The sequence below is a fragment of the Biomphalaria glabrata genome, chromosome 5 (assembly GCF_947242115.1).
Source record: "Biomphalaria glabrata chromosome 5, xgBioGlab47.1, whole genome shotgun sequence".
Lineage (NCBI taxonomy): Eukaryota > Metazoa > Mollusca > Gastropoda > Planorbidae > Biomphalaria > Biomphalaria glabrata.
Window position 1 is genome coordinate 52841276 of NC_074715.1, and position 72089 is coordinate 52913364.

Below are 72089 nucleotides of genomic sequence, written 5' to 3' on the forward strand. Positions count from 1 at the left end.
GTATGATGGCACCAGTAAGCTTAATCGAGGTCGTCGGTTGTTAGGCGCTTTGGGTTTTATCTCCTAGGAGTTCGAAGCCCACTGGCTACAAAATCTGGGTCTGACTGCAGGATACGCAGATGACTTAAAATTTTGCCTAGTCCCGGCAGATGGTTTCTATACAACTCCTGTATGATGGCACCAGTAAGCTTAGTCGAGGTCGTCGGTTGTTAGGCGCTTCTGAGCTGTGTCTTGTGCATAGAAGTCTTAACTAAGTTCACATACACAAAACTACATGTCAGTCTTTCTACAGGCACAACCACACTCGCGCCATTCTTGTGACATACACAATCAGTCGATCACACATCAAGATGGCTGCCTGGTCGTGCGGTTTGCGCGCTGGACTGTCGCTCAGATTTATCGATGTTCCCGGGTTTAAACCCTGCCCGATCCCATCCCCCGTCGTCCTGCGGGAGGTTTGGACTAGGAAGTAATTATCTTCAACTCTGAAGGAACATCCGAAACATGTAAAACATTTTCAAACATTTTATTCTTAAGGCTCGATCACAAACAACCACACATCAACCTAAAATCTTGCACTTAAATCCTACCCCACACACACATTCTTCTTACACCATCACAACCACAGAGACACACAACCACAAATCATTCTACCACAGACACAATCACACACACATTATACAGAAGATAATTTGAGCAGTATACATTAACATAATGTTATTAATATCTACATTTTATTTCGAAGCTCTGACTTGCGACCTTTGGATGGCATTCAAATTTCTGCAAGAAACTATTTCACATTAAAGATATTAAGCGGTTATCTTAAAATAGTTTCAGAGTTGGTCCATGGTTTCCAGACGACTGCCTTGGAACGCTCTAGGACTTTGAAAGAATCAAGAATCAGAGCGAGAAGAACTGTATAGAAAATATCTTGAACTGGATTTCGGTTGCAGACTGTCCAACAACAGTGGCATCAAGATGGATAGATTTGTAAGAGAGTGTATATAGGAGGAAGAGAGAAGAAATGGGAGGGAGATGAGGAGAGAGGGAGATAGAGAAAGAGAGAGAGAGAGAGGGAGAGAGAGAGAGGGGGAGAGGGAGGGAGACAGAGAGAGTGAGAGAGAGAGGGAGAGAGATAGAGAGGGAGAGATAGAGGGAGAGAGAGGGAGAGAGAGAGAGGGAGAGAGTATGAGGGAGAAAGAATGAGGGAGAGAGGGGGGGAGAGAGGGAGGGAGGGAGTGAGAGAGGGAGAGAGAGAGAATAAAACCATAAAGCCCTAATACAAAAACCAAGAACTTTAAAATAAAAAAAGGTTATATAACGGAAAAAAACTATACATTTACAGCCATATATATCAATACAGAAAAATTTACTACCCTTTTTGAATATGTGATATGATTAATTAATGGTAAATAGCCATTCAAAAAATATATTATTGTTACTAATTTCCGGGGCGCTGCACAGCAGGCGACCTGATTATACTGGACTCTTTTTTCTAATTTTTTTTCTGTTAATATTTCATGTAATTTGTTACTACTCAATGTTTCAATGGATGTGCACTGTGTCTTTTGGATTCTAATGTTGGTATGGATTTTAATTTGTGTGGAAACGTGTATTTCAGTGGAGTTTTGTGGTAAGACGCTTGACAGTATGGACAACACACCCGCCATCTTGGAACCTAATAACGAGCCTAAGCCCAAGGCTTTTACCGAACAAATCCCTAGCACAAAACGTAAGAAGAGAGGACGTAGAGGAGGAATACGAGTTAAGTGTAGAAGAAGAGGACAAAGAGGCTTCCTACCACCCATCGTAACAGGCAATGTTAGGTCTTTACAAAATAAGATGGAAGAATTAACAGGTTGCTGTGAACATTTGTATCAATTTAGAGAGTGTTCCTTAATGTGTTTCACTGAAACCTGGCTCAATGATACGATACCCGACTCCTCTGTTGATCTCGATAAATTTTACGTTTATAGAGCAGACAGAACAATTAATAGTGGAAAGTCAAAAGGAGGAGGACTCGCAATCTATATAAACAAGGAATACTGCAACGCCAATAATGTGAACATCAGGAATAAAATTTGTGACCCTAACATTGAACTTATGTGTGTCACACTTAGGCCCTACTACTTGCCTAGAGAATTCACCCAGGTGTGTGTTGTTGTTGTGTACATACCACCGACGGCTGACACAGCGACTGCGTCGGAAATAATTTTTGATGTGTTACACAATGTACAATCAAAACACCCGGACTCTGTTTGTATCGTAACTGGAGATTTCAACAACCTAAATATTGACAACACACTGTCAAACTATTGCCAGTATGTCTCCCTCCCCACAAGGCAGGGCAGAACGCTCGACAAATGCTACGTAAACATTAAGCAGGCTTACAAATGTAAAAGTTTGTTCCCACTTGGAGAATCTGACCATGTATTACTCCATCTTATACCAAATTACAAACCTACTCTTAAAACTACAAAGAGAGTTATAAAAACGGTCAAGATGTGGTCTGAAGAGGCTGTAGAAAAACTACGAGGATGCGTTGAGAAAACTAACTGGGAAATCTTTATTGAGAACTGTCCAGACATAAACGAACTAACAGAAACTGTTACCTCATATCTATCATTCTGCAAGGAGTTAACAATTCCAACAAAAACAATACAAGTCTATGGAAACAATAAGCCCTGGATGACCAAAAAAATCAAACACCTTATTACTGAAAAGAAAACAAAGTATAAGGCTAGCAACGAAGAGTTTATAAATGCTAAAAATAAACTGAGAAAAGCAATAATTGAAGGGAAAAAAACATACAAAGAAAAAATTGAGAATTTCTTTGCAAAGAACAACTCAAAACAATGCTGGGAGGGATTAAAGAAAATAACAGGCTGCGCCTCAAAACGAAAACAAATTTTAGTGGCTGATGATGAGAAATTCGCCAACGAACTAAATTATTTCTATTCTCGTTTTGACAAAGAAGATTTTTGTTGAACTACACAAAGAACTTTTCAACACTCTGTCCAAAGGAAAACAAGAGCCCTACGTCAATTTTGTAACGGAGGATGAAGTGACATTGTTATTTAAGAGAGTAGACGTAACAAAAGCTTGTGGACCGGACAAAATTAGTGGCAAGCTGATCAAGCTATGTGCGGAGCAAATTTCTTCTATCTTCTGTCATATCTTTAACCAGTCATTGCAAACGTGCGTAATTCCAAACATCTGGAAAACTTCAGAAATCATACCAGTGCCTAAGAAACCAAAAATAGATTGCTTAAATGATTTCCGCCCAGTAGCACTAACACCTATTGTTATGAAATGTTTTGAAAAATATATTCTTAAACAACTTGTAGCAAAAGTCAATAACAGCCTAGACCCTCACCAATTTGCATACAAAGCAGCTAGAGGAACTGAGGATGCCATTCTATTGCTTTTGGACCAGCTTTATAAGCATCTCGATATACCCAAAACATATGCACGAGTCCTCTTCGTAGATTTCTCCTCGGCTTTCAATACCATACAGCCACATCTAATGATAAACAAACTGAGTAACTTAAATGTAAGCCCTTACTTGCAAGCATGGGTTCTAAACTTTTTAACCCAACGGCCCCAGTATGTTAAAGTCAACAACACCAAATCGTCAACTCGAGTACTATGTACGGGTGCTCCACAAGGTTGTGTACTTTCTCCGGTGCTATACACTCTTTACACTAATGACATAAGAAGCATCTATGACTCAGTTAAACTCATTAAACTTGCTGATGATACTGCCATAGTCGGTCTTATTTCAGGAGACGAAACTCAGTATCGAAGCTCGATAGAAGAGTTTACAAACTAGTGCACCGACAACTTTCTAGAACTGAATGTCACAAAAACTAAAAAACTTATAATAGATTTTAGAAAGAAAAAACAAACTATACGTGAACTGCAAATAAACACTACATCTATAGAACAAGTAAAGGCATATAAATATCTAGGCATTATCATCAACAACAAGCTTTCATGGGAAGACCACCTTGGAACTCTGACAAAGAAAACAGCCCAGCGACTCTTTTTTCTATACAAACTCAACAGTTTTAAATTAAACAAGAAGATCCTTGAGACATTTTACGGCGCGACAGTACAAAATCTGCTAACATACGGAATAAGTTGTTGGCAAGGCAACGCCTCATCTAAACTGTTGCAACGTCTAGAAAACATCATTAAAAAAGCATCAAAAATTACACTCACAACATTACCACATTTAAAGGAACTTTTTGAACAAACGTGCCTAAGAAAAATCGAAAAAATCTTGGAAGACAACGGCCACCCGCTCCATCAGAACTACGCCAGGTCGTCGCGAAGTGGGCGACTGCTGTCAATCAAAACAAGAACGGAGCGGTACAAAAACTCGTTCGTACCTCACTCGGTCAGACTCTATCACCGCCACTCATTGATCAGGGAACATGAAATGCACCAAGATACCTGTGTGTAGTCGCTGAATGAACTCTTTATGTTGTCTGTTGTATTTATGTGTATTTTTCTGTTGTGTTGTCTTTATATGAGAAACGAGTCCTTGTAATCACAACAAATTTCCGTAAGGATCAATAAAGCAGTCTTAGTCTTAGTCTTAGTCTCTTAGTCTTAGTCTTAATTTGTGCTGAACACTACCATTACTTGTATGGTTGCCTGGTCGTGCGGTTTGCGCGCTGGACTGTCGTTCGGGCTTATCAAATCACAATAAATTTCCGTAAGGATCCATAAAGCAGTCTTAGTCTTATTCTTAGTCAATGCTCCCGGGCTCAAACCCTGCCCGCTTCCGTCATCCTGCTTTAAGTTTGAACTAGTAAGTAAATTATGTTCAGCTCTAAGTGACATCCAAGATTAGGTACAACATTTTTACAAACAATCTCATGCGGTAGATCCGTTGATCATTTACACCTCACCCACTTAGAGATGCCCGCCCCCCATTACCTCAGTTATTTCCCTTGACCTTCCTTGATTTATTTGTAGACACCGCATTTAGCGAAGAGGTTTCTCAAATTTCGAGGACCTTGGGACGAACTAGCCCTGGAAAACGTACCCGGTTCTATACATTTATCGCGTTCCAGACTTTTTTCCTCCTCTATGGACCACACATTTCTGCACTTCTATCAAGTTATGACCTTGGGATTTATAGGTCAGGCGTAACCGGGTTGTACAAGGTCACTAGCAGTGACAATGACAAAACGTGCCTGAGAATATGAAAATTAAAAAAAAAAATTTGAATTTCTCTAAATAAAATGTTTCCATGAGTGACAGAAGACGCAAGCAAAAAGCAAATAATTTCTTTATTTGTAATTAAAATTTAGTTTTGGAACAAAGCTTATATCAACTCAACTTGATCCGAGAATCGGCGTGGGAGAAATAAGGTCTATAATTATCTAAGGGGACAAAACCCCACATTTCTAGCCATTTAACTTAATACTGAAGGATTAATTTCCCTTGTTGGCATGAAAAAAAAATTACCAGTGTTTAATTAAATGATTTGTTAATTTTTTAAAACTGACTTATGTCTTGTCTACGGAAATGAATAATATTGTAAACTTTTAGCTTGATACGATAATGTGTGAGAAATAACGTGTACATTCTTTTTACCAGACAGACAGACAGACCGACAGAGTGAGTTGATATAAGATTTGTAAAAAGTTGACACCAGCATTTCTACACTGCAGTTTGGAAAAAAATTGGGCAATGCATGAGAGAATATTTTGTCTGCCCCTAAATGGAAGCACATACATATAGGCTAGTGCAGGATCATCTTCATAAACTGAGTTTAAAAAAAAATGTGCCACCCTATTCTAAAAATAAATTAGCACTTCTCCCCGGGGGTAGCGTCTCCGTGCAGACCAAATTACATGCGACCGACATATCAACAGCATTGACCTAGATCTTTGAAGTCACTGTGCGTGTTGTATTTATGTCTTACTGGTTTCTGGGGTGCTGTGTGTGTATATAAACACTGGTTTTCGTCATCACATCTCAACACTTGTGCCGTTTTGTCTACAAAAGTGCTGGATTTACTGTCAATGTGGCAAGAGCTTGGCTGAAGTCAATCAACATTTTCTGTAGTTCATTTCGAAACTTTTATTTATTTTTAATGTTTATGAAAGTACACGTTTTAATCTTATATTGAATTTCGGAATGAATCGTTAACTATTTTAGAATAAAACTTCTAAGTATAAAAAAAAAGGACATACGTGTTTATTTTGTACTTAAATTATTGACAAAGTTAGGGATGTAGAGGATTAGTGGTAAAACGCTTGACTTCCAAACCGAAAAGTCTTGGGTTCAAAATTCGGTGAAGACTGGTATCTTGATTTTCTGGATTTTTAGGACGCCTGGGTCCAACCTAGACCATTCATTATAGAAGGATTCAACACTGACTTGCAACATCACAGTCTATCTGTCCTGACCTGTGACGTGGAGACGAGATATTAGTCTAAACTTCCCACAGAGTGTGACGTTGCAGGTTAGTGTTTAGGCCTTCTGTAACGATGGTCTCGGCCTAACCAACTTTTATGGCCAGCTGACATTGGTAGGGAAAGTGCTGGCCGCAATACGCTCTCGTTAATCGTCTGCCATGGAAACAGATGATATTTACTTCATCTGCCCTATAGATCTTAACAGTGGCGGACTGGGTGTTATAATCGGACCGGGCGTTTCTATACAATCTGGCCCATAAATTGTTTATCATATCATGAACATCCTATTCTAGATCTACCTGTCCTCAAAATCGTTCTGTTAAGTTTGAAAATTTATCGATAACTGAACGCATGCATACAATGAACTCTGTATCTTTTTAAGAAATATAGTAGACCTTATGTTGCTTTTCAAGCGCTAAAAGTGTGTGCCCTAAAAGGATGAAGTCACTAGTAGCAGTGTCTACGGATGTAGACTACTACATTATTTCGGAAAATGTGTAAGCTTAAATTAGCATTACACTGTAGAGACTGTTAAAGACTTTTTTAACACGACGCTCAGAGGGCCCCGTTTACAAGAGAATATTTTAAAACCTTTAACAATTTAATAAGTTATATAGTGGCATTCATGAGGCCGTTAAGGTGGTCCTACCGGCCCATTTGGGTACAGACCCAACGAATGCCCATATAGCCAGTCCGCCCTTGGATCTTAAGGAATGAAAGGGGTAATTACTTTGCTTTAACAGAATTAGTCATAAAACGGGATAATAATGAAGTCTTTAGATATATAATTGTGTATTTATGCTTTTTACTTCTCATAAAATTGTCTTAATATTTAAACATAAAAGTAATGAACTGTAATTTTAACTGTAATTCATCTTTTAATTTTACTTCGATAGCAGTGATGCAGAATTACAACTTTATTTTAAAAAACTGTTTAAATCTTCAACATCTGAACAGAAATATATATTTACTGTAAGAATAGAGCAACCTTAACAATTAAAAATGTGGTTTAGATGTCTGTAAATGTTCTAAGAAGACTTTCAACATTGAAGTGCTCTGAGTTCTACCATTGAAAATGTCCGAAGGGCTACCTAGCGGCTACCGAGAGCCGGTTTACAAGGGAGACTACAGCTTCAACACCGGCAAGCTGCACCAGTTCACATGGGTGGACTACTTGATCTTCGCTGCCGTGCTGGCCATCTCGTCCGGGATTGGCGTCTTTCACGCCATCAAAGACCGCAAGAAAAATCTGGACAACTATCTCATGGCTGGTAGAAAGATGAACCCGATTCCCGTGGGTCTTTCCCTCCTGGCAAGCTTCATGTCTGCTGTTACCTTACTGGGCAACCCCGCGGAGGTGTATCTGTATTCTATAATGTACTTCTGGATCGCCTTGGGCTATTTCTTGTGCATTGCTGGAGCGTCGCACATTTATCTGCCAATGTTCTATCAACTTCAAGTCACCAGTGCATATGAGGTAACTTTTAGTTTACACTGAAAATCACTAGTGGGAACATGGCTAATTATATTCTAAATCTATCTATCTATCTATCTATCTATCTATCTATCTATCTATCTATCTATCTATCTATCTATCTATCTATCTATCTATCTATCTATCTGTCTATCTGTCTATCTATCTATCTATCTATCTATCTATCTATCTATCTATCTATCTATCTATCTATATATATATATATATATATATATATATATATATATATATCGATCTGTCTATTATCTATCTATCTATCTATCTATCTATCTATCTATCTATCTATCTATCTATCTATCTATCTATCTATCTATCTATCATCTATCTATCTATCTATCTATCTATCTATCTATCTATCTCTATCTATCTATCTATCTATCGATCTGTCTATCTATCTATCTATCTATCTATCTACCTATCTATCTATCTATCTATCTATATCTATCTATCTATCTATCTATCTATCTATCTATCTATCTATCTATCTTTCTTTCTTTGTTAGACACTGTGAGTTTATATAATATATTACATGTCTTATCTTGTCTGGTGTTGTTCAAAGATCTTCTTATGTTATATACTCATTAATTGACTCATAAAATACAGATCTGACTAGAGTACTAACCTTGAAAAAATCACTTTACTTAAAAAAAACTCCAGAAAAAAAAAGTAAACCATCATTAATTCATAAAGTATAAAACCATAATTTACAAGTATAGAAACACAACCTAAGGACATACTTGTAAATGCACATAGACTGAGACACTATTCTTACCTGCTACTTTTATTTGTAACCTCTGTCATTAAGTAATGATAATTGTAACCTCCTGCAGGAAGCCGGGGGTTGGCAGCGGGCAGGGTATAAACCATGGACAATGGAGAAGTCCAAACGACAGTCCAGCGCGCTTATAGCACGACCAGGCAGCTATTTTCATCATTTAAAATGGGCTCAAGACTCGTATCGATCCGTAGCCATCCCGCCGTCTTGTGGAAAACTTGGCATAGGATGGAATAATCATCAGTTCGTAAGAACAGCAAAAACATGTAGAACACACAAATGTGCAGTTTTCGTAAATTTCCAATTTTCCACCTAACCAGTGTTTGCCTTTCTAACCTGTGCTTACACAAGCAAAATATAAAAATATTGTGAGTACATTACTAATTGTTTAAAATTTCAACTTGATCCGAGAATGGGTGTAGGAGAAATAATTGCAATTATCTTTGGGCATAGAATTAACATATTTAGCTATATCTTTAAATACTGAAGGATGAATTTCTTTGTTGGTATCAAACAAAAACAAAAAAAAATTTCCAGTTATTAATTGACTAATCGAAAAAAAAAAATCTATTTTAATGATACATGTTTTGTTAAGTACAGTAAGAAATTGTGCGAAATTTCAAATTAAACAAGAACGGGTGTGTGTGAAATAACGTAGCCAACTTTGGACCAGACAGACAGTGAGTGAGTTGATTATAGGCTTTGGAAAAAAAACCATACAACGCGTTCTCAGTCTTATTGTTTTTAACACTTTTTGCCCGGGCATGCTACCCTGCCTCATAATGGCGCCCGGGTGGAAACGATCGTAGGAGGAATCGATTGGGCTAAAGGGTAGCAAAACAAGACTCCCGTGGGGGTGCCTAAGAAGGTGCGAGAGCATCCTCATTGCCCTGTGCGGAGTTGTAAAAAAGCTCCCACAGCCTTGTCACAATCCAGGCGCCGTTGCTCAAGGGGCCGTTACATAAATGGCGTGTCCTGCACGGTTAGCTTGGTATAGAAAAGGAAAATGGCAGGGGTCCCTGTGCACGCGGTCTCTAGCCGCGAGTCTGACACCTCGACAGACACTGTACACTGTTCTCATTCAGGCCGGTGAGAGGGAGCTCTTGTTCACTTTTGCTGGCCTGGAGTTCCAAGAACCGAAGGCTCAACTCTACCTGACAGTTTCAAGAAGAAACACTTTTTGAATTAACATATTTTTTCAAATTTTATTTTTGACAGTACCTAGAGAGACGTTTCTCACGTGGGGTACGCACTGCTGCTTCTTTAGTCTTTGTGCTACAGTCTGTAAGTATGTTGGTCTGTCTAGGTATGATAATGTGTAGGAGTAAATCCGAACGAAATCTTAAAGAAAAAAAAATTTACACACTAATTTCTGATATTTATAAGTTGTCGATTATCCACAATAATATGCATATTTATGTCAATGTAATAAAGTTATTATAAGTTTACTAAAATTAATGTATAGTTCTCTGACGCTGATTACACTATGAGCATTCCATATGGTAATCAACTTATACGAATTAAATGTTACATAAAGCTTTCATACTAAATTAAAACAAGCACAAAACAAGGAATAGACGAAGTACACATTTTTACAATATTTTTAAATAATCTAAGATTTATTTCCCCTTTCTATATAATACAAAATTAATTAATTAAAACTAATAAATAAATTAATGGATTAATTTTTTTGATTGTATTATGTTTTGTTAGGGGCAATGAATAATTGTGCAAAGTTTCAACTTGATCTGAGAATGGGAAGTGGCAGAAATGACTTGTACAAAATTTGTACTAGACAGACAGACAGACGGAGTGATTTGAAATAAGCTTAGTAAAAAGTAACGGATAGGTTTCTTAATAAAAGTCATTTTCTGAGTGTTCAAATTCTATCTTCTAGATTCTCTACATGGCTATAGTCCTGTACGCACCAAGCTTGGCTTTGAATGCAGGTAGAGCCCTTTTACTTAAAATCACTTGAATATTGCGGGGTCGGATTAACACGTCTTACAAGGCGTTGAGCCATCTAGGAAGACGCACAACCCAGAGAGATTGCCGCACCATGCGTCTGATACTCTAATATTCAAGCATATCGTATTTCTATAGTACATGTAGGAGGCGCTGTGGCTGAGCGGTAAGGCGCTTGGCTTCCAGACCGAAAGTACCGGGTTCGAATCCTGCGAATTTTAATTTCGGGATTTTTGGACGCCTCTGAGTCCACCCAACTCTAATGGGTACCTGACATTAGTTTGGGAAAGTAAAGGCAGTTTGTCGTAGTGCTGGACACATGACACGATTGTAAATCTTACTTTATCTGTCTTATAGACCACAAGGTCCAACGCACATTGTCCCCTTTATATTTACGCTAGTAAATCTGATTATCTACTTATTTTCATGTTTAAAAAAGGTATTTAAAGAATGCATAAAAAGGATATCGTGCTCTATTGTAATAAATACAACAACAAACATATCTAGAGTTTTTATTTCAATTATAATAGGAGACGTGGTGGCAGAAGGGTAAAACGCTTTACTTCCGAACTGAGCATGAGCATCCTGAGCTCGAATCCTTGGATTTTTAAATTAACGTGAAATTGGGATTTCACATTAAAGGGTAAAAGCGGATGGTTGTTGTATTCGCCACATGACTTCCTTGTTAATTATGAATGACTACGATTGTAGCCTAAACCAGCATGGTCTGAAAGGGGAAATACAATATTTAATCGGAGTAATTAAGCTGAACATGTTTCTGTTTAATTTAATTTTACATTATTTGGAGACGATGCTTGATCCTGAATTGGGAAACAAAATGTAAAATAATTTAATTATTGTTCTTTCTTTCTAGTGACAGGATTTACTCTCTGGGGCTCCGTTGTGGCCATTGGTTGTATAGCGACTCTCTATACCGCATTTGTAAGTTGTTTTTTTTTTTTATCGTTTATAATGTCAAAATTAAGGGGTTTAGATCAGGATTTCTCATCCTTTGGGGGTCGAATGACAATTTGCGAGGGGTCGCCTATGACCAACGGAAAATTTATTTTTTTTTGCGGGGGGGGGGGGGGGGAGGGGAGGGATTTGCTATTTTTCATCGGATGTTTCTTTTATATATTTTTTTTGTGTGTTTCTAACGTGTTGTGACAAGCATATGTGTACTACAGTCGATATACATTTATATTTTAAAACCATAGGATTAAAAAAAATGATTCAGATTACATTAGTATTAAACAAATTACCTTTGAAACGATCGTCAAGTATCAATAAAATAAAATGTGGGAATAACAAAGATAGATCTAAGAACATGAACATATAGCCAGGGGATACGAATGACACTTTAAGTGAATGTACCATTATTGAACGTAGAAGTGATTTTAATTGGTAGTTACTTCTTTATATATATATATATATAATCTTTATTCGAAACTATTTGTTGCGGACCACATCTTCGTTGTAGCAGAATACTTTTTCAACAACTGAAATTACTGTCCAACAAATGCGTTTGCAACGAAATTGCGGGAAGGAAACATTTCTAAGGGAGATGATCTAATCACTTCGTTAAGAGAATTGAACACTAGCTAAATCACATTTACCTTAGCCAATGAACGAAACACATTTTATGGTTGGGGGTCGCCGCCTAGTGGGAAATTGAATTAGGGGGTCGCTGAGCTAAAAAGGTTGAGAACCGCTGGTTTAGATAATATCTCACAGTATAATTTCAGTAGGCCTTAGCCTTTGCTTGAAAATTAGGATTTCACATTAATTGCAGCCAAGTATCTAGGTCTAAAGGAGTTATTAAACAATTTGTTATTTCCTTGTAAGGGAAACTTTTGAGTTCATTTTCAATCACATCCCTCCTTTAAATTCCAGCCACAATAAGCTATAGTTGTCTTACATTCTAAAACAGTGGTTCGCAAATTGTGGTCCACGGACCTCCAGGGATTCGTGAGACGACCGATTGGGTTCCCTAAAAATATTAAAATTGTATACAATTAAAATAATTTTTCTGATAAAAGCCAGTTTAATTGATCAGATAATTTTAATAATAATGAAATCGCCCCCTCACTGCTGTACATGTCTATTGCGTACTATTCTTTGACGACCTAATTTATATGCTAAGCATTTATGTAGCTTTTTCACTTATGGGTCCGTGGTCTGTTTTGACAATGTAAAGCAGCCCCCTAGTCAAAAATGTTTTAGAACCTCTGTTCTAAACCGTTGTTTACCTTTCGAGAGTAAGCTTTTCTAAAGCGACGCAACTCCAGTAAAAAATTCCGAAACTGGAAACATATAAAGCCAGAGTTGTTTGCTCTTGTTTTTTGATAGACTATGTTCTTTGATACACTACTGTATACCATGTGATTTTTTTACCACATTGTTTCAATTAGCAACTATCTGCGAACTCGCTTCTTGTTTTAGCTTTAGGGCAGATACAGTGGCATAGCAATGGTGGGGGATGGGGGAGAATTTGAAAATCACCGAGGGGCCTCTATATGAGTGTTTGATTTTTTTTTCACATGAAATATTAATACTAAGCTATTATCTCATGTCATGATGTCCAATGTCAAAATGCATGGGCCCCTAAAGACGTCAGGCCATCCGGCCCCCAATGATGGCAAATTCTTAGCTACCCCACTGGGTAGATAATATTAGTTCCGTAAAATACTGCTCACTTTTGTTCAAATTTGAAATTTAAGACATTCTCGATTATTCAATAAACTTTTACTGTTCCTCTGGTGGTTGTGTGGTAAGGTTCTTTCATTCCGAATCCTGGTGACTGAACATTTTTATTTCGAGATCTTTAAGAAGCCTCTGAGTCCACCCAGCTCTAATGGATGCCTGACTTTACTTATGGAAAGGTAAGGGCGGGTTAATCATTGTGCTGGCCACATGACAAGCTCGTTAACCGTGGGCAGCAGACGCATTTTCTGCCCTATAGATCACAAGGTCTGAAAGGGGGAACTTTACTTTTACTGCTCTGTCCTCAGGGAGGAATGAAGGCAGTGCTCTTCGCTGACAGTTTCCAAGTCCTGATGATGATGACCGCTCTGCTGGCAGTGTTGATTAAAGGAGGAATGGTTGTCGGTGGGCTGGGACCTGCCTGGGAGTCACTGAAGCGAACCAACAGATATATCTGGGACGAGTATGTACATTTGTTTCTCTATATGGTTGTGCTATTTAACAGACGCATGATGTCACTTTTTAAGTCCGCCATCTTCATCCTCAATCATTACAAGATTTTAACTTATGTGGGGGGTGTTTCAGAGGCGTCTCTACTAATGCTGTAACCTATATTCTGTACTATACAATGGAACTACAATGTAATTAGAGACAATCTGCACCCATTAAACCACTGTTACATAAGATCTGAAAGAAGTGGTCATCTTCTTTTCATTAGGACTAAAACAGAAAGATTTAAAAACTCCTTTATCCCACTGTTGGTCAGAGTGTTACAAGATCATCTTTCTTCATCGAGAAGTACATAGAAGTCAAATTCATAAAGCGCTGGTTGTGAATGTGTATAAGTGTGAGTAAATGTTCGAATGTTTTCATCCATATTGTTTTTGTAAAGTGGTTACGCTGAGGTTGTCAATTGTAGTCAAACTGAATTTCCATTTGATTGGATCAATAAAATTATTTTATCTTATTTGTATTATATAGTACCCCGTTTGTATTTTTTAGCAAAAAGAACTTTAATATATAAATTTCAGTAACTTGTTTAGGCGTTTAGTTATTGTCTATTATTTTTATAATATTCTGATTCTGTGAAATGTTTCTTTGTATATTTGATGACATCCCCTTTGCGGATGCCACTTGAAAAGATCCTCTCCTTTTTTTTACTCCACGTGACGCCACTGCAGTGCTATATAGATATTTGCTCGTATATTTGGTTCAGATTGATACGCTTAAATATCCTTGCTATTATCAATGCACTAAATCTTATGTTGATTTGCTACACAGCACCACAGTTGATCCGTCTGACAGACACACCGTATGGTCACTTTCTATCGGTGGATACTTCACTTGGGTGGCGATATTCGGCGTGAATCAGACACAAGTGCAGAGAGCGGTGACCACTCCTTCACTGACCAAAGCTAAAATGTAAGTTTTATCTTATAGGTTTGAAAAACTATTTCTCTACATGTTTCGTGCTTAAAAAAAAAATTCTGTAGTAAAGTAAAGTTTTACTTTTATACCTTGCAACCTATCTGGCATACGATGATTCTATGACCAAATGTTAACGACCAGGGTATCATGTGACCAGTTATAGTTATGTTTTAGTTTCATTTTCACTCGCTACCCAAACGGCAACTTAATCAAGACACTCATTATTGAGCAAATACATTTATTAATAAACTGCCTTATTGATATCACATCTACATTTCCCACTATTCAATCAAATATGAACATCAGACGCTCTAATAAGCCATACTATCAACTACTCTAATTAGTCCAGCCAGCCAGTCTGTCACCCCTAAGCGTCACTAATGTCAGGCAGTATACACACTTCTTTATTCTGTCATAAATACTCTTACAAATACCTCGGAGCTATTGTCTCAGATGAGGGAAGGGAACCTGGACTACTTGCCCGAATTGCAGTCCACAGCAGCCCCTTCAAAACTTAAAATAATATGGAAAGATAAATACATGGCCTTCGGCACCAAAATCAGACTGATGTCCTCCCTGGTCATGGCCACATTTTTAAATGCTTGTGAGTCTTGGACGTTGAATGCAGAGCTTGAGAAGAGGATCCTTGCGATGGAATTGAGATGTTAAAGAAGGCTCCTAGGCATCACGTTCAAAGACCGCATAACAAACCAAGAGATTAGAGACAGGGTTACCTGCTAACTATCGTAATAAAACGTCAGCTTGAAATCTATGGACATATTACAAGGTCTTCGGGGCTCACAAAAAACCTTCCTTCAGGGAACAGTACCAGGAAAAAGAAGAAGAGGCAGACAGAGAAAGCGATGGGAAGACTATGTTTGTAAAATGTTTTACATTTTTCGGATGTTTGTAAAATGTTTTACATTTTTCGGATGTTCCTTCAGAGTTGAAGATAATTACTTCCTAGTCCAAACCTCCCGCAGGACGACGGGGGATGGGAGCGGGCAGGGTTTGAACCCGGGACCATCGATAAATCATAGCTAATCTTCTCTGTATTCACAGTCAAGCGCGCAAACCGCACGACCAGGCAGCCATCCTATGTAAAAGAATGGACGGTCCTGCCATTGAAAGAGGTTCCAACTAGGTCGAAAGACAGAGACGAATGGAGAACAACGGTCGCCTAATCTTGCATAGTGCCCCAACGGTCCAACAGACTAAGGGATAGGTAAAGGTAAAAGGTAAATACATTCACAGAAATTTAAAAAAAAATGTTTCCAAACCTTTTCCAGCGCCATGTGGATGAACTTCCCCGGGAAATGTTTCATCCTGTTTCTCTGCTGTTTCATTGGCATCTACATGTCGGCATTCTATGAGAATTGTGACCCCATCAAAGCCAAGTTTATCAGTGATTCGAATCAGGTAAAACAAAATAGCAACCATGAAATACCATGACATTACTCTTGGACTGTTACCTAAAAACTACTAAAACAACTAAAATACCTTACTAGATAGAAACTGTGGATTTAAAATTTCAAAGCGACTTTCATCAATCAATATAATTATTCTTTTTTTTTCATTTTTTAAATGTATATCCATGTCTAGACATTTCTATAAATGTTCCCTGTTCTGCCATTAGAGATAATTGTCATTATTGGGTTATTAACTCTTTCTCTCCTAGCAGATGATACCAACGTTGATTACACCAGAATGTGGTAAATAATTACGGAGAGAAAGAGTTAAGAAAGCCAAAGGCTTAGCAGAATTTAATTCACAGATTACCATGTATGACTAGATAAACACATGCAACGAGTAGAACGTAACTCTCTTATCTTTTCAAGGAACGTCTGTAACTTATAAGATAAGACGAGAAACAAATGAAATAAATAATAAAATGTCGAAAGAATCTATCTATATATATATAATTCTCTTCGTCGCCTAACCATGCGGGTCACCACGCACGCACGCCGACTCTCTAACCCCCTCGATTAAAATGTCATGGAAAGATAGCTCTTTTATTTCTGCAAGTCGGACTAGAGTTACCCCACGTAACTTTCGCTGCGACAGAAAGTGAGGCTCAGAAAAAAAAAAGAAAAAGGGGGGGGGGGAGAACAATTAATCTTCTCTGTATTCACCCGTCACTAAATAGTGGCGAATGCTGCTCCGCGGGTCGACAAGTGAAAGTAAATTTTAACTCTTTTCAAAACTACAGTCAATACGTCGTCCTATCTTTCGACTCCGACTAGAAATCAGCTGTCGTCTGCCGTTCCCTTAGTTTGATAAACTCGTCTGCATCTATGCAAAGGTTACATTAGAATTCATCAGTCAATAGAAACATGCACACACACAGACACACACTCCGTAACAGTATTGTAATTCGCTTTAGCTAATTCCCAGAAAAAAAAATGTGATAAGCTAACAGTTACCCATTATAGTAAAAATAGTTCCCCTTTCAGACCTTGTGGTCTATAGGGCAAATGATGTAAAAGTCATCTGATTCTGTGGCCTACTATATTTATTGTAATAAACAACTGAATTTTGAAAATTAATGAACGCTCAGGTTGTCGTTGTTTAACAATCAAATATCGTAGTTAGTTCTAAACTTATATGTATTACAGCGCAACAAAGAAATGAAGACAAAAAATGGATTTTTAAAGTGGAGGGTGACACCCTGAGCTGACCGCACCGGGTGACACCGACCCTAGTGACGTCAATGGTGGCCGGCACAACGACCAACCGCCTTTACTTTTCCCCAACTGATGTCAGGTACCCATTACAGCTGGGTGGACACAGAGGCGCCCGAAGATCCCGAAATTAAAAATCTTAGTCTTCTCCAGGATTCGAACCCCGGTTCGGAAGTGAAGCGCTTTACCGCTCAGCCACCGCGCCTTGTAGTTACAAATAATACAATAATAGCGTGGTTACGTGTAGATTCATAAACATTAAAACTAAAATGAAAGATAACTGTAGACTGACTCCTACACTAGGAACTACGATTGGAGTCTAAATGTACGTCGCTTCGTTTGGAGTCTAAATATACGTCGCTCTGTGTTGTGTATTTATGTTTCTTGTTGTGTGTTGTGAACTGATCTGTTCTTGTGTGTCAAAAAGTCTTGGTGTCCAGGTCAGCTTGTGTTGTGTATTTATGTTTCTTGTTGTGCGTTGTGAACTGATCTGTTCTTGTGTGTCAAAAAGTCTTGGTGTCCAGGTCAGCTTGTGTTGTGTATTTATGTTTCTTGTTGTGCGTTGTGAACTGATCTGTTCTTGTGTGTCAAAAAGTCTTGGTGTCCAGGTCAGCTTGTGTGTGTGTGTGTGTGTACTGTGTTATCGTAAACTGTTTTGTTATTCTTCTACAATAAAGCCTAGGATCAAGTCAAGTCTTCTTGTAGTGTTTCATTAGGTTACTACACTCAGTTTGGAGTCTAAGTGTACGTCGCTAACTGGAAATGATACCCTGACGTTAATCTTTCTTTTCAGGTGCTACCAATGTTTGTGATGGATGTATTGAGCGACCAACAAGGTCTTCCTGGTCTGTTTATTGCTGGACTTTTCAGTGGAGCGCTAAGGTAGATACCAATGGACCTCATTCGCCAATCCTAAACAAACAACATTTAGTCACGTGATCTTATTGATAAAACAACGAAAAAATCTGTCACGTGACAACCATCATGAATTAAACATGAGATCGTAAATTATATAGAAGAGATAGAGCACCACGTGGCTAAATGTTTTTTGTTTACGATTGGTGAATGAGGTCCATTGACATTACTTTATAACTAAATGTACCTCATGCTCTAGTACAAGCAATTCTATTCACGTCAGAAGAAACAATAACAACAGACTCTAAAATTTAGGATCCCATTAAGGCTTACAGATAAAAACAAATACAGAGGAATGGGTTAACTCTTTCTCTCCTAACTGACGATGCCAGCGTTGATTCCACCAGAATGTGGTAAATAATTACGGAGAGAAAGAGTTAAGAAGGGGATCGCGGAAGGGGTCAGCTTGAGGTTTGGGAAAAGGGGATCCAGAACATGTTTAAATACAAACAAACGAGATGTGTTTATTTGTTTGTTTGTACAATGTTTGACATGTTTCGGAAGTTCCTTCAGAGTTGAAGATAGTTTACTTCCTAGTCTAAACCTCCCGCAGGACGAAGGGGGATGGGAGCGTGCAGGATTTCAACCCACGAACATGGCTAAATCCGAACGACAGTCCAGCGCGCAAACCACATGACCAATCAGATGTGAAAAAATAAGCAAGCGTAACTGGGTTCGCGTAGTCATGTAAAACCCTGCACTCATCCTCATTCTTCGGAATCAAAGACACTGCCATTAGTGAAATTGATGGCACCTTTTGTTGAAGATAGTTGGTCTCCAATTCTAAAGAAAGCTACTTTTAAGCAATTCAGACCCAGCAGTTGTTTATTCTTATCTATCTGTTAGATCTTACTGCCCTAGCGTGAATATTTATGTTTTTTAAATGTTTATATCTATTTATATTTTGTGGGTCGGGGATAAAAAAGTCAACATTTTGTTTGGTTTTGGAAACGAAAGGGGGAATAACTAGAATGTTTTCCTCGCTCACCCTTACTCTCCACATGACTATCCAAGATATCCCTAAATCTGGGTTAAAATACCCATAACATGCTTTTATTTCTCTGTCCGGAAGTACGTTGTCGTCTGGCCTGAATTCACTGTCAGCAGCCGTGTATAAAGATGTCATAAGTCTTTACTGGAAAAATAAGATCAGTGACAGAAGTGCTAGAATTCTTTCAATAGTCATAGGTATGTACTGTTTAGTATGTACTGTTTAGTGTGTGCTGTTTATTATGTATTGTATCAAGTTTCGATGGTTATTTAAAACTTAAAGATACACTTAAGGGCCTTTTTTTCCCAGAAGAACGTAGCATCAATAGATCCAATGGGTTTTAAAACGAACATCTCAGAGTTCAAACCCGGTATCATGAGGCCACCAACTGACAGTCCAGAGCGAAATACTTATTTGAGACAAGTGCGGTGATTTCCGCTGAAAGCTTTTTCCGAATAGCCAAATTAAATTTTAAGATTATTATATTTTGAAAATTATAACGATTTTTACTGTGTCCAATTAAGTTCTTATTTCCCGCAAAGATATAGAGAAACTCTCGAATTTCTATGAAAATCATTTGAGCCTTTCTCGAAGTTATTGTCCATAAGAGACTGTCAGCTAATAAGAGGAATTGTTAAAAAAAAATTCCTTTGAAAATCATTTGAGCCTTTCTCGAAGTTATTGTCCATAAGAGACTGTCAGCTAATAAGAGGAATTGTTAAAAAAAAACACTTTTCTATGAAAATCATTTGAGCCGTTCTCGAAGTTATTGTCCATAAGAGACTGTCAGCTAATAAGAGGAATTGTTAAAAAAAATATTTCTCTTTAACTGTTACATTTATACCATGTACAGCTAACTAAATAACTGTGTAAACAACAAAGTTCTAATCCTGTCCACAGTTATTATATTCGGCGCCATCTTGCTTGGACTCGCCTATGTAGCGTCCCTCCTTGGCAACGTACTTCAAGTAAGTCATGTTTCAGGTCACGTGCTTGGTTACTCCATCTTTGAGGAATAATAACAATAAGCAAATCGCAATATTGTTTTTTTCCTTTAATGCAGCGGTTCTCAGCCTTTTAAGCTCGGCGACCCCTTTTTATAATATCCCACTCTGCCGCGACCCCCCCCCCCCCATACACACGCATACAGCAATATAAGAATAGACAATAACAATCCTTATTTTTGATGGTCTTGGGCGACCCCTGGCAAATCGTCAATCGACCCCCAAGGGGGTCGAGACCCACAGGTTGAGAACCCCTGCTTTAATGTATCGCCATCCAGTCTGTTCCAGAAAATTATCTTTTAAAAAAGCGTCCTTACTAATATTACTCACTAAAGAAGAATTCCAGTTTACTATTTGATTATGTAGGGCGCATATTCTATAATAACTAAATAGACAATTAATTTAATTTAGAATAGTCTCTTTTTTGGTTTTCATAAAAAACTTAGGTAGTAAGGATTGATATTGCCAAACTCCATTGCAGAAGCCTGTAAAGCTCGGTTGCTGAGTGGTAAAAGGCCTGGATTTCGAACCTAAAGTCGCGGGCTCGAATCCTGGGGAAGAATGGGACTTTTAATTTTGGGCCCCTCTGAGTCCACACATTAGCTGGGGAAAGTAAAGGTCGTTGTGCTGGCCACATGACACCCTCGTTAACCATGAAGCAGATGAAATTGCATCATATGTAGTATAGAAAGCAAGGTCTGAAAGTAATACTACTATAATTAATAAATATAGACCTTTTACCTTTACCTTTACCTATCACTTAGTCTGTTGGACCGTTGGGGCACCAATCAGGATTTGTCGACCGTCTTTCTCCATTCCTGCCTGTCTTGTGTCTTGTTTTAAACCTCTATCAATGGTAGGCTCGTCCATTCTTTTATGTTGTCCTCCCATCGCTTTCTCTGTCTGCCTCTTCTTCTTTTTCCTGGTACTGTTCCCTGAAGGAAGGTCTTTGCAAGCCCCGTGGATCTTGTTATATGGTCATATATTTTAAGCTTGCGTTCCTTTACAATAGTTAGCAGGTCATCATGGGGTAGGATCGCTGCAGTAACCCTGATCTCTAATCTCTTGGTTTGTGATGCGGTCTTTGAATGTGATGCCTAGGATCCTTTTGTAGCATCGTTGAGATGCTACAAATATAGACATAAGAATTCAAAAAAAGGGGGGGGGGTGGGATCTACTCAGCAAGACTATGAAAGATGGCTAAAGGGGTGGTAATAAACTGACCCGTGACCCGACAAAAAAATGACCGAAAAAAAAAAGCGTCGACAAGGTTATAGGTATTTAGGTCAAATAACGAAGCCACTTTGCAAAGCGTGATACTAATTTACGCCTGTTTTCTATTTTATCCTGGAGGTGCCAGTCAATGACACTTAGCTCAAGTTTCTGATTATAAAATAGCGGTTTTCTTCTAATGTAAAAATCATGAAATAAAGAGCAGTCATTAACTTTGTAAGCCCAGATGTCGAAGGGAGATGATTTAAAGAAAATGACATTAAAATGAATAAGATGTATCTATTTAAATTGTGTTTGAAATTCTATAGCAATCGTTTCTACACTACAGGCTGCGTTGTCACTGTTTGGTATTATTGGCGGACCTCTGCTTGGTGTCTTTACTCTTGGGATGTTCTTTCCTTGGGCTAATTATATTGTAAGTTGATAATCATTTAAGAAACCAACAAGCAAATGTTTGTCTATTTTAATTAGCAATTTATTATTAACATATTATTCATCATATGATGTCATATTTTACATATATATATATATATAATAAGGCTTGTCTTCGAGTCTAAAGATTAATGAGGAATGAAGTATTTCCTGTAGATACGCAGCCCAAGCTGTGACCTACATATTTTCCCACATTACACAAGCATAACCATTGGTTGATTAAGAATTTCTTTTTGCCGTCTGCGGATTTTTTTTTTTTCTCAAATGTGTATCCCGCGACCTTTGTGAGTGACCTCCAGCTGTCTCGTTCTGAGGCCGCATGTAACCAGGTGCATTCTTCTATGTCAGTTAAGGCTAAAAGAGATAGAGAGAAAGATTTTTTGAGACCTTTGCATGAATCTGAAAATGTAGAGTAAATACAAATTCTTTTTTTTTGTACAGGGTGCCTTTTGTGGGCTTTTCGGCAGCCTAATTTTCTTGTTTTGGATCGGTGTGGGCGCCGCGGTGTATACGCCACCGAATTTGAAGGCGTTCCACTACATCCACAATTGTAACCTGTCAGTTCTGTCCAACGGCACCATCGCCTCCATGTTCTCTAATGTGACCAAGGTATACGACACAGGGTAAGCGTCTCATTGTGTTGTAGCTACAATCATCTAGTCATTCTAATTTTACAGTACACATAAGCAGCCATAAATGTCCTATATATGTATAATATATACTAGATATATATTAGGTCTGCTGATATTTCTTTATCTCCCTTATTTGGATCTTAAGGATAATCCCAAAAAGCTCTTAAGAAACACAAAAATGCTTCACTTCTTAAATATTTCAAATATGTTGATTAAAAAGACATACACTTTTGTGACAAAAAAAAAGTAGAAAAGTATCCATTTCAGACCTTAAGCAAACGGTTAATAATAAGGGTGCATTGTGGCCACACAACGACCAACTTTCTTTACTTTTCCCCAATTAGAGTTGGATGGACTCAGGGGCGCTCTAAAAATGCCTAAATTAAAAATCCCAGTCTTCACTGAGATTCGAACCCAGGGTCCCTCAGTTCGAAAGCCAAGTACCTTGCAACTCGGCCACCACCACCCTCCCCAATGAACATCAAATAATTCATTTTTTTTTAAATCTCTATTGCAGTGCTCCAGCCTACGACTTGTATAGGTTGTCTTATATCTACTACAGTATGACTGCAGTACTGTCCACAGTTGTCATTGGCCTAGTGGTCAGTTTCATAACAGGTAAGAACTTGTTAAGAACGCTGGTAAAGCATTTCATTGCTTAAACATTTTTCATAACGAATGGCTTTACCAATTATGCCCCCAAAATAAACTATTAAATTCTTAATAGGCTTCACTTTATAAAGAATATATTTCGATGATGAATAGTAAAGGTTATATGTATGTTTTGTAAGGTTGTCTGTTTATTTATACGGTGTGCGCTCTGGACTGTCGTTCGGATTTGTCGACTGTCTCGGGTTCATACCCCACCCCCTCCCCAGTCGTCGTGCGGGAGGTTTGGATTTAATTAGTAAATTATCTTCATCTCTGAAGGAACATCCGAAACATGTGAAACATTTTGCGAACAAGGTTATCTACAGTCTATAACAGTGATGCCCAACCTAATTCAACCTGCGGGCCATCTTTATTTCCGACACTCATGTCGTGGGCCACATGACCGAAAAGACCAGACCTATAAGAAACTCTTGGATGTAAGACTTACATTAATTAATGAACTATTTGAAGTATATTTTTCTACTTCAATGTGAGCAACAATGTAGCTAGTGAAGAGAAGGCCCTAACGTATGTCAAGATACATTTTTCAATTTTTTAATATTTTTTTTAATGGGCGATTATCTACATAATGTGCCGACATTTCGGCGGGCCGGAAGTAACCACGATCCGGCCCGCGGGCCGTATTTTGAGCATCACTGGTCTATAAGGTTGACTATATGTATATAAGGTTCTCTGTAATATTATGTCAATAAGGTTGACTATATTTATAAAAGATTTTCAGTAATACTGCATATCATTAAGGTTGACTTTATGTATATAATGTTGTCTGTAATGCTGTATGTCTATGAGGTTGTCTATATGTCTATGAGGTTGTCTATGTGTCTATGATCTTGTCTTTTGTGTCTATAGTTTGAATTTTCTTTGGATGGTCGCCTTGTTGTGCAGTTTGCATCCCATACTGTCTTCTCAATAGTCCCGGGTTCGAATCATGCCGCCATGCAGCATGTTTAGTGTTTAATCTAGCACGTAATGTGTATATGTGTGGCCAAGCGGATTGTCTTAAGGTTTGATAGAATGGGGAGGGGGGGTCACAACCTTGCTTTTCTGAACAGAATATTCTCATTTACAGTTGTTTTCGAAGTTCTCGGGCCGCGGTGGCTGAGCGGTTAGGCGCTTGGCTTCCAAACCGGGGGTCCCGGGTTTGAATCCTGGTGAATACATGGATATTCAATTTCAAGATCTTTAGGCGCCTCTGAGCCCACCCAGCTCTAATGGGTTCCTGACATTAGTTGGGTAAAAGTCAAGGCGTTTGGTCGTTGTGCTGGACACATGACACCCTCGCTAACCGTAGGCCACAGAAACTGATGACCTTTACATCATCTGCCCGTTAGACCAAAAGGTCTCAAAGGGGAATTTTTTTTTTTTTTTTTTATAGAAGTCCTAGATTTCTAAAATACCAACAAACCTCAAGCACTACAGAATATAGCTAATTAATAAAACAAATCACAAATGTTCATGCTATTGGTACTATGTCGATAACTATACAGGATTACCTTTAAAAGACCTTACAGTAGTTACCATTCATTTACAAATGTCCAGCTCCCTAAGGATATATTTACCTTGTACACAGGCTTTACCAAACCCAAAGATGTCAATCCGAGATTGATTTGCCCTTTCTTCGATATCATCTTCCCTTTCTGCTTCTTGCCTGAATGCATTCGCAAGCCTCTGCGCTTCGGTATTGTGCATACAGGGGTGAGTACATTGTTTCATTGAATAAGAGAACCATTTAGACAAGCAACAACACGATGCTAAATAAGTGACTTGTTTAGACTATCCACAGACATTCACGGTAGACGAATAACTAGATTAAATTAGCTACAGACCTTCGTGCTATGTAAGAACTGAATTAAGATTTGCTACATTTATTCACATTACACTAGATACTCGGTCGTCATTTTACCAATTATCTTGACGTTGCATAATAAACATAGCCAAAGCCAAAAGCAGAGAAGACCGGGAAGAGCTGGGACACCATCAAAAAGCTAGCAAGAGACCGTGGAGAGTTGCGTGTTTTTGTCGAAGTCCTATGTTACATGAGGAACTCTAAGGAGTGATGATGATGATGATGATGAAAGGCTTTAGACATATTAAAGCAAAATATAAAAAGCTTATCTAAGGGGAAGAACTCCGCATTTAACACAATATCTATATTTTTAATGCAGACGTTATTTCCCTGATTCGATATCATGCAAAGTAAATAATCACCAATAATTAATTGACTAATTGGTCAATTTTTGTGATTCATTCATGTTTTGGTAGGTACAATAAATAATTGTTTATGGTTTCAACTTAATCTGAGAAGGGGCGAGGAGGAAATAACGTCTGCAATTATCTAAGGCAGGGGCTCTCAACCTGTGGGTCGCCACCCCCTTCGGGGTCGATTGACGATTTGCCAAAGACCATTGAAAAGATAGATTGTTATTGTCTATTCTTCTATTGCTGTGTGTGTGTGCGGAGGGGGGGGGAGGTCGCGGCTAAGTGGGGGATTGTAAAAAGGGGTCGCCGAGCATAAAAGGTTGAGAACCGCTGATCTAAGGGGACAAAACCCTAAATATTTATTATTTAGCGATATTCCCTTGTTGGTATCAAACGAATTAATTAAATAACAGTAATTAATTGACTAATTGTTAATTTATTTTCAATGATTTATGTGATTTTCTACGCCGTACACCTTTTACCAGACAGACAGACAGACAGATTGAGTTTATATAAGGCTTGAAAAAAACAAAACAAATAAAATGTGTATTTCTCTACTTTTTCCAAAGGTGTATGGCGAGCCAGAGAAAGTGGAAGATGACAAAGTCAAACACGAGCATGTTGAGAGTTACCTAAACCTGGCCCTAGAGGTCGACGAGAAACAGGAGAAACTCGACCTGACCAAAATAGGCACGGACTTGATTTCTGCGGACAAATTTCACACCAAACTTTGAAACTCAGCTCAGTAGAAGGGGAAACAACCTACTGTTATTTATTATCAAATCATTCGAGTTATGTTCCTTTTTATTTGACCTGGTTTCGATTAACATATGTGTTGATTTATTTTGTTTTGTTTCTTTAATTTACTCTCACATGTTATAGTCGACATGTACAATGATACTGGACAGTGACGTAGCGAGGAATTTGCCATTATTTGGGCGCCCGGTGGGCTTGACCTCTTTAGGGGGCCCCTGCATTTTGACATTCGACATCATGACATGAAATAATGGCGTAATATATAATGTAAACAAAAAAAATTCGAGCACTCATTTGGGGGATCAAGCAAGTGGTGGCCCGGGGGGGGGCTTTCAAATTCTCCCCCCATCTTCCTACCATAGCTACGCCATTGATACTGGACAATAGTATCAGAGTGTATCCATTGCCTTCCGAAACAAAAAAGGAGCCATGTATATATGTATATTAGGGGTGCACCGGATGGTCGTGCGGTTCAAACCTTGCCCGCTCCCATCCCTGTTGTCCTGCGGGAGGTTTGGACTAGGAAGTAAACTATCTTCAACTCTGAAGGAACATGTAAAACAAACAAACAAATAAACACTAGTTTAATAACTTTTTTTTTTTTTTTTAGATATAACGGAGTTGCATCCCTTATATTGTTGTTATCCCAGGGATTGTCTACTGAACGTTGTGTAGTGTTAATGTTTTGAAAGCCTGAATGGCAATACAAGTGTCACGAGTGTTGAGAGTTAACTGGGTTCTATCTGGGTTTTATCTGGGTTTGTGAGAGAAGACTTGACTGGCACTATCTTGTGTATGTGTCTTTGTAAAATATAACTATTCTTAATTTGGATCAATACAGTTTTTGGGTTCAGCACTTTTCTTAGGTTCAATATTAATGTATTGTTTTAGCTTAGCGTAACGATACAATCTAACTAACATTCTATCTTCAACAAAGGGAAAATAATTTGCAAATTGATTAATTATTCACATAGAAACGCATTTTTTTTTCTCATACTTCAAAACAATGAATATAAAACAACAACTCAGTTCTTTCAATTGCTCTCCTGACACAAAGAAGAAAATGCAGAAAGCTGCCCTGTCAGATAGCCCTGAATCAGATGCACGAATTGTGGCAAAGTCTGCAGCTCTATAATTTTCTTGATCATCCACACCAGATTCTCCCTCGCCTCAAGAAACCAAAACCAGTGACTCATCCGAGCGCATCCATTGCCTTCCGAGATAAATAAAAGTCAAGTTAATTTTGTTTTGAGCTGATTCATAGACAGATGGATGGCTGCCTGGTCGTGCGGTTTGCGCGCTGGACTGTCGTTCGGATTTATAGACGGTCGAGGGTTCAAACCCTGCCCGCTCCCATCCCCCGTCGTCCTGCGGGAGGTTTGGACTAGGAAGTAAACTATCTTCAACTCTGAAGGAACATCCGAAACATGTCAAACATTTTACAAACAAACATTTTACAAACAAACATTTTACAAACAAACATTTTACAAACAAACATTTTACAAACAAACATTTTACAAACAAACATTTTACAAACAAACATTTTACAAACAAACATTTTACAAACAAACATTTTACAAACAAACATTTCACAAACAAACATTTCACAAACAAACATTTTACAAACAAACATTTTACAAACAAACATTTTACAAACAAACATTTTACAAACAAACATTTTACAAACAAACATTTTACAAACAAACATTTTACAAACAAACATTTTACAAACAAACATTTTACAAACAAACATTTTACAAACAGATCACAATGTTAACAACGGGAACATTACTTTTACATCTGTCTACAAAAAGTAAGTTGAACTTGCTGCCTTAGAGTCACCAAACGGCAAATCTCCTCAACATTTTTAAAAATAAAAGAAATGTAACTAAATATCACGTTGTTTGCAGTTATATGACGTGTCGTTTCATTGGATGAAACTTTTGATAACTCCGCCCACTAAGAAGAGTTCAGAATTTATGCAGCAGACGTCGCTTGCTGGTTTATCAAATACATATTTCAGACTTCTACCCTGAGGCCAAAAATTGGTTTGGTTTCAAGGAATTAAGCTTGAAATATTTAATATCACAGTGCCCTGGCCTTTGTATTATGTCTGACTAATAATTGGCCTCGGACGCTGACTGCAGAGCTAGAGAGGAGGATCCTAGCAATGGAATTGAGATGCTACAGAAGGATGCTAGGTAACACATTGAAAGACCGCATCACAAACACGAATAGATTAGAGACAAGGTTACAAGAACGATTGGACCCCACGATGACCTGCTAATAATTGTAAAGAAAAATAAAATTAAAACTCTATGGCCATACTACAAGGTCTTCGGGGCTTGCAGAGACCTTCCTTCAGGGAACAGTACCAGGGAAAAGTAGACGAAGACAGAGAAAGCGCTGGGAAGACAGCATTAAACGATGGACGGGCCTGCCATTGACAGAGGTTCTATCCAAGGCAAAAGACTGAGAGGAATGGAGAAAGACGGTTGACAAATCTTGTGTGGTGCCCTAACGGTCCAACAGACTTTGAGATAGTTGAAGGGCCTTCTACAGGTGGGGGCTTCGCAAAGGACGTAAACATTTTTTAGAGAAGAAATAGCGAAACTGATTCTCAATGTTATTGTTATTTGTAACAACTTGCGTAATTTTAGTTTTTCTGTGCTTTTTTAAATTTTGCTCTCTCATTTGGGGCCATCGAATTCTTTTCACCTAAGGCCTCCAATTATCTAGGGCCGGCACTGCCACTGTCAACAAAAAAAAAAAAAAAACTAAAACTTAAAGTTTTGTTATCAAAGGTGGGCTTATATCCTAGGCGAAAGGTTTCCATTTCAGACCTTACGATCTATAGGGCAGGTGATGTTAATGTTATCTGATTCTTTGGCCTACGGCTAACGAGCAGGGTGTCACGTTGAAAGCACGAAGACCAACCGCCTATATTTTCCCCCAACTTAAATCAGGTACCCATTGGTGTTCTGTAGACTCAGGGGCGCCCTGAAATTCCCGAAATTCAAAATACCACTCTTCACAGAGATTCGAACCCAGGACCCCAGTATTGGACGCCGAGCGCTTAACCACTCCTCCACCACACCCGCAAGGGAAAAGTGGTTAGAGGAAAATCGTTTAGCTTCCAAACTAAAAAATTCACGAATTAAAAACTTTCTTGAAATTTTTGTTTTTATATGCAAAACTACTAAACTGAAAAAAAAAAGAAGAAAAGTTAGACAAGTTGCATAGACTTACCGTCTAATCATTGTATGACATACACATATTTAAAACAATTATTATTAACATTTAAAACCCCAGGCTATGATTCCTACTATGATACTAGTTTTGATAAAACTCATATCGAATGACAACGATGTCGACATCAATTAAACAATTAAATAAGCGTGACAAAACAATCACCCTCGGGCTAATCTATTGTTTGAAGACGTGATAATTGAGCAGTAAAGCGCTTGGCTTCTAAACCGTGTGTCCCAGGTTCGAATCGCGGTTGGTCGTTGTGCTGACCACATGCGACCCTCGTTAACCGCAGGCCACAGAAACAGATGACCTTTACATCACATGTCTAAAAGTTTTTTAAAAAATCTATTGTTTTAGAAAAAAAAATATGTTCGTATTAAAAAAATTTTTTTTTTTTTAGTTTTACAGTAGAAAGAAACAAACAAACAAAAAAAAACAAAAAAAAAAAACAGAAGCCTTTATATCGGTTTAAAGTATAGAATAAAAATTAAAATATCTCTTTCTTAAAAAAAAGATATGCCCAAAGGCTTTGATTCTATTGTTACAAGCTTTAACTAAATATTTGTGAGTGCATCAAACGTTGACCCCAACTAAACAATTAACATACATTGTGTCAACCAAATCGCTTCAGGGCCTATTCACTGTTTAAGACAGCGGTTCTCAACCTTTTATGCTCGGCGACCCCTTTTTACAATCCCCCACTTAGCCACGACCCCCACCCTCCCCCGCACACACAAAGCAATTGAAGAATAGACTATAATAATCCATTTCTTCAATGGTCTTTGGCGACCCTGGCAAATTGTCAATCGACCCCCAAGGGGGTCGCGACCAACAGGTTGAGAACCCCTGGTTTTAAGAGAACATACAATGTTATCATAATATATGGCGGATCTTTTAAGCTTTTAATTTATGCTTTGTGCGCTATGGTCCAATCACTTTTGTGGTCTAAAGGGTAGAGGGGGTACCCATAGAGTTTTAGGCGCTAAAAAAACAACAACTCTGTTTGAATCGGGACTCAAACTTAAGCCCACTTGTAAGCAGGCCTAGCCGTAACTTATACTTATATCAGCTCTCAGTGTTTGCTGAAGACTAGTCAGTGATAGGGCCAATGGTGATTACATTTGGTCTGTGTTTCTTCAATGTTGTGTAGCGCTACTTTCTTTGCTTATAAAATGTCTGACATGTTTCGGATTGTCCTTCAGAGTTGAAAGACAGTTTACCTCCTAGTCAAAACTTCCCGCAGGACGACGGGGTATGGGAGCGGGCTGGGTTTGAACCCTGGTCGAACGATAAATCTGAACGACATTCTAGCGCGCAAACCGCACGACCAGGCAGCCATCCATGAGGGGGGGGGGGGAGAGGGGGTATCAGTAAAAACAAATCTGCCCGAGTCGCGCGTCAAACCTCTAGCCCCTTCATAGGTAGCCAAGCCAAGACATGTTCAAGCGTACTTAGCCTCTCGACCACGCTTGCCACTAATGTAAGAAACGAAAGTCAAGAGGCTTTCATCGGGTTAAAAACAAAGGTCACGAGGCTTTTATCAGGTACAAACAAAGGTCACGAGGCTTTTATCGGGTACAATCAAAGGTCATGAGGCTTTCATCGGATACTAACAAAGGTCACAAGGCTTTCATCTGGTGCAGTCAATATTTACGAGGCTTTCATCGGGTACACACAAAGGTCACGAGGCTTTCATCGGGTACACACAAAGGTCACGAGGCTTTCATCGGGTAAACACAAAGGTCACGAGGCTTTCATCGGGTACACACAAAGGTCACGAGGCTTTCATCGGGTACACACAAAGGTCACGAGGCTTTCATCGGGTACACACAAAGGTCAAGAGGCTTTCATCGGATACAAAATAAAGGTCACGAGGCATCCATCGGGTACAAGCAAAGGTCACGAGGCTTTCATCGGGTACAAACAAAGGTCAACAGGCTTTCATCGGGTACAAACAAAGGTCACGAGGCTTTCATCGGGTACAAACAAAGGTCACGATGTTTTTATCAGTTAGAAACAAACAAAACAAAACTGGGCAGTAACATATAAAAAAGTAATGTAACAAAAATGTTAATAATTAAATGAAATGGCATCAATTTATTTGAATCAATAATGCCATTAATATTTAATAGATCTAGACTAAAGTTATACATTTTTTGCACTTAATTATCTTTGGTTGGTACAACCTCAATGTCAGTAAAATGCTTAGAGTGATATAGTCCATTCCTATAAAAAAAAGCTAACCGGGCAGCTTTTTCCACAAGAAACAGACACAAGACTATCAAGCAAAATGGAGACAGATGTCAATACAACTTACACAACTATAGTCTCTAACATCTTTGAGGCAGCGAAAAAACACATAAATCGAGGTCAAGTTAGGAAAAAAAAACAACCTTTTTGAACACCTGAATTACATAAATTAGTAAAAGATAAAAACATGGCCAGGAAGACTATGGAAAAACAAAACTCAACCAATGGGCAACAGGAAACACAGAAGGCAGAGCCACGTAAAAATGTTTGTTTTACATGTTTCGGATGTTCCTTCAGAGTTGAAGATAATTACTTCCTAGTCCAAACCTCCCGCAGGACGACGGGGGATGGGAGCGGGCAGGGTTTGAACCCGGGACCATCGATAAATCTGAACGACAGTCCAGCGTGCAAACCGCACGACCAGGCAGCCATCCACGTACAAAGAAATGACCATGCCAAACAAACTGGACAGTATTAACTCCCCCTCAAAGAGCAATCTACAATCTTCCAACTAAGGACAGGACACAGGCCTCTGTTAAATTATCATCTCAATAAAATAAATCCCACACAACTCCCCCTTTGTAGACAATGCGTCCACCCTTATGAAATCGTAAACCATATCCTTCTTGAATGCCCTTTTCTATTCCACCTTAGGCAGACCCTACTTCCACTACAGCCCAACATAACCAACACTCTGTACGGCAGTGCTGAACAGCTGAAGAAAACTGCACACTTTTTTTCCTTGGCACAGTCTGCAAAAGAGAAGACAGCTCAGCAGCAATAAAGCTGGCTTGAAGAAGCAGAAGAAGCTATAGTCCATTTACATTTCTGAACCACTTTGAGGGGTTGGCATAGGGGAGGGGTAAGCTTCAAGAAAGTTTCTTCATGCTTTTTTGAAAAAAAAAATGTTTTCCTTTCAGACCATGCTTTCTATAGTGCAGATGATGTAAAGGCCATCTGTTTTTGTGGCCCACAGTTATCGAAGGTGTCATGAATGAAGCCAGCACAGCGACCAGCCGCCTTTTATTTCCCCCACTAATGTCTGGTAACCATTAGAGCTGGGCGGAGCTAGCCGTCATAAACATCTTAAAGTTAAAAATCACAGTCTTCACCAGGATTCGAACCCAGGACCCTCCGGTTGAAACGCCAAGCGCTTTCCTACTCAGCCACCTCGTTTTCTTATATATTGTTGACGTATTTATGAAATTGTTTAAAAATAATTTCGTTTTTATAAACAAAAAATAGAAAATCTTTACAAATATTTTATGTGTTTTTTTCTCTTTAAATGAAAAAATTAAAGGAGAATTTATGACAACTATAATAAGTGGGATTTTTTTTTTTATTTCATGTCATTAATTTTTTAAAGATAGTATAAAAATGGAAGAACAGAGAATATATATTTCATTCTTAATTCTGTTCTGTCATTGTACATTTTGCAGAAGTTGGAAATGTATATGTTTGCTTTTTACTCATATTTTCAGTGTCGACGTATAAAATAGATACAAAAAAAACAACATAAACATGCTTGTGGGTAAAATGAAAACAATGGATGTCGCTTTCTTAGTTGTGCATTTCCTGTATTTTGGAGTCGATCGACAGTGCGTTTTGGGCTTATCTGTTGGAAACTTCAGTAAAATTTATAATGTATGGAACATGAAGTTGCAAAGGGGCAGACTTAACGATTTCTCATGTCACTTAAAGTGCGAGCTATGGATAACTGCCCCCTGTTCTTGTGACGTCAGGTGCCTCGTGCTAGGAAATTGTTGCGAAGATTTTTTCTCTATGTGTTCAAACTTGATTGTGGAAAGTCGGACCAGGTTTGGTAGATTTACCAACTCTAAAAAAGTCTGCCAATATAGCACTTTTATGATCGCTAGTTGTCCTGTAGATGAACGTTATTCGAACGAACCCAGTTCAACAATTCAACATGGAAGTCTGGAGAAAGAAATGCCTTTTAGAAATCTAAACATTAATATTGAAGTTAATAATACATTCTTAGATCAAGCCGTTAAACTTTTACCTGTAACTGACCTAATTACAGGTTTTACATATGTTAACACAGACGTTTTTTATCAATGCAACACTGAGAGTAGATCAGAACTATACTTTTGGGACATAGTGCTCCAGTCTGACAATTTTTTTACTCTAGAAGACGAACATTTAAATACTAGCAATTTCCATTTAATGAACATGGTATTCCAACCTCCAACGTTTATAAAAGACATACATATCTTACCAGTATGTTTTACAAACAGCGTATCTACATGTCCAGAAAATGTTCCCAAAGATTCACGGCTTCAGAAAAAATGTGAGTTGTTTACATCATTTGTTGTAGCCAATGATGTGATCTTTAACAACAAGTACTGTGCTTTATGCCATGGTCTTAAAACCAGTTTTGTGAAAAAAACAGAAGCCCAACATATTTTTTATAATGATTTCACATTTTCAATCATTATAAATCTGCAAAAAACAAAACTTCTAGTCACCCAGTTCAGTCCTGAATTGAACAAATATCCAACCGTCTGGCAGAAAATTGAATGCAACTTAAACGAAAGTTCAAACTTTCAAGAGTCTTTCCGGTGCCAAATTATAGAGTGCTCAAACTATTCCCGTTTGATTGATGGCAAATGTAAAGAACCCACAACATTACAACTAGCATTCCCAGCTGCCTATGTCGCTGGTTTTAATAACTTAGCACTATGGAATTACGTAGAGTGTTATTTTTTTCATCACCTTAATCTTCGTCTATACCAGAGTAAGAATTCTCCTGCTCTCAAAGACACGGTATGGCAAGAGCAGAAATTTATTCTTTTTACTTTTCAACTGTTTGTAGTACATACGGTAGACTTTGTTTCCTATGACCTTTTTCCTTTGCATCAGAGAATTTATCACAATATAATGAACATGACATGTTCAATGTTTTCGAGAATGAACTATATCAAGCCAGAAAGACGTAACAAAATTAGGAATTTGGAATCAACAAGAATTTTATTTATCATATTTCCAGACCATGTACTTCAAGAAGAAACATTTCAGCATTTAAATGCAGTCTTCTCATTGCCATTAGTCTGCTCTGATGGACTGGCTAATGAGGGAAATATTTCAGAGAAGAAAAGGTTGGACTTCAAATGTTGGCAACAATTATCTTCGTCGAACATTGTAAATGTGAATTCTGATATTTTGTTGACAAAATTTGTTATTGTCTTGTCGTTACTGTTATTTTCTTAAACTTCATTAGCGAAAGAATTTCTTTTGTTAAGTAGTGTGTCCCATAGGATTAGCTCATGACACAACCGTTATGACATGCAAGATGTTCATGTCCATGCTTTTTGATGATGTAAACATTTATGCTATTTGCACCACCATTTTGCATTTTTTATGTTTTCTTTTGAAGAGTTTTTATAAGTTTAAAAAAAGGTGACTTAGCATTTGTTTATTCCGTCAGATTAATTTTTTTTTTTGTAAAGGAACATAGTTAGCCAAGTATTAAAACTGTTTAAAAGTTCATTTTAAGGGAATAAAGTAAAAGCTTATCTGGCACATTATCTGATCTCTGGACATATGGATGTGCCGAGACATTATCTGATCTCTGGATGTGCCGAGACATTATCTGATCTCTGGATGTGCCGAGACATTATCTATCTTTATAGAGATGCTGATACTGTGACACATCATCTAATTTAAAGATATATGGACGCGCCAACAGTCTTCTGACATACGGACATGGGGATATGCTAAAACATTATTTGATCTTTAGACATGTGAATACTCTTACAACTCATCTGACCTATAGTCCTGTGGCTAACATGATAACTCATCTGCTTTTTTGTACTGTAGCTAACATGATAACTAAGCTGATCTATCGACCTGTGGCTAACATGATAACTCATCTGATCTGTTGTCCTACGGATAACCTGATAGCTCATCTGATTTATTGTACTGTGGCTAACTTGATACATGATAACTCATCTGTTCTATTGTACTGTGGCTAACTTGATACACGATAACTCATCTGTTCTATTGTACTGTGGCTAACTTGATACATGATAACTCATCTGTTCTATTGTACTGTGGCTAACTTGATACATGATAACTCATCTGTTCTATTGTACTGTGGCTAACTTGATACATGATAACTCATCTGTTCTATTGTACTGTGGCTAACTTGATACATGATAACTCATCTGTTCTATTGTACTGTGGCTAACTTGATACATGATAACTCATCTGTTCTATTGTACTGTGGCTAACTTGATACATGATAACTCATCTGTTCTATTGTACTGTGGCTAACTTGATACATGATAACTCATCTGTTCTATTGTACTGTGGCTAACTTGATACATGATAACTCATCTGTTCTATTGTACTGTGGCTAACTTGATACATGATAACTCATCTGTTCTATTGTACTGTGGCTAACTTGATACATGATAACTCATCTGTTCTATTGTACTGTGGCTAACTTGATACATGATAACTCATCTGTTCTATTGTACTGTGGCTAACTTGATACATGATAACTCATCTGTTCTATTGTACTGTGGCTAACTTGATACATGATAACTCATCTGTTCTATTGTACTGTGGCTAACTTGATACATGATAACTCATCTGTTCTATTGTACTGTATATAACATGCTACATGATAACTCATCTGACCAATTATATTGTATCTATTATGATAATTCATCTGATTTAGCTACTATGGCTGACATTGTGAATTAACTGATCGATTGTACTGTATCTAACATGATATTATTAATTCAATTAATAAACAGCAGTCTCAGTTACCTAGCTTCTGATCAATCGATCATATTTAAGCTTAAACAAAAAAAAATGAGAAGACGATAACGCATGGCACGTAACAATCTAGCCATGCATGTTAATAGATGACTTAAACTCTGCTAAGTCGTTATTTTTCCTGGCTGAATCAGGCAACCCATTCCATTCTCTAATGGCACTAGAGAAGATGGAGCACTTGTACGAATGTGTTAGCGTACGGGAAAAGGAATAGGGTTCTATCTGTGTATCTTTCTCAGTATTTTATTAATTAGGTTTTTTTTTTTTATATTTGAAGATTATGGTTCAATTAAAGACGTAATCATCTTGTTTGAAATAACCTCTGTGTTTTCTAAGATAAGATTTCGATGGTAAATATATCAGTATCCTTTCATAGAATGGGCCAGATTTTTCTAGAAGACCAGACGAAACGTGTGAAATTAACTTCTACTTGGCAACAACAAGCCAGTATGACCTTGGCCTTTTCTCACCTATTACGTAATATTTCCTACTTAAAAAAAAATATTTTTTTGAGAGATAACTAGCATCATGGGCGCCCGCAGGATTTTTGCATGGGGGTTGCAAGTTGCCGCCTACGGCTCAAAGTTCTACCTTAACTTTATTATTACAGAGAATATTACCCCCGCCTTTTCCTATACAATATTAAGTTCTCTAAAATACTTGTTTCATGAAATAAAAAAAAAATATGTGAACAAACTATTTACTGTACTGTACACATATTGTCCGAGTGTCATTCAAACAAAAAAAAATGCAAACGCAGCAGAAACTGTCATTATTTTTTACTATACTACTAAATCGCTTCTCGTTGCGTTGGACAAGCCAGCGACGAACGCTTATCTTGCATGCTGCGCACGCTACAGCTTCTGGGAGCCACAGGTGAGAGTTGGGTACCGAGTGGGGACCAAGAGTGAGCCAAGCTACCCTCAAAAAAGAGGGTACGACTGCCTGTCCACTACAGGTGCTACCCCTCCTAGATACCCCATACACCCCATATATAAAATTGCTTCTCGTTGCGTTGGACAAGCCAGCGACGAACGCTTCTCTTGCATGCTTATATCTAACAGACTATACACCACTTCAAATGTTTCCTCAGGTTAGACGCACTCACTGAAGAGTAAGAGTTTAAAACCTGTTCTTTTGTTTTTGCAGCAGTACTCGCACTGTTTGTAGTGTGTTTTTTTTTTTTTTTTTTTTTATTTGTATATGTTTTTTTTTATTTTTTTTGTCTACTTTTTTTTTTTTTTTTTTTTTTTTTTTTTTTTTTTTTTTTTTTTAGGAAACCTCAGTATTTGTGCTTTTCATTAAACGTTTTCATCATGGTTTAGATAATTTGCATGAATTTTGTGCATTGGTAGAATTTTGTAATGCATCATATTCGTAATTAATGCTTACATTATGTGTATTTCTGACAATCGTATAAGGAAACAGAGAAACGACATCTCCTTTATACTTCTGTAATAATAAATGGCTCTAGATCAACACCAATAACAGTAAACTCAGGTGTACCTCAAGAAACAGTCTTAGGTCCACTACTATTTTTAATTTACATAAGTAATTTACCAAATCGCATTAGTTAAGAAACAAAAGTCAAATTATTCGCAGATGATTGCATAATATATAGAACAATAAAAACAACAGATACAGAAATTTTACAAAGAGAATTAGATGAATTACAGAAAAGGGAATCAAATTGGAGCATGTCTTTCCACCCAGAAAAATGTCAGTTGTTAAGAGTAACAAAAAAACTATAACAAATTAATTCCACTTATCTTATTCATGGTAAACCAGTAACACACACTAAAAACGCAAAATACCTAGGTGTTATAATAAATGAAAAACTATCATGGAATCCCCATATTGATGACACTATCAAAAAATCAAACAAAGCATTAGGGTTTATTAAAAGAAATTTCTATATATCAAATAAGAATATAAAACTAAAATGTTATTTAACCTTGGTTAGGCCAATAATAGAATATGCATCCTCTGTTTGCGACCCCCCAACTCAAGAAAACATTAAGAAACTGGAACAGACACAAAATAGATCAGTGAGATCAGATCAGAAACAAACGAATATTCACATTTGACTAGAGTAACACCTTTAGTAAAATCACTAAATTTAGAAAGCCTTCAGGACACAAGACGCAAAAGTAAAGTAGCAATTATACATAAAACACTGAACCATAATCTTCAAATACAAAATTTAATAAAATACTCTGAAAGACACAAAGATAAAGGCACATACCTCGTTCCATATTCTAGGACAAATTTGTACAAATACTCCTTCTTCCCTAGTGCTATTAGAGCATGGAATGGGTTGCCTGAGCTAGCCAGGAAAACTAGTGACTTGGCAGAATTTAAGTCATTGGTTAATATGCATGACTGAATGCATGACGCGTAGGACGTAATCATCTTATTTTTTTGAAGTAACGTCTGTATTTTATAAGATAAGATAACACATCTAAAAGAGCGATTAAAGAAAAGAAACATTTTTACACCGCCTAATACCCCCCCTCCCGAATCTATAAATCTACTTTAAAATATTCCAATTATCAGCCTTTCGATATATACTTAGAAGACGGTGCGCTAACTGTTCCTGGATATTAATTTATTAAACTCTTTATTACTTTTTAATGAATATGGCCTACATGCGAGATTAACAGAAGTGGTGAATAGTCTGGTAAATATTAGTATGTTCTAGTCAACGCGTCAAAACCATGAGGTTCCAGGTTCTGCCCACTCTGAAAATGTGACTTGTTCTTTATAAACGAAAGCTCTGTGCATAAAAAAAACAACAAAAAAAAACATGGGAGGCTACTTTTTTTTCTTCTTCATTTTGAAACCTTTAAAAATACTGCCTCCAGGAAGACTAAAATGAGCTGTATATCAATAGCTTAGATTGACATTAGAACCTGGGGTCTTGGTTTCAAATCTCGATGAAGAAAAGGATTTTGGATTTCGGGAATTTTAAGGTGCCAAGTATTAGATGGAGAAAGTAAAGGCGGTTGGTCATTGTGTTGGCCAAATGACATCCTGCTTGTCAACCGTTGGCCAAAGAGACATATGACCTTATTATCATCTGCCCTGTTGAACGCAAGCTATGAAAGGTCGTATTCTGACTGCTTTTTCAATAACTTAGAAACCTAGTTTGAATGTCTGCATCTTAGAGCTGACCACACGCAGAACAGAATAGTAGGTCCACTTGTTTGAGGAAGTTTTGTTATTAAAGTTGGGCTTATATCTTAGGCGAAAGGTTTCCATTTCAGACCTTACGATCTATAGGATAGGTGATGTTAATGTTATCTGATTCTTTGGCCTACGGCTACGAGCAGGGTGTCACGTGGAAAGGACGACGACCAACCACCTTTATTTTCTCCCCAACTTAAATCAGGTACCCATTGGTGTTCTGTAGACTCAGGGGCGCCCTGAAATTCCCGAAATTCAAAATACCAGTCTTCACCGAGATTCGAACCCAGGACCCCCAGTATTGGACGCCGAGCGCTTAACCACTCCTCCACCACACCCGCTGGGGAAAAGTGGTTAGAGGAAAGTCGTTTTGCTTCCAAACTAAAGGATCACGAATGCAAAAAAACTTCCTTGAAATTTTGTTTTTATATGCAGAGCTATTAAAACTAAAAAAAAAACAAAAAAAGTTGGACATGTTGCATAGGATTACCGTCATATGAATTTACGGCATAAGAACATATTGAAAACAATGCTTATCAAAATGTAAAACCCCCAAAGGCTATGATTCTACTGTGATACTAGTTTTAATAAAACCCATATCGAGTAACAGAAAAGTCGACAACATCAATTCAACAATTAAAAATACAACAAATCTGTCCAACTAAATTACCCCTAGGCTAATCTATTGTTCGTACTCGTGGTAAATGAGTTGGTCCCAAGTTCGAATTACGGTTGGTCGTTGTGCTGATCATATGAGACTCTCGTTAACAGTAGGCCACAGAAATAGATGACCTTAACATCACAAGGTCTCAATATTTTTTTGTTTTTTTTTTTAAATCTATAGTTTGAGAAAAACAAATATGGTCGTATTCAAAATGTATTAGTCTCTGTCTTTGTTTTACAATAGAAAGAGACTTCAAAGAAAAACAAACAATTAAACAGATGAGGTCGTTTTGAAGAATAAAAAAAAAATCCAATTATCTTTCTAAAAAATTTAGGCCCAAGGCTTTGATTTTATTCTTACAAGTTTTAACTCATATTTTGTGAGCGCAACAGAAGTTGACACCAATTAAGCATTAAACAAAAGCGGTGTTAACTACGTCGCTTCAGGACCAAAGCATTGTTTTAAGGCAGGGGTTCTCAACCTGTGGGTCGTGACCCCCTTGGGGGTCGATTGACGATTTGACAGGGGTCGCCAGAGACAATCGAAAAAATGAATAGTTTTGTCTATTCTTCTATTGCTGTGTGTCTGAGAAAGAATGGTGGTGGGGTGGGGGGGGGGGGGTCGCGTCAGAGTGTGGGATTGTAAAGAGGGATCGCCGAGCTTAAAAGGTTGAGAACCGCTGGTTTAAGGGAAGATAAAACATTATCATAATATATGGCGCATCTTTCAAGCTTTTATTATACTCAGTGCGCTATAGTCCTATCACTGTTGTGGTCTAATCACTTTTGTGGTCCAATCACTTTTGTGGTCCAATCACTTTTGTGGTCCAATCACTTTTGTGGTCCAATCACTTTTGTAGTCCAACCACTTTTGTGGTCCAACCACTTTTGTGGTCCAATCACTTTTGTGGTCCAATCACTTTTGTGGTCCAACCACTTTTGTGGTCCAACCACTTTTGTGGTCCAATCACTTTTGTGGTCCAACTACTTTTGTGATCCAATCACTTTTGTGGTCCAACCACATTTTGTGGTGCAACCACTTTTGTGGTCCAACCACTTTTGTGGTCCAACCACTATTGTGGTCCAATCACTTTTGTGGTCCAACCACTTTTGTGGTCCAAAGGGGGAGGGCGTACCCAGAGAGTTTTAGGCGCTCAAAAAAAAAAAAAAAAAAAGCAACCCTACTCTGTTCGAGTCGGGACTCAAACTTAAGCCCACGTGTTTGGCGGCCTAGCCGTTACCATACAGTTTTGGTGTCTCTGCCACTTATCCCAACTCTCAGTGTTAGCTGAAGACTACAAAGTGATAAGATCAATGGTGGTCAGTGTTTCCCCAAATTTATATAGCGCTACTTTCATGCTTATAAAATGTGAACCAGTGGGTGGGGCCCAAGTGGATGTCAAACCTCGAGCCCCTCCATAGGTAGTTCAAGCGTACTAAGCTTCTCGACCACGCTTCCCACTAATGAAAGAAATAAAGGTCACGAGGATTTCATCTTGTAGAAAAGTCACGAGGCTTTAATCAGTTACAAACAAATGTCACGAGGCTTTAATTGGTTACAAACAAAATGTCACGAGGCTTTCATCGGGTACAAACAAAGGTCTAGACGCTTTTATCGGGTACAAACAAAGGTCACAAGGCTTTCCTCTGGTACAAAGGTCACGAGGCTTTCATCGGGTACAAACAAAATGTCACGAGGCTTTCATCTGGTACAAACAAAAAACACTAGGCTTTCATCAGGTGCAAACAAAGGTCACTAGGCTTTCATCAGGTACAAACAAAGGTCACGAGGCTTTCATCAGTTAAAAACAAAGGTCACGAGGCTTTAATCGGGTACAAGCAAAGGTCCCGAGGCTTTCATCGGGTACAAACAATGTTTACGAGGCTTTCATCGGGTACATACAAAGGTCAAGAGGCTTTCATCGGGTACAAACAAAGGTCACGAGGCTTTCATCGAGTACAAACAAAGGTCACGAGGCTTTCATCGGGTACAAACAAAGTTCACAAGGCTTTCATCTAATACAAAGTTCACGAGGCTTTCATCGAGTACAAACAAAGGTCACGAGGCTTTCATCGAGTACAAACAAAGGTCACGAGGCTTTAATCGGGTACAAGCAAAGGTCCCGAGGCTTTCATCGGGTACAAACAATGTTTACGAGGCTTTCATCGGGTACATACAAAGGTCAAGAGGCTTTCATCGGGTACAAACAAAGGTCACGAGGCTTTCATCGGGTACAAACAAAGTTCACGAGGCTTTCATCTAATACAAAGGTCACGAGGCTTTCATCGGGTACAAACAAAGTTCACGAGGCTTTCATCGGGTACAAACAAAGGTCACAAGGCTTTCATCTAATACAAAGGTCACGAGGCTTTCATCGAGTACAAACAAAGGTCACGAGGCTTTCATCTAATACAAAGGTCACGAGACTTTCATCGAGTACAAACAAAGGTCACAAGGCTTTCATCGAGTACAAACAAAGGTCACGAGGTTTTCATTGAGTACAAACAAAGGTCCCGAGGCTTTCATCGAGTACAAACAAAGGTCAAATGCTTTCATCTATTACAAAGGTCACGAAGCTTTCATCGAGTACAAACAAAGGTCACGAGGCTTTCATAGAGTACAAACAAAGGTCACGAGGCTTTCATCTAATACAAAGGTCACGAGGCTTTCATCGAGTTCAAACAAAGGTCACAAGGCTTTCATCGAGTACAAACAAAGGTCACGAGGCTTTCATCGGGTACAAACAAAGGTCACGAGGCTTTCATCGGGTACAAAAAAAAAATAAAGGTCAGTAGTCTGTGATCAGTAAGAAACAAACTAAAAAACAACAACAACTGTGAGCATAGAAAAAAAATAACTTAATATGTAAAAGAAATGGCATCAATTAATTTGAATCAATCATGACATTAACTCTTTCTCTCCGTAATTATTTACCACAATCTGGTGGCATAGTCCATTCACATTTCTAAACAAGTTTGAGGGGTGGGGTTGGGGAGGGGTAATCTTCAAGAAATTTTCTTCATGCTTTATTGAAAAAAAAAATGTTTTTCCTTTCAGACCATGCGTTCTATAGTGCAGATGATGTAAAGGCCATCAGTTTTTGTGGCCCACGGTTATTAATGGTGTCAAGGAGCTAGCACAGCGACCAGCAGCCTTTCATTTCCAGCACTAGTGTCAGGGACCCATTAAAAATAGTCGTCCTAAACATCCCGAAATTAAAAATCACAGTCTTCACCAGGATTCGAACCCAGGGCCCTCCGGTTCAAAAGCCAAACGTTTTACTACTCAGCAACCCCGTTTTCCTATTATAGTGTTGACGTATTTATGAATTAGTTGAAATGAATTTTGTTTTTAATGAAAATAGCAATTATTTCATGATTTTTTTTTCTCATTTGATTTAAAGAAAAAAAAACGTAGAATTAATGACGACTTTATTTAGTGAGAAAAAAAATGTAATTCGTGTTATTAACATTTTAAGAAACTATAAAAATGGAAGAACAGAGAATATATATTTCATTCTTAATTCTGTCATTGTACATTTTATAGAAGTTTGCAATGTATATGTTTGCTGTTTACTCAAATTTGCAGTGTCAACATATAGAATAGATACAATTAAACAAAATCTTAATTGTGGGTAAAATGAAAACCATTGATGTCGCTTTCTTATCTGTGCATTTCCTGTATTTTGGAGTCGACCTACAGTGCGTTTTGGGCGTATTTTTTACAAACTTTAGTAAAACTTTTGGTGTATGGAATACTCCGATATTAAGATATATTAAAGATGTAGAAAAAACATGTTACTTATTCTGCGGGCTATCGCGCCCTGCCCCCTGTTCCTGTGATGTCAGATGCCCAGTGCTAGGAAATTGTTGCGAAGATTTTGTCGCTCACTGTTCACAAGTATTTCTGGAAAGTAGGACCAGGTTTGGTAGATTTACCAACTCTACAATAGTCTGTCAATATAGCACTTTTATGATCGCTAGTTGCCCGGGTGGTAAACGTAGCTCTAACAATCCCAGTTCAACAATGCAAAATGGTAGTCTGGAGAACGAAATGTATTTCAGAAATATAAACATTAATATTGAAGTTAAAAATACATTCTTGGATCAAGTGATGAAAATTGTGCCTGTAACTGACCTAGTTACAGGTTTCACTTTTATTAACTTGGAAGCTGTTCATAAATGCAGCGTCGAGAGTAGATCAGAACTTATCTTTTGGAACATAATTCTCCAGTCTGATAATTTTTTTAGTCTAGAAGACGAACATTTAAATACTAGCAATTTCCATTTCATGAACAGGGTTTTCACACCTACAACGCTTTTAAAAGATACACGTATCTTACCAGTATGTTTTACAAACAGCGTATCTACATGTCCAGAAAATGTTCCTAAAATTTCACTGCTTCAGGAAAAATGTGTATCATTTATATCATTTGTTGTTGCCAATAATACAATCTTTAACAACCAGTACTGTGCTTTATGTCATGGTCTTAAAACCAGTTTCGTGAAAAGAGAAGGAGCCCAACATATTTTTTATAATGATTTCACATTTTCGATCATTATAAATCTGCAAAAAACAAAACTTCTAGTCACCCAGTTCAGTCCTGAAAAGAAAAAATATCCAAGCGTCTGGCAGAAAATTGAATGTAACTTAAACGAAAGCTCAAACTTTCAAGATTCTTTCCGGTGCCAAATTAAAGCGTGCTCAAACTATTCCCGTTTAATTGATGGCGAATGTAAAGAACCCACAACATTGCAACTAGCATTCCCAGCTGCCGATGTCGCTGGTTTTAATAACTTAGCACTATGGAATTACGTACAGTGTTACCTTTTTCATCATCTAAATCTTCGTCTATACCAGAGTAAGAATTTTTCTGCTGTCAAAGACTTGGTATTTGAAGAACAGAAATTTATTCTTTTTACTTTTCACCTGTTTCTAGTGCATATTGAAGACGTTTTTCTAGGTGAGCTTACTACTTTGCAACAGACATTTCATCCCGGTATATTGAACATGACATGTTCAATGTTTTCTATAATGAACTATATCAAACCAAAAAGGCACAACATAGTTCATTTGGAATCAACAAGAATTTTATTTATCATATTTCCAGACACTATACTTCAAGATGAAACATTTCTGGATTTAAATGCAGTCTACTCATTTCCATTAGCCTGCTCTGATAGACTAATTAATAAGGCACACGTTTCAGACAAGAAAATGTTGGACTTCAAATGTTGGCAACACTTAGCTACGTCGAATATTGCTAAAGTGAATGCTGATATTTTGTTGACAAAATTTGTTATTCTCTTTTCGTTTCTGTTATTTTCTTAAACTTTATTAGCGAAATAATTATTTTTTTGTTACGTTGTATGTCCCATAGGATTTTTAGTTCATGACACAACCGATACTTATTGTTAGCAGCCCTCAAAAGGGAAAAAGACCGTATTAGTTTTGTGAGTCCTGTCTGTCCCGTTAAGATCTCAGAAACTAGAAGAGAAAATGAAAATTGGACATCATGATGCACGGTTACTTTTTCCTTTTCTGAAAGCGAAAATTTAATTTTAAAAATTAATTATGCAAGCAGTTTTTTCATAAAAATACACCACTTTTACAACTATTCACTATTAATAGTAACAAACACTGGAGGCGTTTTAGTAAGGAAAATTACCATTTACCTTTTTTTAACAGATGTATGCACATGATTTTAGATTTTGGATCAAAAAATATTATTTTCTACAATTGTATTGCTAAGTTATGTAAGTTCTGTCTTACTAAATACTACATTTACAAAAGAAAATGCAAATAGTTGGAGATATTTTTACTTGAGGCATTGAATAAGAGGAAAAATAAAGAGATTGACTCTTTACAACACAATAACATTAATTAGATACTCATTATAAGACATCAGTTAGGCCAGGTTTACATGTAACTTCACACTCACTTTCACCTATCCCTTGGTCTGCTAGACCTTTGGGGCACCACTCAGAATCTGTCAACCTTCTTTCTCCAGTCTTCTCTGTCATTCGCCTTTGATAGAATTTCATTCTGATATTCTTTCTGAAAATATTGAAACCTGCCTTTTTTACCTGTCTGGGTGGACCACCTTGGGGGAGATTTTGAGTTTGTGTTTCCAGTTCCACACCAACTGTCTTTGTAACCTTTTTTTTTAATGATAAGCAAGATGTTCATGCTTTTTGGTGATCTAAAAATGTTGATAATGTTCTTGTTACATTTTTTATTTTTAGCGGCCCCCGAAAGGGAAAAAGACGCTATTAGTTTTGTGAGAAATGTCTGTACGTCTGTCCGTCTGTCCGTCTGACCGTCTGTCCGTCTGTCCGTCCATCCCGTTTAGATCTCGTAAACTAGAAAAGATATTGAAAATCCGACATCACAATATTTTAGACCATTCAAAGTTCTGATGCAACGGCTACTTTTTTTTTCTTAAAGCGAAAAATCTAATTTTTAAAATCAGTTATGCAGGCAGTTTTTTAAAGAGAAAAAGCTAATTAGAATGCATTATAAGTTAGACCTAATTTAAATTGAATAGTAATCTTATAAACTCCATTTTTCTGAATATGCTTTTTATTGCGGAAATATTTTTTTTTTATATTTATTTTTGAGGATCCGGATAACAGATTGAGCCTTTTCAAAACAATTAGATCAATTATAAGACATCAGATAGGTCAGGGGAGGCGCGGTGGCTGAGCGGTAAAGCGCTTGGCTTCCGAACCGGGGGTCCCGGGTTCTAATCCTGGTGAAGACTGGGATTTTCAACTTTGCAATCTTTGGGCGCCTCTGAGTCCACTCAGCTCTAATGGGTACCTGACATAAGTTGGGGAAAAGTATAGGCGGTTGGTCGTTGTGCTGGCTACATGACACCCTCGTTAACCGTTGGCCACATAACAGATGAACTTCACATCATCTGCCCTATAGACCTTAAGGTCTAAAAGGGGAACTAGTTAGGCCAGGTTCACATCTAACTTTACATTCACTTACACCTATCCTTTGATCTGCGGGACCGTTGGGGCACTACACAAGATTCTTATCTCTCATTTGTCTTTGATATAATTTTATTTGGATGTTCTTTCTGAAAATATTGAAGCCTGCCTGGGTGGACTACTTCTAGGGCCGATTTTGAGTTTGTGTTTCCACACAAACTGTCTTTGTAATATTGTTAAGTTTTGTTTTGAAGAGTTTTCATAACTTTAGAATAAGGTGACTTAGCATTTGGTTATTCCGTCAGATTGATTTTGTAAAGGAACATAGTTAGCAAAGTAGTAAAAGTGTTTAAAAGTTGACATTAAGTGAGTAAAGTAAAAGCTGAATTGATACATCGTCTGATCTCTTGACATATGGATGTGCCGAGACATTATCTGATCTCTGGATGTGCTGAGACATTATCTGATCTATGGACATGTGGATGTGCCGAGACATTATCTGATCTCTGGATGTGCTGAGACATTATCTGATCTCTGGATGTGCTGAGACATTATCTGATCTCTGGATGTGCTGAGACATTATCTGATCTCAGGACATGTGGATGTGCCGAGACATTATCTGATCTCTGGATGTGCTGAGACATTATCTGATCTCTGGATGTGCTGAGACATTATCTGATCTCTGGATGTGCCGAGACATTGTCTGATCTCTGGATGTGCTGAGACATTATCTGATCTCTGGATGTGCTGAGACATTATCTGATCTCTGGACATGTGGATGTGCCGAGACATTATCTGATCTCTGGATGTGCTGAGACATTATCTGATCTCTGGATGTGCTGAGACATTATCTGATCTCTGGATGTGCTTAGACATTATCTGATCTCAGGACATGTGGATGTGCCGAGACATTATCTGATCTCTGGATGTGCTGAGACATTATCTGATCTCTGGATGTGCCGAGACATTATCTGATCTCTGGATGTGCTGAGACATTATCTGATCTCTGGACATGTGGATGTGCCGAGACATTATCTGATCTCTGGACATATGGATGTGCTGAGACATTATCTGATCTCTGGATGTGCCGAGACATTATCTGATCTCTGGACATGTGGATGTGCCGAGACATTATCTGATCTCTGGACATAAGGATGTGCCGAGACATTATCTGATCTCTGGACATATGGATGTGCCGAGACATTATCTGATCTCTGGACATATGGATGTGCCGAGACATTATCTGATCTCTGGACATATGGATGTGCCGAGACATTATTTAATTTCTGGACATATGGATGTGCCGAGACATTATCTGATCTCTGGACATATGGATGTGCCGAGACATTATCTGATCTCTGGACATATGGATGTGCCGAGACATTATTTGATCTCTGGACATATGGATGTGCCGAGACATTATCTGATCTCTGGACATATGGATGTGCCGAGACATTATCTGATCTCTGGACATATGGATGTGCCGAGACATTATTTGATCTCTGGACATATGGATGTGCCGAGACATTATCTGATCTCTGGACATATGGATGTGCCGAGACATTATCTGATCTCTGGATGTGCTGAGACATTATCTGATCTATGGACATGTGGATGTGCCGAGACATTATCTGATCTCTGGATGTGCTGAGACATTATCTGATCTCTGGATGAGCTGAGACATTATCTGATCTCAGGACATGTGGATGTGCCGAGACATTATCTGATCTCTGGATGTGCTGAGACATTATCTGATCTCTGGATGTGCTGAGACATTATCTGAACTCTGGATGTGCCGAGACATTATCTGATCTCTGGATGTGCTGAGACATTATCTGATCTCTGGATGTGCTGAGACATTATCTGATCTCTGGACATGTGGATGTGCCGAGACATTATCTGATCTCTGGATGTGCTGAGACATTATCTGATCTCTGGATGTGCTTAGACATTATCTGATCTCAGGACATGTGGATGTGCCGAGACATTATCTGATCTCTGGATGTGCTGAGACATTATCTGATCTCTGGATGTGCCGAGACATTATCTGATCTCTGGATGTGCTGAGACATTATCTGATCTCTGGACATGTGGATGTGCCGAGACATTATCTGATCTCTGGACATATGGATGTGCTGAGACATTATCTGATCTCTGGATGTGCCGAGACATTATCTGATCTCTGGACATGTGGATGTGCCGAGACATTATCTGATCTCTGGACATAAGGATGTGCCGAGACATTATCTGATCTCTGGACATATGGATGTGCCGAGACATTATCTGATCTCTGGACATATGGATGTGCCGAGACATTATCTGATCTCTGGACATATGGATGTGCCGAGACATTATTTAATTTCTGGACATATGGATGTGCCGAGACATTATCTGATCTCTGGACATATGGATGTGCCGAGACATTATCTGATCTCTGGACATATGGATGTGCCGAGACATTATTTGATCTCTGGACATATGGATGTGCCGAGACATTATCTGATCTCTGGACATATGGATGTGCCGAGACATTATCTGATCTCTGGACATATGGATGTGCCGAGACATTATTTGATCTCTGGACATATGGATGTGCCGAGACATTATCTGATCTCTGGACATATGGATGTGCCGAGACATTATCTGATCTCTGGATGTGCTGAGACATTATCTGATCTATGGACATGTGGATGTGCCGAGACATTATCTGATCTCTGGATGTGCTGAGACATTATCTGATCTCTGGATGTGCTGAGACATTATCTGATCTCAGGACATGTGGATGTGCCGAGACATTATCTGATCTCTGGATGTGCTGAGACATTATCTGATCTCTGGATGTGCTGAGACATTATCTGAACTCTGGATGTGCCGAGACATTATCTGATCTCTGGATGTGCTGAGACATTATCTGATCTCTGGATGTGCTGAGACATTATCTGATCTCTGGACATGTGGATGTGCCGAGACATTATCTGATCTCTGGATGTGCTGAGACATTATCTGATCTCTGGATGTGCTGAGACATTATCTGATCTCAGGACATGTGGATGTGCCGAGACATTATCTGATCTCTGGATGTGCTGAGACATTATCTGATCTCTGGATGTGCCGAGACATTATCTGATCTCTGGATGTGCTGAGACATTATCTGATCTCTGGACATGTGGATGTGCCGAGACATTATCTGATCTCTGGACATATGGATGTGCTGAGACATTATCTGATCTCTGGATGTGCCGAGACATTATCTGATCTCTGGACATGTGGATGTGCCGAGACATTATCTGATCTCTGGACATAAGGATGTGCCGAGACATTATCTGATCTCTGGACATATGGATGTGCCGAGACATTATCTGATCTCTGGACATATGGATGTGCCGAGACATTATCTGATCTCTGGACATATGGATGTGCCGAGACATTATTTAATCTCTGGACATATGGATGTGCCGAGACATTATCTGATCTCTGGACATATGGATGTGCCGAGACATTATCTGATCTCTGGACATATGGATGTGCCGAGACATTATTTGATCTCTGGACATATGGATGTGCCGAGACATTATCTGATCTCTGGACATATGGATGTGCCGAGACATTATCTGATCTCTGTACATATGGATGTGCCGAGACATTATTTGATCTCTGGACATATGGATGTGCCGAGACATTATCTGATCTCTGGACATATGGATGTGCCGAGACATTATTTGATCTCTGGACATATGGATGTGCCGAGACATTATCTGATCTCTGGACATATGGATGTGCCGAGACATTATCTGATCTCTGGACATATGGATGTGCCGAGACATTATCTGATCTCTGGACATACGGATGTGCTGAGTTATTATCTGATCTCTGGACATATGGATGTGCCTAGACATTATCTGATCTCTGGACATATGGATGTGCCGAGACATTATCTGATCTCTGGACATATGGATGTGCCGAGACATTATCTGATCTTTGGATGTGCTGAGACATTATCTGATCTCTGGACATATGGATGTGCCGAGACATTATCTGATCTCTAGACATATGGATGTGCCGAGACATTATCTGATCTCTGGATGTGCCGAGACATTATCTGATCTCTGGACATATGGATGTGCCGAGACATTATCTGATCTCTGGATGTGCCGAGACATTATCTGATCTCTGGATGTGCCGAGACATTATCTGATCTCTGGATGTGCCGAGACATTATCTGATCTCTGGACATGTTGATGTGCTGAGACATTATCTGATCTCTGGATGTGCCGAGACATTATCTATCTTTATAGAGATGCTGATACTGTGACACATCATCTAATTTAAAGATATATGGACGCACCAACAGTCTTCTGACCTATGGACATGGGTATAGGCTTAAACATTATTTGATCTTTAGACATATGAATACGCTTACAACTCATCTGATCTATAGTCCTGTGGCTAACATGATAACTTATCTGCTTTTTGTACTGTAGCTAACATGATAACTAAGCTGATCTATCGACGTGTGGCCAGCATGATAACTCATCGGATCTGTTGTGCTGTGACTAACTTGATAACTCATCTGCTATATTGTACTGTGGCTAACATGATAACTCATCTGATCTATTGTACTGTGGCTAACATGATAACTCATCTGATCTATTGTACTGTGGCTAACATGATAACTCATCTGATCTATTGTACTGTGGCTAACATGATAACTCATCTGATCTATTGTACTGTGGCTAACATGATAACTCATATGATCTATTGTACTGTGGCTAAAATGATAACTCATCTGCTATATTGTACTGTGGCTAACATGATAACTCATCTGATCTATTGTACTGTGGCTAACATGATAACTCATCTGATCTATTGTACTGTGGCTAACATGATAACTCATATGATCTATTGTACTGTGGCTAAAATGATAACTCATCTGCTATATTGTACTGTGGCTAACATGATAACTCATCTGATCTATTGTACTGTGGCTAACATGATAACTCATCTGCTATATTGTACTGTGGCTAACATGATATCTCATCTGCTATATTGTACTGTGGCTAACATGATAACTCATCTGCTATATTGTACTGTGGCTGACATGATAACTCATCTGATCTGTCAGGTCTTTAATCGATGTCATTGTTGATTATTAATGTGTACAGGTATTAAAAGTAAATTGAAGTACAAATGTGTTTTATATTATATTATTATAATATTTTAGGCCCAAGTTCAGCCCTACAGTCACACCATACACACCCAGTTGTGCATAAACTAATAAACGAGGTGTATGTTGATTTAAATAAAAATTAAGAATTTAATTCCGCATTTACGACTATATATTTTTGTAATGCAGACGCTGTTTCCCTAATTCGATATCAATCAAAAGAATTAATCGCTAATAATTGATTGACTAATTGGTCAATTTTTGTAAGGCAAAATACAAATTTAGGTCGACAAGAAACAAGAGAAACTCGACTTCATTAAAATAGGCACAGACTTGATTAAAATAGGCACAGACTTGATTAAAATAGGCACAGACTTGATTAAAATAGGCACAGACTTGATTAAAATAGGCACAGACTTGATTAAAATAGGCACAGACTTGATTAAAATAGGCACAGACTTGATTAAAATAGGCACAGACTTGATTAAAATAGGCACAGACTTGATTAAAATAGGCACAGACTTGATTGCTGCTGGCAAACTTCATACAAGACTTTGAATCTCAGCTCAATAGAAGGGGAAACAACCAAGTGTTATTTATTCTCAAATCATTTAAGTTATGTACCTTTTTATTAAACTTGGTTTCCATTTACATATGTTTTTTTTTTATTTTACATGTTAAGGTCAACATGCACAAAGATACTGGACAGGGGCGTAGCTAGGAACTTGACATTATTTGGGGGCCTGGGGGGCTTGACCTCTTTAGGGGGCCTCTGCATTTTGACATTCGATATCATGACACGAGAAAATGGTGTAGTATTTAATGTAAACAAAAAATATTTCAAACACTCATTTTGGGGGCCCCCTTAAGTGGGGGCCCTGGGGGTGTCAAATTCTCACCCCCCCCATCTCCCTACCATAACTACGCCACTGATACTGGACAATAGTTTTTTATAACTTTTTTTTGTAGATATAAGGGAGTTGCATTCCTTATATTTTTATAGGTTACTCTAATTCTGTGATTAATAAACGTAATGCAGTGTAAATGTTTTAAAAACCTGAATGTCAGTAATAGTGTCATGAGTGTTAGGAGTTATCTGTGTTTAATCTGGGTTTGTGAGAGAAGAATGATTAGTATAAATGAAAATGATAAATGAAAAACTGTCATGAAATCCACATATTGATGAAACTATAAAAAAAAATCAAACAAGGCATTAGGATTTATTAAAAGAAATTTCTATAAATCATATAAGAACATAAAACTAAAATGTTATTTAACCTTGGTTAGGCCAATAATAGAATATACATCTTATGTTTGGGACCCCTCAACTCAAGAAAACATTAAGAAACTGGAACAGACACAAAATAGAGCAGTGAGATTCATAACAAACGAATATTCACATTTGACTAGAGTAACACCTTTAGTAAAATCACTAAATTTAGAAAGCCTTCAGGACAGAAGGCTCAAAAGTAAAGTAGCAATCATACATAAAACACTGAACCATAATCTTCAAATACAAAAAAAAAATTTAATAAAATACTCTGAAAGACACAAAGATAAAAACACATTCCTCGTCCCATATGCTAGGACAAATTTGTACAAATACTCCTTCTTCCCTAGTGCTATTAGAGCATGGAATGGGTTGCCTGAGCTAGCCAGGAAAACCTGTGACTTGGCAGAATTTAAGTCATTGGTTAATATGCATAACTAAATGCATGACGCGTAGGACGTAATCATTTTCTTTTTTGAAGTAACGTCTGTATTATATAAGATAAGATAAGATAGTAGCATCTCGTGTATATGTGTTTTGTAAAATATAACTATTCCTTGTTATAATAGGTATCCTAGGTTCAATATTAATTCATTGTTTCGGTTTATTGTAATGATAAAAACTAACAGACATTTTATACTCAACAAATTGAAAATAATTTGCTGATTCATTTAATTATTTACATAGAAACGCATTTTACTCATTCTTCAAAACACTGAATATAAAAAAAAAAAAATAAAACGCACAACATCTCAGTTCTGGGCCCTAAGTAAAGTTCCTTTTTGAGACCTTGTGGTCTATAGGGCAGATATTGTAAAGATCACCAGTTTCTTTGGCCTACGGTTAACGAGGGTGTCATGTGGCCAGCACAACGACCAACCGTCTTTACGTTTCCCCAACTATTGTCAGGTTCCCATTAGAGTTGGGTGGACTCAGAGGCACCCAAGGATCCCGAAATAAAAATCCCTGTCTTCACCAGGAGTCGTACCTGGGACCCCCGGTACGGAAGCCAAGCGCTTTACCGCTCAGCATCCGCGCTTCCTGGGCTCTTAGCAAGCCTAAAATAACTCTTGCTACCATTGTTAGAGATGCTATATGCACATTCTACACATATCTACATTGATGTATAACGAAGTAACGATTTGTTAATAAAAGTCAAGCTTATTTTGTTTTTAAAAAGTTATCAAGTTTTATTTAATAATGTGTATCAAGTCCTGCCTAGAAAGGTTAGTTAAATTTGCCTTGAGCTGTAACCAAACTATGAACTCTTCAACTTACTATAAAAAAAGGAAATGTCTCTAAACAACAAACTGTTTGCCATTACATGAGGTGTCGCTTCATTGGATGAAACTTTTGATAACTCCACCCACTTGGAAGAGTGGAGAATACATACGGCAAACGTCGTCTGCTGATTTATCAAATCAACATTTCAACTTCTACCCTGAGGCCAAAATAGGTTTGGTTTCAAGGAATTAAATTTGCATTATTTAATGTCACAGTGCCCTGGCCTTTGTATTATTATTATTATTATTATAGCTTTTATATAGCGCTACTTTCATGCTTCATGAGCGCTTTTGGTCCAATCTCATTTGTGGACCGGGGAGGGGGTATCTAGGAGTTGGTTTTCCGTGCTGCCTTTAGTCGCTCAGTAAACACAACTCTGCCCGAGTCGGGTGTCGAACCTCGAGCCCCCTTCTAGGTAGCCAAGCCAAGCCAAGTTCAAGCGCACTTGGCCTCTCGACCACGCTTCCCACTATTATGTCTGACAAATAATTGGCTTTGGACGCTGACTGCAGAGCTAGAGAGGACGATCCTAGCAATGAAATTGAGATGCTAGGTATCACATTTAAAGACCGCATCACAAACGAATAGAATAGAGACAAGCTTACAAAAGATATTGGACCGCACGGAACTAAAAACTCTATGACCATATTACAATTTACAAGGACTTTGGGGCTATCAAGACCTTCCTACATGGAACAGTACCAGGAGAAAAGAAGAAAAGGAAGACAACATAAAAGAATGGACAGGCCTGCCATTGCAAGAGGTTCTAACTATGGCAAAAGACAGAAAGGAATGGAGAATTACGGTTGACAAATCTTGTGTCCCCAACAGTCCAACAGACTAAGGGATAGGTGAAGGGCCTCCTATTGTTGGGGGCCTCTCACAGGGAAGAAATAGCAAAACTTGTCCTTAATGCAATTGTTAGGGTACATTAAGTTTTGTAATAAATTGCTAAATTTGAGTTTTTCTCCCTTTTTGTGTGTGTGTTTTTCTATTACATTTGGCCCCTACATTCACTTCGCCTAGGGTCTCCAATTATCTAAGGCCGGTCCTGTCACAGTCGAAAAAAAAAAAGTTAAAACTTTTAGTTATGTTATCTAATGCGGGCCTATATCCTTGGTAAAAGGGTTCCCCTTTAAGACCTCGCGATCTATAGTGCAGGTGATGTTAAGATCGTCTTTTTCTCTGCCTTATGGTTAACGAGCAGGGTGTCACGTGGCCAGCACGACGTCTAAACACCTCAACTTAACACTTTCTCTCCGTAATTATTTACCACGTTCTGGTGGAATCAACGCTGGTAGCGTCAGTTAGGAGAGAAAGAGTTTAAATTAAATCAGGTACCCATTGTTTCTTTGGCCTACGGCTAACGAGCAGGGTGTCACGTTGAAAGCACGAAGACCAACCGCCTATATTTTCCCCCAACTTAAATCAGGTACCCATTGGTGTTGTGTACACTCAGGGGCGCTCTAAAAAGCCGGAAATTCAAAATCCCAGTCTTCACCGAGATTTGAACCCAGGACCCCAGTATTGGACGCCAAGCGCTTAACCACCCAGCCACCACACCCGATGGGGAAAGGTGGTTGAGGAAAGTCGTTTTGCTTCCAAACTAAAGGATCACGAATGAAAAAAACTTTCTTGAGATTTTCTTTTTACATGCTAAGCTCTTAAACTCAACAAAATAGACAATGTTAGATAAGTTGCATAGGACTACCGTCATATGAATGTACGGCATAAAACAATATTTAAAATAATTATTATCAAAATTGAAAACCCCCCAAGGCTTTGATGCTAATATGAAGCTAGTTTTAATAAAACTCATATCGAGTGACAGTAAAGTTGACATCAATTCAACAATTTAAAAAACAACACAGCGTGTTTACGAAATGTCAAAGAGGGTGTCATATAGCCAGCACAACAACAGAACCGTCTTTACTTTTTCCCCTTCTAATCTCTGGTATCCATTAGTACTGGGTGGACTCAGAGGCGTCCTAAATGGTCCCGAAATTAAAATTTTCACCAGGATTCGAACCCGGTACCCTCGGTTCGGAAGCCAATAGTTTCAGCACTGAACAACGGCGCCTGTTTCTTAATATGGATCTTTATCTGATGTTGATAATTTGTTCATTTTCTTGTCTTTATCTAGAGCAGGGGTTCTCAACCTGTGGATCGCGATCCCCTTGGGGGTCGATTTACCATTTTCCAGGGGTTGCCTAAGACCATCGAAACTATGGATGGTTATTATCTATTGCTTCTTCTATTGCTATATGTGTGTGTGGGGGGGGGGGGTCGCGGCAGAGTGGGGGATTGTAAAAAGGGGTCGCCGAACTTAAAAGGTTAACAACCGCTGATCTAGAGAATCATGCATTGTTTACTCTGACTACGAAAATCGGGTGGACTCAGAGGCGTCCTAAATGGTTCCGAAATTATTTTTTTTTGACCAGGATTCGATCCCGGTACCCTCGGTTCGGAAGCCAATAGCTTCAACACTGAACAACGGCGCCTATTTCCTAATATGGATCTTTATCTGATGTTGATAATTTGTTCATTTTGTTGTCTTTATCTAGAGAATCATGCATTGTTTACTCTGACTACGAAACTCGGGACCTCGTGCACTGAATGAGAGTTGGCAGTGATTGAATGCAATCTTTCTTTAAATGTACTCTCTCTATGTAAGTTGTTTGTTTGTTGTAAAAATGTTTTGCATGTTTCGGATGTTCCTTCAGAGTTGAAGATAGTTTACTTCCTAGTCCAAACCTCCCGCAGGACGACGGGGGATGGGAGCGGGCAGGGTTTGAACCCTCGGCCATCGATAAATCCGAACGACAGTCCAGCGCGCTAACCGCACGACCAGTGTTAGACACCTTGTTTATAGTATTAGTTATTTAGCAACGCACCATAGAAATATTGAACGGGACTAGTGACGTTTGGGATATTTTGGGTTAGAAACCGGAAAATCAGTTAGCGATAGAATCCTCTAGGGTAAAGACGTGTTTAGTTGACAGGGACTCTTACTGTGGCCTTTTCTTGGAATAAATATCTTATGAATTGTTCACCAGTGTTGATCACATCTCTTCACCAGTTAAATAGATCGTCTTGTTTATTCTGTATTGTTGATCAACTACATTGAATACACCCGAACAATAAAACTCAAACGCTTGCAGAGTAATTGATTGAAATTCAACAGTCATCTAGAGTTGACCTCAAGACAGCCTGAACACAAGTACATCACACCAGGCAGCCATCCAATAGCTAAAAATAGTAATAAGTCTTGTCGTCTAGTCCACAGACTAACGATGACTGCTTTTGTTTTCCTCTTAATATTCAGCCAGGTAGCATCCTAGTTAATAATAATTTGTATTTCATACATTATACATTGCTTCTTGAAATTTTAGATCCTTCATTTATGGGCCGCCTCTGAGATCGTGTATATTATTTGTTTTCTTATGTCAAACTATTAAATGGTAATAAAAAAAAAATAAACAGATGACATATATAGGATTGCCTTTATATCTTTCTGACATATAGAATATAAATTCAATCAGCTTTCTAACAAACATCTAGCCCAAGGCTTTGATTCTATTGTTACGAGTTTTATCTAAACATTTGTGAGTGAAAAAAAAAAAACACAATAAAAACCCAACAACGTTGACACTAATTAAACAATTAACAAAAGCAGAGTCAACTACATGGCTTCAGGGTCTATTCACTGTTTCAGAGAGAATAAAACATGATCATAATATTTGGCGCATCTTTCAAGCTTTTATTATACTCAGTGCGCTCTAGTCCAACCCCTTTTGTGGTCCAGTGGGGTAGGGGGGTACCCATAGAATTTTAGGCGCTCAAAAAAAAAACAACAACAACTTTGTTTGAGTCGGGACTCGAACTTGTGCCCACTTGTTAGGAGGCCAAGCCGTTACCATACAGTTTTGGTCTCTCTGCCACTTGTCCCAGGTCTCAGTGTTAGCTGAAGACTTGAAAGTGACTTAAACGGTGATTACATTAGGGTCAGTGTTTCCCCAGCTTGTATATAGCGCTACTTTTATGCTTATAGCATGTGGACCAGTGAGGGGGGCAGAGGGGGGTATCAGTAAAAAAAAACAAAAAACAACAACGCTGCCCGAGTTGGGTGTCAAACCTGGAGCCCCCTCCATAGGTAGCCAAGCCGAGACAAGTTCAAGCGAACTAAGCCTCTCGATCACGCTTCCCACTAATGAAAGAAATTGTTTATTCGATTGTCGCCCCTAGTTTTTGTTTATATTTGTTAGACTGTGTACTGACCATATTTCGTGTTGTGATCTCTACTACGTGTCTTGTTGTTTGCCGTTCAGTGTAATAAAGCTTTGAATGTAACATGGTTTTTGGCATGATAAAGTACGACAGGTCACGAGGCTGTCATCGGGTGCAAGCAAAGGTCACGAGGCTGTCATCGGGTGCAAGCAAAGGTCACGAGGCTGTCATCGGGTGCAAGCAAAGGTCACGAGGCTGTCATCGGGTGCAAACAAAGGTCACGAGGCTGTCATCGGGTACAAACAAAGGTCACGAGACTGTCATCGGGTACAAACAAAGGTCACGAGACTGTCATCGGGTACAAACAACGGTCACGAGGCTGTCATCGGGTACAAACAAAGGTCACGAGGCTGTCATCGGGTACAAACAAAGGTCACGAGGCTTTCAATGGGTACAAACAAAGGTCACGAGGCTGTCATTGGGTACAAACAAAGGTCATGAGGCTGTCATTGGGTACAAACAAAGGTCATGAGGGTTTCATCAGTTGGAACAAACGAAAAAAAAAACAAACTGTGAGCAGTAACATATATAAAAAAAATAATTTAACAAAAAGCTTTAAAAGTAAATGAAATGGCATCAATTAATTTAAATTAATCATGTCATTAATTTTCATTATATCTAGACTAAAGTAAATAAATTTGTGCGGTTAATTGTCTTTAGTTAGTGCAGTATTCATGTTAGTAAAATGCATTGAGTACCATCGTCCATTCACTTTTCTGGTCTAGTTTAGCGCGAGCACGCTACTCTGCCTCATCGTGGCGCCCCGTGGAAACGGCCATTAGAGGAAGTGGCTAGGCTAAATGGGTAGCAACACAGGACACCCGTGGGGATGCCCACGGGTAGACGAGAGTCCACCCATTGCACGGGCGGGGTTGTAAAAAAACTCCCCACAAACCTGTCACACATCCATGTGCTGTTCCTCAAAGGGACCGTTACATAAATGGCGGGTCCCGCACAGTTAGCTTGGTACGATAAAGGAAAAGGGCAGAAGATCCCGGTGCATTCTCGGCCTTCGGCCGTGTCTAGCCCACGCGTTGGGGGTCAAACGCATCGGTCAACAGCAATGCCTCACATAGGCATTGTCTAGGGTGTCTCCCAAACAGAACTGTGTGTTCACACAGGTTTTTTTTTTTTTTACTGTTTGGCGTCCAAACAGGTTTTTTTTTCAAACTTAGGGCTCGAAGAGCCTTCGGCTCAGCCTTTAGACATCAGCAAGGTCTAGTTTAGGGGTTGGAATTGGGGAGGGGTAATCTTCAAGAAGGTTTCGTGATGCTTTTTTTGAAAAGAAAAATGTACTCCTTTCAGACCGTGCGTTCTTTAGGTCATCAGATTTTGTGGCCCAAGGTTATCTAGAGTGTCATGGAGCAAGCACAACGACCAGCCGCCTATCATTTCCCCCACTAATGTCAGATACCCATTAGAGCTGGATGGACTCATAGCCGTCCTAAACATCCCGAAATTAAAAATCACAGTCTTCACCAGAATTTGAACCCGGGACCCTCCAGTTCAAAAGCCAAGCGTTTTACTACTCTGCCACCTCGCCTCCTTATATATTAATTACGTGTTTATGACATTTTTAATTAATTTTTTTAAATGAAAAAAAGCAAAAATCTTGAAAATTATTTTATGACTTTTTTTTTAAATTATTAAAATTTAATAATTAATTAGTGAAAAAAAAATTGATTGCATGTTATTAATTTTTTAAGAAACTATAAAAATGGAAGAACAGAGAATATATATATTTCATTCTTAATTTTGTTATTGTACATTCTGTAGGAATTGGAAGTATATATGTTAGCTGTTATCTAAAATTTGCAGTGTCGACTTATAGAATAGATACAATTAAACAAAAACTTAATTGTGGGTAAAATGAAAACAATTAATGTCGCTGTCTTAGTTGTGCATTTCCTGTATTTTGGAGTCGATCGACAGTGCGTTTTGGGCGTATCTGTTACAAATTTTAGTAAAACTTTTGATGTATTGAAATTTGCGATAGTAAAAAAAAGCAAGCCTGACGATTACACATGTCACTTAAAGTGCGAGCTATGGCGACCTGCTCCCTGTTCTTGTGACGTCAGATGCCCCGTGCTAGGAAATTGTTGCGAAGATTTTTTCTCTATGTGTTCAAACGTGATTTCGGAAAGTCGGACCAGGATTGGTAGATTTACCAACTCTAAAATAGTCTGCCAATATAGCACTTTTATGATCGCTAGTTGTCCTGTAGATGAACATAATTCGAACGACTTTAGTTCAACAACGCAACACGGTAGTCTGGAGAAAGAAATGTCTTTCAAAAATCTAAACATAAATATTGAAGTTAATAATACATTCTTGGATCATGCCGTTAAACTTTTGCCTGTAACTGACCTAATTACAGGTTTTACATATGTTAACACAGACGTTTTTTATCAATGCAACACTGAGAGTAGATCAGAACTATACTTTTGGGATATAGTGCTCCAGTCAGACAATTTTTTTACTCTAGAAGACGAACATTTAAATACTAGCAATTTCCATTTCAGTAACATGGTATTCCAACCTCCAACGTTTTTAAAAGACATACATATCTTACCAGTATGTTTTACAAACAGCGTATCTACATGTCCAGAAAATGTTCCCAAAGATTCACGGCTTCAGAAAAAATGTGCATCGCTGACATCATTTGTTATTGCCAATAATACAATCTTTAACAACCAGTACTGTGCTTTATGCCATGGTCTTAAAACCAGTTTTGTGAAAAAAACAGAAGCCCAAGATATTTTTTATAATGATTTCACATTTTCGATCATTATAAATCTGCAAAAAACAAAACTTCTAGTCACCCAGTTCAGTCCTGAATTGAAAAAATATCCAAGCGTCTGGCAGAAAATGGAATGCAACTTAAACGAAAGCTCAAAATTTCAAGATTCTTTCCGGTGCCAAATTATAGAGTGCTCAAACTATTCCCGTTTAATTGATGGCGAATGTAAAGAACCCACAACATTGCAACTAGCTTTCCCAGCTGCCGATGTCGCTGGTTTTAATGACTTAGCACTATGGAATTACGCAGAGTGTTATTTCTTTCATCACCTTAATCTTCGTCTATACCAGAGTAAGAATTCTCCTGCTCTCAAAGACACGGTATGGCAAGAGCAGAAATTAATTCTGTTTACTTTTCAACTGTTTCTAGTGCATACGGTAGACTTTAGTTTCTATGACATTTTTCCTTTACAAGGGAAATTTTATCCCGATATAATGAACATGACATGTTCAATGTTTTCTATAATGAACTATATCAAACCAGAAAGTCGTAATAGAGTTAGTTTGGAATGGAAGAGAATTTTATTTACCATATTTCCAGACAATGCACTTAAAGAAGACGAATTTCAGGAAGTAAAAGGGGTTCACTCATTTCCATTAGTCTGCTCTGATGGACCGTCTAATGAGGAACACAATTCGGAGAAGGAAATGTTGGACTTCAAATGTTGGCAACACTTATCGTCGTCGAACATTGTAAATGTGAATGCTGATATTTTGTTGACAAAATTTGTTATTCTCTTTTCGTTATTGTTATTTTCTTAAACGTTATTATTCATTTATGATAATTTTAAAAATGTTGATAGTGTTCTTGTTAAAATTGTGTATTCTTAGCATTTTGTTATTCAGTCAAATTAATTTTTGTAAAGGAACATAGTTGGACAAGTAGTAAAGCTTATTAAAAGTTGACATTAAGAAAGTAAAGTAAAAGCTGATCTGAGACATCATCTGATCTCTGGACATCTGGATGTGCTGAGACATTATCTGATCTCTGGGTGTGCTGAGACATTATCTATCTTTATTGAAATGCTGATACATTGACACATCATCTGATTTGGAGACATGTGGACGCATCAACAGTCATCTCATCTATGGGCATGTAGATATGCTAAAACATCATTTGATCTATAGACATCTGGATACCTATACACTACATCTAATCTATTGTCCAGTGGCTAACATTGTAACTCATCTAATCTTTTATACTGTGGATAACATTGTAACACATCTGATCTTTTATACTGTGGCTAACATTGTAACTCATCTAATCTTTTATACTGTGGCTAACATTGTAACTCATCTGATTTTTTATACTGTGGCTAACATTGTAACACATCTGATCAATTGTCCAGTGGATAACATTGTAACTCATCTAATCTATTGTCCAGTGGCTAACATTGTAACTCATATGATCAATTGTCCAGTGGATAACATTGTAACTCATCTAATCTATTGTCCAGTGGCTAACGTTGTAAATCATCTAATCTTTTATACTGTGGCTAACATTGTAACTCATCTGATCTTTTATACTGTGGCTAACATTGTAACTCATCTGATTTTATACTGTGGCTAACATTGTAACTCATCTAATCTTTTATACTGTGGCTAACATTGTAACTCATCTGATCTTTTATACTGTGGCTAACATTGTAACACATCTGATCAATTGTCCAGTGGATAACATTGTAACACATCTGATCTATTGTCCAGTGGCTAACATTGTAACACATCTGAGCTATTGTCCAGTGGCTAACATTAAAACTCATCTGATCTTTTATACTGTGGATAACATTGTAACTAATCTGATCTTTTGTACTGTGGATTACATTGTAACACATCCTATCTATTGTACTGTGGCTAACATGATATTATTAAACAATTAATAACAGCAGTCTTAATTACATAGCTTCTGGTCAATCGACATATATATATATATATTATTTTTATCAGACATGAATTTTCGTCTATAATATCTAAAATTAAAGTTACGAAAGTCATTAAAATAAATAAAAATAAAAATACTTAGGTAGGTATATGCTACTCATGTAGCATTGTAGCAGTCAGTTAGAGGTCGACCAACTATGCAGTCAATTTGGTTAGTCATGTTGCAGTCAGTTAAGGGTTGGCCAACTATGCAGTCAAGTTAGTTAGTCATATAACTGTCAGTTAGAAGTCGGCCAGGTGTTCAGTCAAGCTATTTAGTCACAAAGCAGTCAGTTAGACCAACGATGCAGTCAGGTTTGTTACAGTCAATTAATGGTGGGAAGCGTGGTCGAACTTGGCTTGGCTTGGCTACCTAGAAGGGGGCTCGAGGTTCGACACCCGACAAGGGCAGAGTTGTGTTTACTGAGCGCCTAAGGGCAGCGCTATATAAAAGCTATAATAATAATAATAATGGTTGGTCAACAATGCAGTCAAGCTATTTAACATTTAACATTGTAAAAGTCAGTTAAACATCGTCCAAACAAGCAGTCATGCAACAGTAAGTTAAAGGTCTGCCAAGTATAAAGTCAGAGGTGATGATCTAAAGTTTGTTCGCTTAATTAGGTAACTAAAAAAGGCTTTTTGCCAAAGTTACAAAAGGATCGGATTCTGTAAACAGATCAACAGTGATCCACGAACCAAATGTAAAGTGCTGCACATGGATCAGTTGTACCCAGTATCGTGAAGAGGAAAGACCGTCTGTTTGGAACGTACAGACACAGAGAAGGGCAGTAACTCCGTTGCCCTTTACTGTCCTTTATTTTCACGTGCTGACCAGCCAAAGGACTTGGCTGGATTTTTGTTTATGTGTGAGGGCGTGAATGGCCTTAGAGATGTGTAGTGTGTATGGAGAGGCATAAGTTATCAAGTCGATTGATATGAGGACTTTAGTGTGAGTCAGTGTGGAGTCAATGCTGATTATAGTTAAAGTATTCTTATACCAAGGATTATTAAACTTATTGCCTCTGGGTTGTGTTTCTGGCGTCTGAGATCACTGTGTTAGCGGCTACCGAACAATCGGTAAGTTCTTATATATATATATATATATATATATATATATATATATATATATACACTAGATCTAAATCCTTTCGATCTTTTCTCATGTAAACATGGCCTAGATCAATAAATACTATAGCTTTAATAGGGTCGGACAACTTTTTTTTTTAGGGTCTAAAGTTTGTTTTAGGGCTACAATACATACACTACGGTCTAAGTTAGTACCCAAGGAACATTTCTGCCAAGTTTTATCAAGATTGGTCAAGCGGTTTTGATGTCTATTCGTCAGATACATACATACATACATACGCCTTACTTTATACTTAATAGTATAGATATCATAAATGTATGATGACACAAATGTCCAGCTAAAGTTTAATTTGTTTTACATTCATTTAAATGTGACTATTTGCGATTATAATACATGAATGTATCAATAACTTAACCAATCCGGTAATCAATTGGTGGTAATTAAATAATTGAGTTTTATTCTGAAAAAGATGGCGGGGGTTAAATCTTGTAGTATTTAGAGATGCGACAGTGATTTTGAAGTTCTTACCCTAAGATAAAAACCTTTTTAAAGATTTTTATTTTATCTTGCTTGCTATGATATAGCTTATGTTTGACAAAATAGTAATAACTCATCTCTAATAATGTTACACTTCGGAAAGTGGTGTGTCGTTTTGAAACAATAATGCAGTTTTTTCATTCGTCGTATCTAGGCTCCTAAGGGTAAGTGGGGCCTTGTTGTATCGGACTGACGCTATTAATGTGATACCAACATCGGAAACTAGACTGATGATCGCCAGGCGCACTAAGATCAGTGAGGACCAACATCAATTACTGAGAATCATCTCGAGTAATGTCAAAGAATATGTGACACATACATATATGCCACCTATCAAGGGAGACTACTAAAATGCGCCGAATCATGTGATTTTCAGTGATTATTTCCCTTGGCGATTTTTCCTTCTTAATCTTAGTTTATGCAATAAATGGCGAATGTTCCAAAAAAAAAAAAGACAACGTCTATGAAATGTAACTTATTTTGTGTTCGCACGATTTTTTTGCAAAATGTATACTGTGTTAAGCTCTGATCAGATGATGCCAAAAAGGAAGGCGATGTTATTGTAATGCTGGCTGTTCCAGTAACTATACAACCGCCAAGAAGTTTATTGCTGGGGAAGAGGCGTTTGATCTAAAAGTAGTGTGTGTGTGTGGGAGGGGGGGCTGTTTCATGCAGACGATAACGCTACAATTAATTGGCCTAAAGATATTAGGAGGTTTCTCTCAACCGTAGCGCAGCAGGAAAATCTGCTCATTAATCATATAAATAAAATTGAAAGCCTTTGGGAAGAATGAAATCTCTTCTTTGTAAATTCTCTTTACTTAAACCTTACTTTCTTACATGTAAAAGTAAAGTAAAGTTCCCCTTTCAGACCTTGTGGTCTGTAGGGCAGATGATGTAAAGTTCATCTGTTTCTCTGGCCTACGGTTAACAAGGGTGTCATGTGGCCAATACAACAACCAAACGCCTTTACTTTTCCCCAACTAATGTCAGGTACAGGGTGGACAGGGTGGACTCAGAGGAGCCAAAAGATCCCGAGACCCCTCTTAAGAAGCCCAACGCTTTAACGCTCAGCCACCGCGTCTCCATCTTACATGTTCTCTAAAACAACACATTTTTGGAATATGAAGGTCCTCTGCAAGCCCGAGGATCTGTTTCACGTCACAATCTTTAGTTCCCCTGACTATCGAATCATTAAATAAGAACAATCTGGTATAAACTTTGTCACATGTAAATTATGAGTGAGTCTGGTGTGAATGTACACTTTTGGTTTCTTATAGTTATAATGTTTTTTGTTTGGTGTAATGCACAAATTGTAAGACAAATTTCCATACGGACAATAAAGATTATTATTATTATTATTATTATTATCATCCACTATGGTAAATTAGGCACTGCTATTAAATGGATATTATAAAACGTCTACTGTAAAGCTTGTGTAACTCTTGTGCGTTGTAAGACAAAGATTTTACAAAGTGTTTATTCGATAATCGCCCCTAGAGTTTGTCTACATTTGTTAGACTGTGTACTGTCAATATTTCGTGTTGTGATCTCTATTATGCGTGCAGTTATTTGCCATTCATTGTAATAAAGCTTAAGATGTAACATATTTTTTTGTTACGCTAAAGTAGGACACAAAGTAAGCAAAAAAAAGTGTAACACACCATCTGTTCTCTTAATAATTTCAGCAATCTATAACTAGCACATCAAATTACAGGCTCTGTTGTTGACACATGTGCACATATAAATAAATATATCAGTGTTTGTAAAGGTTAAACAGAGACTACAGCCATGTGTTTGACTACACGGCTGCTCTATGGGACTGATTTTAATTGTAGTCAAATTGCCATCTCTCGTTGTTTACAAAGCTTATTGTTACGTCTTCATGTTGGTTGAGACTCTTTAGACATGGAAACGACAAATCACAGTTTAGAAGTACTTTAATCTTTATTAACACTGAAAGCACTTTCTTGTTCATATTCCTCCCTTTTGGTTCCTCTTTCCCTTCTCGCACGCAATCGCACCATTTCACATTTACACTAAGATGCGCACGTAACACTTATACGCCAGCGTTTCTCAACCTTTTAAGCTCGGCGACCCCTTTTTAGAATCCTCAACTCGGCCGCGACCCTCCATCCCCACACACGCAGCAAAAGAAGAATAGACAAAAACAATCAATATTTTCGATGGTCTTAGGCGACCCCTGGCAAATCGTCAATCGACCCCCAAGGGGGTCGCGATCCACAGGTTGAGCACCCCTGTTATACGCTGATAGCAAAGATTGCAGGTCCGTTAAAGGCCCCAACTGGTCTAGCCCATACTAATCACATGGGACCAATTCGGTGGATGAACAATATCCCCAACGGGGTTCATTAGGGCTGAGATTGGGCTCAGGGGGCCCAGAAAATCCCCTTGTAAAATCTATGTGGGCCGTAAGGGGAAGGACTTGGCTCTTTGGGTGGAATTATTAAAAGCCCGAATGGGGCCCTTAAGGGGCGAGTCTTGGCGCAATATAAGATGACCCAGATAAAGCCGTGATGGAAACCTCATGGGGGCCAGTATGGTTCAAACATTGAGGGGCACAAAAGAGCTTAACACATGTGCCCCATTTGGGGGATGAACCTCGGCCCAAACGGGCGCTCTTAGGGCTGAGTCTGAGCTGACTTAGTGGGAGGGGCAGATAAGGCCCTGATGAAACCCTCACGGGGCCAGTACTACATCGCTGCCATATAGGACTGATTTTAATTGTAGACGAATTGCGGTCTCTCTTTGTTTGCAAAGCTTATTCTGTCTGTCTGTCTGTCACAAAGATTCAACACTTTATTTCTCCCACACCCTCTCTTGTATAAAGCTGAAACTTTGCACGATCATTATTCGGCACAGACAATCCCAAAATCAATAAAAATTTGTCACTTAATTACTGGATATTAATTATGCTGTATGTTACCATCAAGGGTAAAAAAAAATCCTTCAGATATGGTTAAATATGTTGGGTTTTACCCCCTTTAAAAATTGTTTACATTATTTCCCCAACAATCATTCTCGAATCAACTAGAAGAAATTATTTATTGTAGCTAACAAAACATGAATCAATAACAAAGAAACTAATTGATCAATAAAGTATTGGTAAATAATCACTTTGATATCGAAAAAGGGAAATAACTTCTACATTCCTTAGTGGTAAAGTTGTGAGTGCAGAGCTCTTCTCTTTTTTTTTAAAATTCCCCGATCTATGGGGCAGATGTTTTCAGCACAACGACCTACCGCCTTTACTTTTCCCCAATCGATGTCCGGCACTCATTAGATCATGAAATAAAGTATCCTGTCTTCATCAAGGTACGGACCCAGGAGCCTCAGTTAGGAAGCCAAGTGCTTAACACTCAACCACTGCGCCTCCTTTTTAAAAATGGATTATCATATTTTGCTTGTTCCCACTTTCTCATTCTCATTCTTTTTTTTTTGTCTCTCTATCTGTCTCTCCTATTTCTCCTTCTCTCTCTCTCTCTCCCTCTCTCTCTCCCCCATTCTCTCTCTCCCCCTCTCTCTCTCTCCCTCTCTCTCTCCACCCTCTCTCCCCATTCTCTCTCTCTCCCTCCCCTCTCTCTCTCTCCCCATCTCTCTCTCCCCCTCTCTCTCTCCCTCTCTCTCTCCCCCTCTCTCTCCCTCTCTCTCCCCTCTCTCTCTCCCCATCTCTCTCTCCCTCTCTTCCTCTCTCTCCCCCTCTCTCTCTCTCTCTTCCCCTCTCTCTCTCTCTCCCTCCCCCTCTCTCTCTCTCCCCCCTCTCTCTCTCTCCCCTTCTAATTATAAAGCCATGAACACTATTAAAAACAATGAAATGAAACAGAAAAGTATATATAATGATTTCAAAAATATATTGCACACTTAGACATATAGTGTAAATGCCAAACAAATAAAGTTACATAATGGTTACATAAACGTATGGTGTGTCAATTTAGCTATTTTTTGCACTCATATACAATTTCCAAATGTTTATAAAGATTTTGCGAACAAGGATTCTGGAAATTGCTACTTCCAACTTCTACCGTGCATGCCAGGCGTCCTTGACATCTGAAACATGTAACATCATTTAAATAAAAGTTCGTAGGGTAAAAAAAATAATAATAAATATATCAAATTTGTACTTTTATAAATAAACTAGCCGGATATGACCCGCGGTCTAAGGGCCTTAGTTTTGTTATTACTGATCTACTGGTTGGATTTAGATAATTTGTTTTTTTTTATATTTCCATGAAAATAAAAGTGAATTTATCCATTCAGCTAACATATTTATATGAAATATAAAATACTGTAAAAACGGTTGTACCCGATTTGTTAAAAATTTAGTTTTTTTAATAGAGATACAATTAGATAATTGTTGTCTATTTTTAGGGCTCTCCGGTAAAGTTGGGACATTATACGTACACTATGGTCTCCACCATGATCTAAGAAACATTTATGTCAAGTTTAACAAGAATGGTCGAACGGTTTTGATTTCTATATAGGACATACATACATACATACATACATACATACATACATACATACATACATACATACATACATGCATACATACATGCATACATACATGCATACATACATACACACATACATGCATACATACATACATACATACATACATACATACATACATACATAAATACATAAATACATACATACATAAATACATAAATACATAAATACATAAATACATACATAAATACATAAATACATAAATACATAAATACATAAATACATACATACACACATACATACATACATACATACATACATACATACATACATACACACATACATACATACATACATACATACATACATAAATGCATACATGCATACATGCATACATACATACATACATACATACATACATACATACATACATACATACATACATACATACACACATACGCCTAACTTTATGTTTTTTTATATTAGATTTAAAAAAATAATTATTTATCAATAAAAATAAAAGTTTTTATATGCAAACAAAGTAGGACGTAATCATCTTCTTTTTTGAAGTAACGTCTGTATTATATAAGAGAGGTATTTTCTTCGTCTTCTTTCTCTTTTCCATCACTTTTTTTCTATCTGTCTGTCTTTGTCTGTCTGGCAAAAAAATGTGTACAGTTTAATTCTCACACACCCAATCTCGGATCAAGTTAAAATTTTTCACAATTATTTCTTGCACCTGACAATGTAAAAAAGTGACACGGCCTCTCTCTTGAGATCCGGATATCCTGTCCGTGAAAAAAAATGGAGGGATTTGGATACACCATCTGTCACAGCACGCTTTTTAACTCAATCTTATCTTATCTTATAAAATACAGACGTTACTTCAAAACAAAAAAAAAAGATGATTACATCCTACGCGTCATGCATCTAGTCATGCATGTTAAATTCTGCCAAGTCATTGGTTTTCCTGGCTTACCATCCTCTATCAGCACTAGAGAAAAAGGAGTATTTGTATAAATTTGTCCTAGCATATGGAACGAGGAATGTGACTTTGTCTTTGTGTCTTTCAGAGTATTTTATTAGGTTTTGCTTTTGTATTTGTTCAGTGATTTACGTATAACTGCTACTTTACTTTTGAGTTTTCTCTCCTGAGTTTAGTGATTTTACTAAATCTTGTAGCAGAAGCCTCGCAAGTAGAGGTAACCTATACGTAGCAAAATTATTTTCTAATTGTTGTTAACTTTCTATAAGTTACTCGATTAATAATAAAATATGGACGTAATTTTCTTCCTTTTTGAAGTAACATAAGAAATATATACGATAAATCATCTTCTTTTTTGAAGTAACGTCTGCATTATATAAGATAAAAAAACATATGGATTTATAAGTTTAATGCAAATAAAACTAATAAGATACCTTAGTCACCCTACCCAACGTTAAGACAGCAAGTTTGAGAAAGTCTGCTTTACATGAAAGTTGTTTTTTTTTAATAAACGTTCACTTAAAATTTAGCAGACTAGAAACTTTATTTTTTCTTTACAAAGCCCTGTCTGTCTGTGTGGTAAAAGGTTTGTACACGTCATTTCTCCCACACCCGATCTCGGATCAAACTGAAATTTCACATAATTATTTCTTTTACTTGACATTACAAGACGCAATACATAAAATTACCAATTAGTTAATTAACGTTTAGTAATTAATTCTTGGGCTCGGTATCTCGAACAAGGGAAAGAAGCTCTACTTGACTGAAGTGGTGGTATAAGCTGAGATATAGGTAGCCGCTCTATAATTGTAATGAACAATATATAAGTATACTATGTACTATGTTCTCTAGACATAAGAACCTCACTAGCA

General features: G+C 37.9%; 2 protein-coding genes across 5 annotated transcripts in view; one reads left to right on the top strand and one right to left on the bottom strand.

The window, feature by feature from the left end:
* The first annotated feature begins 5915 nt into the window (after positions 1–5915).
* Positions 5916–26405, top strand: LOC106060858 (sodium-coupled monocarboxylate transporter 2-like). Of its 3 annotated transcripts, none has more exons than XM_056030468.1 (16): positions 5916–6080; positions 7334–7914; positions 9926–9991; positions 10605–10656; positions 11547–11614; positions 13684–13838; positions 14657–14797; positions 16093–16222; positions 18278–18366; positions 19472–19587; positions 20291–20358; positions 21956–22042; positions 22501–22682; positions 23209–23309; positions 24934–25058; positions 26132–26405. In XM_056030468.1, the coding sequence occupies exons 2-16, from the start codon at positions 7513–7515 to the stop codon at positions 26294–26296; spliced, it is 1947 nt and encodes a 648-aa protein (XP_055886443.1). In that variant the 5' UTR covers positions 5916–6080; positions 7334–7512; the 3' UTR covers positions 26297–26405. The 3 variants fall into 3 exon arrangements, with proteins under 3 accessions (XP_055886443.1, XP_055886444.1, XP_055886445.1); XM_056030469.1 differs by having other exon boundaries at positions 7337–7914; XM_056030470.1 differs by lacking the exon at positions 5916–6080 and adding an exon at positions 6221–6323.
* A 43212-nt stretch (positions 26406–69617) lies between these two features.
* LOC129926437 (L-rhamnose-binding lectin ELEL-1-like) overlaps positions 69618–72089 on the bottom strand; it is a 5267-nt gene continuing 2795 nt past the window's right edge. For both annotated transcript variants that reach the window (XM_056030477.1, XM_056030476.1), the window contains exon 3: positions 69618–69830. In XM_056030477.1, the coding sequence (XP_055886452.1) occupies positions 69789–69830 (42 nt within the window). In that variant the 3' untranslated portion in view covers positions 69618–69788. The remainder of the gene's footprint in view (positions 69831–72089) is intronic.

Excerpts from the sequence above, each read along its gene's own strand:
- LOC106060858 (XM_056030468.1), top strand. The coding sequence starts at position 7,513 with ATGTCCGAAGGGCTACCTAGCGGCTACCGAGAGCCGGTTTACAAGGGA. Across the intron at positions 9,992-10,604 it reads TAGTCTTTGTGCTACAGTCT|ATTCTCTACATGGCTATAGT; the intron begins GTAAGTATGTTG and ends TCTATCTTCTAG. Across the intron at positions 19,588-20,290 it reads AATTCTTTCAATAGTCATAG|TTATTATATTCGGCGCCATC; the intron begins GTATGTACTGTT and ends TCCTGTCCACAG.